The sequence below is a fragment of the Amorphotheca resinae genome (genome assembly GCF_003019875.1).
Source record: "Amorphotheca resinae ATCC 22711 unplaced genomic scaffold M430scaffold_6, whole genome shotgun sequence".
NCBI lineage: Eukaryota > Fungi > Ascomycota > Leotiomycetes > Helotiales > Amorphothecaceae > Amorphotheca > Amorphotheca resinae.
The window spans coordinates 935766-989700 of record NW_020194476.1 but is presented as its reverse complement, the minus strand read 5'-3'; the positions used below and the strand labels follow the sequence as shown (position 1 = coordinate 989700).

Below are 53935 nucleotides of genomic sequence, written 5' to 3'. Positions count from 1 at the left end.
TTATATAGTAAAACTATACTAAAGCTAGGTAAAAACCTACGTACTACTACTTACGTTTATACTATTATAGTGCTACTAAGGCGCTAGGTCCTTATTACTACCTTACTAGAACTTAACCTTCTAGCCTAGTAATACTAAACATACTAATAAGACACTAATAAAGTACTAGTAGAGTACTAGCTATTAGCTAGGGCTACTCTCTTTCTTATAACTTCTTTACTAGATAGTACTTAGCTAAATAAAACTATAAGAATTAGCTAGTAAACAGTAGCTAGTAGATTAGTATATACGTACTCTTGCCTTTCTTTATTACTACTATAAAGTTATAGAACGTCTAGAGCGTTCTTAAGTAAAGTACTTACTATAAGGCCTACTACTATTAATCTAGCTACTAGTAGTTAAGGGCTAAGTAAGCTACTGTCTTTAAGGCCTTACTATAAAGGTACTAGAGAGTTACTACTTCTAGTACTCTATACTTAAAAAAGAACGTCTAGAGTCTAACTTTACTAGTATAAATCTATATTAAAAGAGAGTTCTTATACTTATAAAAGAGTAAGTACTTCTTAAGGATATCTACTAAAGAGACAAGTAGTGTAGCTAGGGCAGCGCCTTAGTAGTATACTAGTAAGCTATTATATTAAGACTACTATACCTTCTAGTTCTCTTATAAAGTCTCTTTTAGAAAGAAGTCTTTATACTAGTTCTTTACTTATATAGCTTAGCTTACCTTATACTTAAGTAACGTATAAAGTAGTACTATAGTAGTACTATAGTAGTGTCTCTAGCGTTATTAAAGACAAGTCGCTACCTTATTATAAATAGACTATATAAGTTTACTCTTACTTATATATTTAAGACATTATTTAAAGTCTACTACTTACTTATTAAGGTAAAGGTTAAGTAAAGATATAGCTATTTTAGACTTAAGGAACTAGACAAGAGTTGTCTAGTACGCCCTTATAATAACGTAAAGGTACTATAACTACTTTATAGTAAGGTCTTTTATAATCCTCTTAGCTTACTACTTAAAGGGGTAGTACTAGACCTTTATACTATATACTATAGTACTTTAGATTACCTTTATATAGATCTCTTTTACATATAGTAAGTTATATCTTTACGTAAATATAATAAGTCTTATAAGTATAAACTACTAGGTAGTAAACTTTTGTTTAATAGTATTAAGGTAGCTCTTTTATCTAAGCTTTTAATTTATCTAAACTCTTAGAAAGTAGGCCTTTTAGACTAAGGGTATAACCTAGCTATTAAAGTAAACAAGTATTATTAGTATAGTATAAGTATAAGTAAGGTAAAAAAGCTTACTCTTTTTAAGAGTAAACTCTATCCTTCTTATATATAACTACTAGCTATATGTTTACTATACCCTTTTAAGGTACTAGCGTATCTTTATTATGTCTCTACTAAAAGCTAAGAAGTTAAGGTCGTTAGTAAACCCTATAATAATAAGGCTTATATAACCTTATAGTAATGTATATAAGCTAGTAGTATAAAAGAAAAAGAAAATAAGAAAGAAGAGTAAGCCTTATAGTACTTTTATACTAACCTCTTAAGGTAGTACTACCTCTTTATTAAAGAAAAGACTAGCTATCTAATTAGTAAGAAAGCTATATACCTTTCTTATATAGTTTAAAGTAGTAAAAGTAGTAGTACTATATAAGCCTAGAAAGACCCTTAAGTAGTAATAAACCGCTAGGGCCTATAGGCTAATATTACTCTTAAACGTAATAAGTAAAGTAATTAAGTTAGTAATTAGCTAGTACTTTACTAACGCTATAAAGTTATAAAGGCTCTTTCTAAAAATATAGATAAGAAACTAGTTATAACGCTTAATAGACTTTATAGTTAAAATAGTAGTTAACGCTATATATATAGTATAGAGTTATAAGGCTATAGCGTCTTTCTTTTAACTTAACATTAAAGGTGCCTTTAATATAGTAAACTATATACGCCTTCTTTATACTCTTTAGTACCTAAGGTTTCTTATATAGGCTGTATAGTAATGCCTTAGCTAAAGGCTTATAGTTACTATTACTATAAAGAGCTTAGCTAAAGGGCGCTTATATACCTTAAGAAAGCTAGTAAGTAGTAAGTTAAGACCTAGCGCCTTTTAAGTACTTGTCTTTTAGAGAACATTAGTAATATCTGCCTTTATTATAGTATTATTAATAGTAAACTATTAGTACTACTTGTCTTAAAGGTCTAGAATAACGTTACTAAGATTAGCTATTAATTCTAGAAAGAACTATTAGCCTAACACTATTACTTTATTATAGTAGCTTATAGCTAGTACCTCTTTATTAGTACTCTAAAGAGGTAAGAGTAAGGCCGGTTTTAAGAACATATAGTTATAGAGCCTAACTTACTTCTTAAGACTCTAGAGTTTTTATTAGTCCTTTAAGGTAGTAGTAAGGGCGCTATACTAGCTCTTAGTTTTTATATCTTAGATCGTATAAAGTTAATAAGTACTAGCCTACTAGAGGTCGCGCTAGTAAAGCTTAGTTAGGGTAGTAGTATATTAATAGTATATTACCTATACTTACTAGATAGCCTTAAAGACCTTACTATTTTACTAAGGCTTAGTACACCTTTAGTTAACCTTTTTTCTTAAAGTAGATATATCTATAATATAGTAGTAGTAGTAACATTATTCTCTATTAAATACCTAACTAAGTACTATAAAAGTTATTTATACATATTTTCTATTAGTTTTATAAGAAGAAAAAGTAAGAAAAAACCCTCTTACTAAGGCACTATAGACTTGCTAGACCTGTACTATACTATAGTATAGACAAAGGCTACTAGTAACCTCTACCTAAAGGTAGTCCTGTACTACGTTATAATACTATAATATTTCTATATTCTCCTTTATATAAGCCTATATAATACGTAACCTAGAGCCTCTCTAGTAGCTTAAATAATGTCTTCTTATCTAGCCTTACCTCTTTTTCCCTTTTCTTACGTCTTATCTGTCCTCTTCTTGTCTAGCCCTTTACTAAAGACGACCTAGTAGACAAAGTCGTGTCGTCTTCTTACCTATACTTAGGCAGGCCTCTCCTAGAGTATAATAGGCTAGCCTACTAGGTACATTCTATATGTATTTACTAATTTATAGTTATAAGGATATTTATAAGTTAAGAGAAGGAGAGAGAGAGTATATCGAATTTAAAAGAGGTTATTATAAAGAGATCTATTAGTATTAACATGTAGTATATTAAGAAATCGTCTTTAGGCGTAATCTACTAACGTATATAGCTACTAGACAGGCTTTATATATATTAATATATAATTTAGTATGTTTATAACGTAAAAATAAAAGAAAGGAAGTTATAAAGTAACTATTAAAATAATAAGTGTTCTTATTGTTTGTAATAGTGTTATTATAATCCTTAAGTTTTTACGTAAAAACTCTGTTTTGTTAGGCCTCTAGCCCTTTCTTATAACGTTAATAGCGATATCTCTATAGCTACTTAAGATATTAACATATAGATCGTAAAAAGGGCTCTTATATTACTCTCTCTTTACTCTAGTAGTGGTTTTAAGGCCTCTTTCTAAAAATTTTTGTTTTATAAAAAATCATGTTTTTTATCTATAATATATATAAGCTAAGAGGTAAGTAAGTTAACTACCTTATCGACCTTATAAGGTATATCTAGTAGCTCTAAAGAGAGGTAAAGCCTTTTAGCCTTAATTATTACTAGTTCTTAGTCTATTAAGGTCTAGCTTTATCTTAGTACCTTTATAGCTCTCTCTTAGTAATCCCTTACTTAAGTAATAACCTTAATTAGCTAGGTATAGTAGTTAGATCCTTTATACCTTAGGTTACCTTAATAAGTATACTAAAGTATTACTATAACTTATATATAGTTAATCGTTAAGTCTTGTTTATTATATTATTATTATATTAGCTCTTCTTAGAGTATATGTAGTAAGAGCTACTACTTATAGACTAGATAAAGAAGAGTCTCTAATTTAAGGGTAGTCTTACTAGCTCTATCTTAAAGTAAGTAATAAAGGTTTATATTACTTATAATAATCTATAGCCTCTTTAGGTCTTCTTTAGTAAGCTACTAGAAAGGGCTAGCCTAGCTTAAAGAGTTTAGAATTAGTAAGTATATTAACTAGATAGTAATACTTTATAAAGTAACGTAATACTAGTTAACGCCTATCTTTATTACTTAAGTAAGAAGTAAGTACTACTTATAAACATAAATAACTACTTTACTTTTACTCTTATAAACCTACTAGTACTTTACTTATACTAAGTAGTAGACTGTTTTTATTTAAGTATTATACTATAACTCTTAAATTACTATAACGTTAACTTTATAGCTATTATAAAGTACTATTAAGGTAAGGCTATTCTTTCTTATAGTATTCTAGTATACTATTATTAATTTTATTACTAAAAGTCTAGGATCTATAAGTCTTACGTTATAAAGAGGTTACTAGACTCTTAGTTAGCTCTTTAGCTTAATATCTTTATAATGTTATAGCTTTAGACTATTACTATATCTAGTACCTTAATAAAAAGGCGCTCTTACCTTACTAGAGTCTTTACTATAAGCTTCTTACTATTACTTGTCTATAGTCTCTTAAGTACTATAATCTAGTAGCTATTATCGCTATCTTATAAAGATACTAGTATAATACTAAGTACTTAGCTAGTAAAGCTACTCTTAGATACCTTAAACTATCTAGGCCTTTATTAATATATAGTATATACTTACTTCTTTACCTTTAAGGCCTTAGAATACTAATAGTCTTATACTATATATAGTCTACTATAGTTAATATATTTTTTTTTACTATTAAGTTAAGGGTACTCTTCTTTACTTTAAGAGTATACTACTCTTATATAGTAGCTATACTAGGCTTAGTTCTTATAAAACCGCCTAATATAACTAAACTAGTAGTACTAAAAGTATCTTTAGATTTATAGGTCGGCTAAATATAGCTTATAGTTAAAGATCTAGGCTTACTAGATTAACCCTTGTTTATATAAGCGTATCGTTATGTTAGTACTCTAAAGGTATAGTACTACTATTATAAACTTTACTATAAGGGCCTTAATAAGCTTAACTTTAACCTTTGTAATATATAGTATATAGGCTTAGATCTCTACTAGTAACGCTCTTAACTCTACTTATGTAATCTAGTCTACTAGTAGGATTTTATAATTACTATAAACTTACTCTTATAGAGCTAGGCTATAAGCCTAAACGCCCTTTATACCTAGCCTTAATCTTAGATTATGTTCTTTAGTATAGCCTCTTTAAACATAAGGATAGTATTACTATTAGGTAGCTAGTAGGTTACTACTACTTTAGTACCTCTAATTACTATATTAGCTACTATTACTACTTTAATAGCGCTATAACGTACTAGGTCCTTTATCTATTTGTCTACTCTAATCCTTAGCTCTTTAATCTACTTCTTTAGTATAACCTGTACTCTTATTAGGTACTAGCCCGCTACTAACGTATAAGTAGCCTAAGGGGCTACTATTACTACTAGCCTTTAGAAGGCCTCTTTTAATATCGTTCTTAATTATCTAATTATTACTAGGTTATTATTAGAGAAGGACTTAAGAGTATATAAGAGAGTCGTTATATTTATAGCTCTTATCTCTACTACTATTATTGTTATAGTAATAAGGTTATATAAGAGGCATAACGTCTCTTTCTCTTTACCTAGTATTATATAGGCTTTAATTCTTTATATAATTTTCTCTATCTTATTGTTCTTATTGTCTTTACTACTTTCTAGCTCCTTACTATAGCTCTTAGTTAGGCTATAAAAGTACTAGCTCCTACCTGTAAGTAAGTAGTACTAGCTTTGTTTAAGTCTAGTATACCTACTATCTGTTACTATAAGCTTGCTTATAGTCTGCTAGTACTCTAGAGGGTATCTAAAGGTACTAATTTTAATTTTATTGTTTGTTTTTAAGCTTTTAAAGTAGTAAGGGGTATAGACAACTGTTATAAAAAGTTTTTATATAAAGAATTATTAAAACTGTTTTATAATATACTTACTATAAAGTACTAAAGAGTTAGTAAGACAAAAAAAAGGCTATCTTAATCTTTCTTCTAGCTAAGTCTTAATAAAGACGTTTACTAATACGTTTTTATATATACTATTTACTAAAGAACAAAGTTAAGAATGTATCTCTCTTATAGTAAGTTAGCTCTTCTTTTTATTTTTATAAAACTATAGTAAGAAATCTTACTTAACTTTATTATATACTAGTAGCTACCTTTTTCTTATAACGTAGCTAGAAAGCTATATAACTCTATCCTTATTATTATAGACTAACTTAGAAAGTTTTTTTATTTAAAACTAAATAGTAATAGTTGTCTATACTCTTTACTACCTTAAAAACTTAAAAACAAATAATAGAATTAAAATTAGTACTCTTAGATACTCTTTAGAGTACTAGTAGACTATAAGTAAGCCTATAGTAACAGATAGTAAGTGTACTAGACTTAAATAAAGCTAGTACTACTTACTTATAAGTAAGAGCTAGTACTTTTATACTTTAACTAAGAGCTATAGTAAAGAGCTAAAGAGTAGTAAGAGTAATAAAGACAATAAGATAAAGAAAATTATATAAAAAATTAAAGCTTATATAATATTAAGTAAAGAGAAAAAAGCGTTATATCTTTTATATAACCTTATTACTATAATAATAATAGTAGTAAAGATAAGAGCTATAAATATAATAACTCTTTTACGTACTCTTAAGTCTTTTTCTAATAATATTATTATTATTATTGTTCTTACTACTTATACCTAATGTATACAGAACCTCTATACTATATAAATCACGTAGTAAAACTATGCTAAAGCCAGGTAAAAACTTATATACTACCTCTTATAAATACTCTATTATAGCGCTACTAAGGTACTAGGACTTTATTACTACCTTACTAGAACTTAACCTTTTAGCCTAGTAATACTAAACATACTAATAAGACGCTAGTAAGACGCTAGAAAGATACCGGCTATTAACTAGGATTACTCTTTCTCTTTCTTAGCTAGGTAGTACTTAGCTAGCCTAAACTATAAGAACCGGCTAGTAGATAGTAGCTAGTAGATTAGTATGTACACGCTCTTTTCTCTTTTTATTACTACTATAAAGTCGTAGAACGTTTATAACGCCCTTAGGTAAAGTACTTACTATAAGGCCTACTACTACTAGTTAAGCTACTAGTAGTTAAGGACTAAGTAAGCTACTGTCTCTAGGGCCTTACTATAAGGGTACTAAGGGGTCGCTACCTCTAGTACTTTACGTTTAAAAAGAAAGGCCTAGAGCTTAACCTTACTAGTATAGATCTATATTAAAAGTAAGCTCTTATACTTATAAAAGAGTAAGTACTTCTTAAAGGTATTTACTAAAAGGACAGGTAGTACGGCCGGGGTAGTACCTTAGTAGTATACTAGTAAACTATTATATTAGGTCTATTATATCTTCTAGTTCTCTTATAAGGTCTCTTTTAATAAAGAGTCCTTATACTAGTCCTTTACTTATATAGCTTAGCCTACCTTATACTTAAGTAACGTATAGGGTAGTACTATAATAGCGTTATAGTAGCGTCTCTAGCGTTATTAAAGGTAGGTCACTACTTTATTATAGATAGACTATATAAGTTTACTCTTACTTATACGTTCTAGACGTTATTTAAAGTCTACTACTCTCTTGTTAAGGTAGAGGTTAAGTAGAGACGTAGCTATTTTAGACTTAAGAAGCTAAATAAGAGTCGCCTAGTACGCTTTTATAACGATATAAAGGTACTATAACTACTTTATAGTAAGGTCTTTTATAATCCCCTTAGCTTATTACCTAAAAGAGTAGTACTAGACCCTTACGCTATATACTATAGTACTCTAGATTACCTTTATATAGATCTTCCTTACGTGTAGTAGGCTATATCTCTATATAGACGTAGTAAGCCTTATAAGTATAAACTACTAGGTAGTAAACTTTTGTTTAATAACGTTAAGGTAGCCTTTTTACCTAAGCTTCTAATCTATCTAAACTCTTAAAAAGCAGGCCTTCTAGACTAGAGGTATAACCTAGCTATTAAGGTAGACAGGCGTCGTTAGTATAGTATAGGCGTAGGTAAGGTAAAGGAGCTTACTCTTTTTAAAGGCAAACTTTATTCCTCTTATTTATACTTACTAGCTATAGGTCTACTACGCTCCTTTAAGGTACTAGCGTATCTTTGTTATGTCTCTACTAAATACTAAAAGGTTAAGGTCGTTAGTAAACCCTACTATAATAAGGCTTATATATCTTTATAGTAGCGTATATAAGCTAGTAGTATAAAAGAAAAAGAGGATAGAAGAGAAGGGTAAGCCTTATAGTACTCTTATAGTAACCTCTTAGGGCGGCGCTACTTTCTTATTAAAGAAGAGGCTAGCTGTCTAATTAGTAAGAAAGCTATATACTTACTATATAGTCTATATAAGAAACCTTAAGTATTAGAGAGTATAGAAAAGGCATGTATAGTTTACTATATTAAAGGCGCCTTTAATGTCTAGTTAAAGAAGGGACGCTATAGTCTTATAGCTTTACGCTATATATATAGTGTTAACTACTATTTTAACTATAAGGTCTATTAAGCGTTATAGCTAGTTTCTTATCTACGTTTCTAGAAAGAGCCCTTATAACTCTATAGTATTAGTAAAGTACTAGCTAATTACTAACTCGATTACTTTACTTATTGTGCTTAAGAGTAATATTAGCCTATAGGCCTTAGTAGTTTGTTACTATTTAAGGGTCTTTCTAGGCTTACGTAGTACTACTACCTTTACTACTTTAAACTATACTAGGACGTACTTTAGCTAGAGGCTTATAGTTACTACTACTATAAAGAGCTTAGCTAAGAGGCGCCTATATACCTTAAAGAAGCTAGTAAGTAGTAAGTTAGGTCTTAGCGCCTTTTAAGTACTTGTCTTTTAAAGAACGTTAGTAATATCTACCTTTGTTATAGTATCGTTAATAGTAAACTACTAGTACTACTTGTCCTAAAGGTCTAGAATAACGTTACTAAGATTAGCTACTAATTTTAGAAAGAACTACTAGCCTAACACTATTACTTTATTATAGTAGCTTATAGCTAGTACCTTCTTATTAGCGCCCTAAAGAAGAGAGAGTAAGGCCGGTTTTAAGAGTACGTAGCTATAAAGCCTAGCCTATCTTTTAAGACTCTAGAGTTTTTATTAGTCTTTTAAGGTAGTAGTAAAGGTACTATACTAGCTTCTAGTCTTTATATCTTAGATCGTCTAGAGTTAGTAAGTACTAGCCTGTTAGAGGTCGCGCTAGTAAAGTTTAGTTAAGGTAGTAGTATATTAATAGCGCGCTACCTGCGTTTACTAGATAGTCTTAAGGACCTTACTACTCTACTAGGGTTTAGCCTGTCTTTAGCTAACCTTCTTTCTTAGAGTAGATAAGTCTGTAATACGTATAAGCTAAGAGGTAAGTAAGTTAACTACCTTATTAACCTTATAAGGTATATCTAGTAGCTTAAAAGAGAGGTAGAGCCTCTTAGCCTTAATTACTACTAGCTCTTAGTCTATTAGGGTCTAGCTTTATCCTAGTACCTTTACGGCTCTCTTATAGTAATCCTTTACTTAAGTAATAACCTTAATTAGCTAAGTGTAGTAGTTAGATCCCTTATACCTTAGGTTACCTTAGTAGGTATACTAGAGTATTACTATAGCCTATACGTAATTAATTGTTAAGTCTTGTTTACTATATCTCTTTTAGGTTAGCTCTTTCTAGAGTATATATAGTAAGAGCTACTACTTATAGGCTAGATAAAGAAAGGTCTCTAATTTAAGAGTAGTCTTACTAGCTCTATCTTAGAGTAAGTAGTAAAGGTTTATGTTACTTATAACGATCTATAGCCTCTTTAGGTCCTCTCTAGTAAGCTACTAGAGAGGGCTAGTCTAGCCTAAAGCGTTAGGAATTAGTAAGTATATTAACTAGACAGTAATACCTTATAGAGTAACGTAATACTAGTTAACGCTAGTCTTTACTACTTAGGTAAAAGGTAAGTACTACTTATAAACATAGATAACTATACGGCCTTTACTCTTATAGACCTACTAGTACTTTACTTATACTAAGTAGTAGACTATCTTTATCTGTTTGTTATACTATAGCTCTTAGATTACTATAACGTTAGCTTTATAGCTATCGTAAAGTACTATTAAGGTAAGGCCGTTCTTTCTTATAGTATTCTAGTATACTATTATTAATTTTATTACTAAGAGTCTAAGATCTATAAGTCTTACGTTACAAAAGGGTTACTAGACCTTTAGTTAGTTCCTTAGCTTAACATCTTTATAATGTTATAGCTCTAAACTATTATTATATCTAGCGCTCTAATAAAAAGGCACTTACGCCTTACTAAAGTCTTTACTATAGGCTTCTTATTATTACTTGTCTATAGTCTTTTAGGTACTACGATCTAGTAGCTATTATTACTATCTTATAAGGACGCTAGTATAACACTAAGTACTTAGCTAGTAAAGCTACTCTTTAATACTTTAAACTATCTAGGTCTTTACTAATATATAGTATGTACTTACTCTTTTACTTTAAGGGCCTTAAGATACTAATAGTCTTATACTATATATAGTCTACTATAGTTAATATATCTTTTCTTACTATTAAGTTAAGGGTACTCCTCTTTACTCTAAGAGTATACTACTCTTATATAATAGCTATACTAGGCCTAGTTCTTATAGAACTACTTAATATAGCCGAACTAGTAGTACTAGAAGTATCTTTAGATTTATAGGTCAGCCGAATATAGCTTGTAGTTAAAGATCTAGGCTTACTAGATTAGCCCTTATTTATATAGGCGCGTTACTATATTAGCGCTCTAAAGGTATAGTACTATTGTTATAAACTTTACTATAAAGGCCTTAATAGGCTTAACTTTAACCTTTATAATATATAGCGTATAGGCTTAGATCTCTACTAGTAATACTCTTAATTCTACTTATATAACCTAGTCTACTAGTAGGCCTTTTATAATTACTATAAACTTACTCTTATAAAGCTAGGCTATAAGCCTAAACGCCTTTTATACCTAGCCTTAATCCTAGATTATAGTCTTTAGTATAGCCTCTTTAAAGGTAAGGATAGTGTTACTACTAAAAAGCCGGTAAGTCGTTACTACCTTAGCGCCCTTAATTACTATATTAGCTACTATTACTACTTTAATAGCGCTATAACGTACTAGGTCCTTTATCTATCTATCTACTCTAATCCTTAGCTCTTTAATCTGTCTCTCTAGTATTACTTATACTCTTGTTAAATACTAGCTTACTACTAACGCGTACGTAGCCTAAAGGGCTACTACTACTATTAGCCTCTAAAAGGCCTCTTTTAATATCGTTCTTAATTGCCTAATCGTTACTAGGTTGTTATTAGAGAAGGTCTTAAAGGTACGTAAGAAGGTTACTATATTTACTACCTTTAGCTTTACTACTACTATTATTGTTATAATAAGGTCGTAAAGAAGGCGTAACGCCTTATCTTTCTTATCTAGTATTACGTAAGCCTTAATTTATTATAAGATTAACTTTGTTTTATTATCTATACTACTCTTACTACTTACTAGCTCTTTACTATAGCTTTTTGTTAAGAAATAAGAGTATTAGCTCTTTTTTATAAGTAGGTAGTACTAGCTTTATTTAAGTCTAGTATACCTACTATCTGTTACTATAGGCTTGCTTATAGTCTGCTAGTACTCTAAAGAGTATCTAAGGGTACTAATTTTAATTCTATTGTTTGTTTTTAAGTTTTTAGGGTAGTTAAGAACGTAGGTAACTATTATAAAGTTTTTTTTTTTTCTCTTTTTCTAATAATAACCTAGTAATAATTAGATAATTAAGAATAATATTAAAAAAGGCCTTTTAGAGGCTAGTAGTAATAGCGGCCCTTTAGGCTACTTACGTGTTAGTAGTAAGCTAGTACTTAATAAGAGTATAAGTTATACTAGAAAAGTAGATTAAAGAGCTAAGGATTAAGGTAGATAAATAAACAAAAGACTTAGTATATTATAGTACTATTAAAGTAGTAATAGTAGCTAATATAGTAATTAGAGGTACTAAAGTAGTAGCGACCTACTAGTTACTTAGTAGTAATACTATTCTTACGTTTAAAGAGGCTATACTAAAGAACATAATCTAAGATTAAGGCTAAGTATAAAGGGTATTTAGGCTTATAGCCTAGCTCTATAAGAGTAAGTTTATAGTAATTATAAAAGGCCTACTAGTAGACTAGATTATATAAGTAGAGTTAAGAGCGTTATTAGTAAAGATCTAGGCCTATATACTATATATTATAAAGGTTAAAGTTAAGCTTATTAAGGCCTTTATAGTAAAGTTTATAATAGTAGTACTATACCTCTAGAGTACTAATATAGTAACGTACTTATATAAATAAAGGTTAATCTAGTAAGCCTAAATCTTTAACTATAAGCTGTATTTAGCTAACTTATAAATCTAAAGATACTTTTAGTACTACTAGTTTAGTTACATTAAGTAGTTCTATAAGAACTAGGCCTAGTATAGCTACTATATAAGAGTAGTGTACTTTTAAAGTAAAGAAGAGTACCCTTAACTTAATAGTAAAAAGAGATACATTAACTATAGTAAACTATATATAGTATAAGACTATTAGTATCTTAAGGCCTTTAAGGTAAAAGAGTAAGTATATATTATTATTATTATTATTATTATTCTTACTACCTATACCTAATGTATACAGAACCTCTATACTACATGAATTATATAGTAAAACCGAGAGTAAGTATATACTATATATTAATAAAGGCCTAAATAGTTTAAGGTATCTAAGAGTAGCTTTACTAGCTAGGTACTTAGTATTATACTAGTGTTCTTATAAGATAGTAATAATAGCTACTAGATTATAGTACTTAAGAGACTATAGATAAGTAATAGTAAGAAGCTTATAGTAAAGACTTTAGTAAGATAAGAGCGCCTTTTTATTAAGGTACTAGATATAGTAATAGTCTAGAGCTATAATATTATAAAGATATTAAGCTAAAGAGCTAACTAAGGGTCTAGTAACCTCTTTATAACATAAGACTTACTAATCTTAGACTCTTAGTAATAAAATTAATAATAGTATACTAAAACACTATAAGAAAGAACGGCCTTACTTTAATAGTACTTTATAATAGCTATAAAGTTAACGTTATAGTAATTTAAGAGCTATAGTATAATACTTAGATAAAGACAGTCTACTACCTAGTATAAGTAAAGTACTAGTAGGTCTATAAGAGTAAAGGTAAGGTAGTTATTTATATTTATAAGTAGTACTTACCTTTTACTTAAGTAGTAAAGACAGGCGTTAACTAGTATTATATTAAAAAGAAACTTTATAACAGTCGCCTACGCCCTTAACTACCTTAAAAACTTAAAAACAAACAATAGAATTAAAATTAGTACCCTTAGATACCTTCTAAAGTACTAGTAGACTATAGGTAAGCCTATAGTAATAGATAGTAGGTATACTAGACTTAAATAAAGCTAGTACTACTTACTTATAAAAAAGAGCTAATACTCTTATTCCTTAATAAAAAGCTATAGTAAAGAGCCGGCAAGTAGTAAGAGTAGTATAGACAATAAAACAAAGTTAATCTTATAACAAATTAAGGCTTACGTAATACTAAGTAAGAAAGATAAGACGTTACACCTCTTTTACGACCTTATTATAATAATAATAGTAGTAGTAAAGCTAAAGGTAGTAAACATAAAGACTTCTTTATATACTCTTAAGACCCTTTCTAATAATAACCTAATAACAATTAAGTAATTAAGAACGATGTTAAAAGAGGCCTTCTAAAGGCTAATAGTAGTAGTAGCCTTTTAGGCTACGTACGCGTTAGTAGTAGGCTAGCGCCTAACAAGAGTACAAGTAATACTAGAGAGATAGATTAAGGAGCTAAGGATTAGAGTAGATAGACAAACAAAAGACTTAGTACGTTATAGTACTATTAAAGTAGTAATAGTAGCTAATATAGTAATTAGAGGCGCTAAGGTAGTAGTAACCTACTAGCTTTCTAGTAATAACACTATCCTTACCTTTAAGAAGGCTATACTAAAGACTATAATCTAAGATTAAGGCTAGGTATAAAAGGCGTTTAAGCCTATAGCCTAGCTCTATAAGAGTAAGTTTATAGTAATTATAAAGGGCCTACTAGTAGACTAGGTTATATAAGTAGAATTAAAAGCGTTACTAGTAGAGATCTAAGCCTATATACTATATATTATAAAGGTCAAAGTCAAGCCTATTAAGGCCTTTATAGTAAAGTTTATAATAATAGTATTATACTTTTAGAGCGCTAATATAGTAACGTACTTATATAAACAAAGGCTAATCTAGTAGGCCTAGATCTTTAACTATAAGCTATATTTAGCTAACCTACAAATCTAAAGATACTTTTAGTACTACTAGTTTAGCTATATTAGGCGGTTTTATAAGAACTAAGCCTAGTATAGCTACTACATAAGAGCGGCGTACCCTTAAGGTAAAGAGAAGTACCCTTAACTTAATAGTAAGAAAAGATACATTAACTATAGTAGACTATACGTAGTATAAGACTATTAGTGTCTTAAGGCCCTTAAGGTAAAGGAGTAAGTATATACTATATATTAGTAAAGACCTAGATAGTTTAAGGTATTAAAGAGTAGCTTTACTAGCTAAGTACTTAGCGTTATACTAACGCCCTTATAAGATAGTAACAATAGCTACTAGATTATAGTACCTAAGAGACTATAGACAGGTAATAACAAGAAGCTTATAGTAAGGACTCTAGTAAGGTGTAAGTGCCTTTTTATTAAGGCGCTAGATATAGTAATAGTTTAGAGCTATAATATTATAAAGATATTAAGCTAAGAAACTAACTAAGGGTCTAGCGACCTCTTTATAACGTAAGACTTATAGATCTTAGACTCTTAGTAATAAAATTAATAATAGTATACTAAAACACTATAAGAAAGAATAGCCTTACCTTAATAGCGCTTTATAATAGCTATAAAGCTAACGTTATAGTAATCTAAGAGCTATAGTATAATAAATAAATAAAGACAGTCTACTACTTAGTATAGACAAAGTACTAGTAGGTCTATAAGAGTAAAGGCTATATAGTTATTTATATTTATAAGTAGTACTTACCTCTTACTTAAGTAGTAGAGACTAGCGTCGACTAGTATTACGTTACTTTATAAGGTATTACTATCTAGTTAATATACTCGCTAATTCTTAACTCTCTAGGCTAGACTAGCCCTCTTTAGTAGCTTACTAGAGAGGACCTAAAGGGGCCGTAGATTGTTATAAGTAATATAAACCTTTACTACTTACTCTAAGATAAAGCTAGTAAGACTACCCTTAAATTAAAGACCCTTCTTTATCTAGCCTATAAGTAGTAGCTTTTACTATATATACTCTAAAAAGAGCTAACCTAAAAGAGACATAGTAAACAAGACTTAATAATTAATTATATATAAGCTATAGTAACGCTTTAGTATACCTACTAAAGTAACTTAAGGTATAAAGGATCTAACTACTACGCCTAGCTAATTAAGGTTATTACCTAAGTAAAAGATCGCTATAAGAGAGCTATAGAGGTACTAGAATAGAGCTAGACCCTAATAGACTAAGAGCTAGTAGTAATTAAGGCTAGAAGGCTTTACCTCTTCTCTAAGCCACTAAATATACTTTATAAGGTCGACAAGATAGTTAACTTACTTACCTCTTAGCTTATACGTATTATAGACTTATTTACCTTAAAAAAGAAGGTTAGCTAAAGGCGTACTAAACTCTAGTAAAGTAGTAAGGTCCTTAAGACTGTCTAGTAAACGTAAGTAGTATACTATTAATATACTACTACTCTAACTAAACTTTACTAGTACGACCTCTAGTAAGCTAGTACTTACTAACTCTAGACGATCTAAGATATAAAGACTAGGAGCTAGTATAGCGCTCTTACTACTACCTTAAAAGACTAATAGAAACTCTAGAGTCTTAAAAGGTAGGCTAGGCTCTATAGCTATAAGCCCTTAGAACCGGCCTTACTCTTACCTTTTTAAGGTACTAATAAAGAGGTACTAGCTATAAGCTACTATAATAAAGTAATAGTATTAAGCTAATAGTTCTTTTTAGAATTAATAACTAATCTTAGTAACGTTATTCTAGACCTTTAGAACAAGTAGTATTAATAGTTTACTATTAATAATACTATAATAAAGGTAGATATTACTAACGTTCTTTAAAAGACAGGTACTTAAAAGGCGCTAGGTCTTAACCTACTACTTACTAGCTTTCTTAAGGTATATAGGCGCCTTTTAGCTAAGCTCTTTATAGTAATAGCAACTATAAGTCTCTAGCTAAAGTACTTCTTTATATAGTTTAAAGTAGTAAAAGTAGTAGTACTATATAAGCCTAGAAAGACTCTTAAGTAGTAATAAACCGCTAAGGCCTACTAGCTAATATTACTCTTAAATATAATAAGTAAAGTAATTAAGTTAGTAATTAGCTAGTACTTTACTAATACTATAAAGTTATAAAGGCTCTTTCTAAAAATACAGATAAGAAACTAGCTATAATACTTAATAGACCTTATAGTTAAAATAGTAGTTAACACTATATATATAGTATAAAGCTATAAGGCTATAGTATCCTTTTTTTAACTTAATATTAAAGGCGCCTTTAATATAGTAAACTATATATACTTTCTTTATACTCTCTAGTACCTAAGGTTCCTTATATAAGCTATATAGTAAGTATATAGCTTCTTTACTAATTAGACAACTAGTCTCTTCTTTAATAAAAAGGTAGCGCTACCTTAAGAAGTTACTATAAAGGTACTATAAGGCTTGTCTTTTTCTCTTATCTTCTTTTTCTTTTATACTACTAGCTTATATACGCTACTATAAGGTTATATAAGCCTTATTATAGTAAGGTTTACTAACGACCTTAACCTCTTAGCTTTTAGTAAAGATATAATAAAGATATACTAGTACCTTAAAAAGGTATAGTAAATATATAGCTAGTAGTTATATATAAGAAAGATAAAGTTTACTCTTAAAAAGAGTAAGCTTCTTTACTTTACTTATACTTATACTATACTAATAATACTTGTCTACCTTAATAACTAAGTTATACTCTTAGTTTAAGAGGCCTACTTTCTAAGAGTTTAGATAGATTAAAAGCTTAGATAAAAGGGCTACCTTAACGCTATTAAATAAAAGTTTATTACTTAGTAGTTTATACTTATAAGGCTTATTATGTCTATATAAAGATATAGCCTACTATACGTAAGAAAGATCTATATAAAGGTAATTTAAAGTACTATAGTATATAACGTAAGGGTCTAGTACTACTCTTTTAAGTAGCGAGCTAAAGAAATCGTAAAAGACCTTACTATAAAGTAGTTATAGTACCTTTATATTATTATAAGAGTATACTAAGTAACTCTTGTCTAGTTCTTTAAGTCTAAAATAGCTATACTTTTACTTAACCTTTACCTTAATAAGTAAGTAGTAGACTTTAAATAACGTCTTAAATATATAAGTAAAGGTAAACTTATATATTATTATTATTATTGTTCTTACTACCTATGCCTAATACATACAGAACCTTTATACTATATAAATCACGTAATAAAACTATACTAAAGCTAGGTAAAAACCTACGTACTACCTCTTATAAATACTTTATTATAGTGCCGCTAAGGCGCTAAGACCTTATTACTACCTTACTAGAACTTAACCTTTTAGCCTAGTAATACTAAACATACTAACAAGACGCTAGTAAGACACTAAAAGGACGCCGGCTATTAACTAAGATTACTCTTTCTCTTTCTTAGCTAGGTAGCGCTTAGCTAGCCTAAACTATAGAAACTAGCTAGTAGATAGTAGCTAGTAGATTAGTACGCGCGCGCTCTTTTCTTTCTTTATTACTACTATAAAGTTACAGAACGTCTATAGTGCCCTTAGGTAAAGTACTTACTATAAGGCCTACTACTATTAGTTAAGCTACTAGTAGTTAAGGACTAAGTAAGCTACTGTCTTTAAGGCCTTACTATAAGGGTACTAAGGGGTCGCTACCTCTAGTACTCTACGTTTAAAAAGAAAGGCCTAGAGCCTAACCTTGCCGGTATAGATCTACGTTAAGGTAAACTTATATAGTCTATTTATAATAAGGTAGTAACTTGTCTTTAATAACGCTAAAGACACTACTATAGTACTACTATAGTACTATCTTATACGTTACTTAAGTATAAGACAGGCTAAGCTATATAAGTAAAGGACTAGTATAAGAACTTCTTTTTAAGAAGACTTTATAAGAGAACTAAAAAGTATAGTAGTCTTAATATAATAGCTTACTAGTATACTACTAGAGTACTATCTTAGCTATACTACTTACTCTCTTAGTAAATACCCTTAAGAAATACTTACTTTTTTATAAGTATAAGAGCTCTCTTTTAATATAAATCTATACTAGTAAAGTTAGACTCTAGGCTTTTCTTTTTAAACATAAAGTACTAAAGGTAGTAACCCTTTAGTACCCTTATAGTAAGGCCTTAGAAATAGTAGCTTATCTATTATTATTGTTCTTACTACCTATACTTACTATATATAGAACCTCTATACTACATAAATCACGTAGTAAAACTATACTAAAGCTAGGTAAAAACCTACGTACTACTACTTACGCTTATACTATTATAGCGCTACTAGGGCGTTAGGTCCTTATTACTACCTTACTAGAACTTAACCTTTTAGCCTAGTAATACTAAACATACTAACAGGACACTAGTAAGGCGCTAGTAAGGCGCTAGCTACTAGCTAGGGCTACTCTTTCTTTTATAACTTTTTTACTAGGTAGTACTTAGCTAGATAGAACTATAAGAATCGGCTAGTAGATAGTAGCTAACAGATTAGTATATAAGTACTCTTACCTTTCTTTATTACTACTATAAAGTCGTAGAACGTCTATAGTACTCTTAGGTAGAGCGCTTACTATAAGGCCTACTACTATTAATCTAGCTACTAGTAGTTAAGGACTAAGTAGGCTACTATCTCTAAGGCCTTTCTATAAGAGTACTAGAGGGTTACTACCTCTAGTACTTTACGCTTAAAAAAAAAGCCTAAAGTCTAACTTTACTAGTATAGATCTATATTAAAAGAGAGCTCTTATACTTATAAAAGAGTAGGTACTTTTTAAGGGTATCTACTAAAAGGGCAGGTAGCATAGTTAAGGTAGCGCTTTAGTAGTATACTAGTAATCTATTATGTTAAGACTATTATACCTTCTAGTTCTCTTATAAGGTTTCTTCTAAAAGAGAGTCTTTATACTAGTTCTTTACTTATATAGCTTAGCCTGTCTTATATTTAAGTAACGTATAAGGTAGTACTATATTAGTACTATAGTAGCGTCTCTAGTATTACTAAAGACAAGTCGTTACCTTATTATAGATAGACTATATAAGCTTACCCTTACTTATATATTTAAGACGTTATTTAAAGTCTACTACTTACTTATTAAGGTAAAGGTTAAGTAAGGGTATAGCTATTTTAGACTTAAGGAACTAAATAAGTATTACCTAGTATACTCTTATAATAACGTAAAGGTACTATAACTACTTTATAGTAAGGTCTTTTACGATCTCCTTAGCTCGCTACCTAAAAGGGCGATACTAGACCCTTACGCTATATACTATAGTACTCTAGATTACCTTTATATAGATCTCTCTTACGTATAGTAGGCTATATCCTTACGTAGACGTAGTAAGTCTTATAAGCGCGAACTACTAAGTAATAAACTTTTGTTTAATAGCGTTAAGGTAGCCCTTTTATCTAAGCTTTTAATCTATCTAAACTCTTAGAAAGCGCGCCTCTTAGACTAGGGGTATAACCTAGCTATTAAGGTAGACAGGCGTCGTTAGTATAGTATAAGTATAGGTAAGGTAAAAAAGCTTACTCTTTTCTAAGGTAAACTCTATTCTCCTTATACGTAACTACTAGCTATATACTTACTATATCCCTTTAAGGTACTAGCGTATCTTTATTATGTCTTTACTAAAAGCTAAGAGGTTAAGGTTGTTAGTAAACTCTACTATAATAAGGCCTATATAACCTTATAGTAGCGTATATAAGCTAGTAGTATAAAGGAGAAAAAGGATAAGAGAGAAGGGCAAACCTTATAGTACCCTTATAGTAACTTCTTAAGGTAGTACTACCTTTTTATTAAAGAAGAGACTAGCTGTCTAATTAGTAAAGAAGCTATATACTTACTATATAGCCTATATAAGGAACCTTAGGTACTAGAGAGTATAAAGAAGGCGTATATAGTTTACTATATTAAAGGCGCCTTTAATGTTAAGTTAAAGAAGAGACGCTATAGCCTTATAGCTCTACGCTATATACATAACGTTAACTACTATTTTAACTATAAGGTCTATTAAGTACTATAGCTAGTTCCTTATCTATATTTCTAGAAAAAGCCCTTACGACTTTACGGCGTTAGTAAAGTACTAGCTAATTACTAACTTAATTACTTTACTTATTATATTTAAGAGTAATATCGGCCTATAGGCCCTTATAGTTTATTACTATTTAAGGGTCTTTCTAGGCTTATATAGTACTACTACCTTTACTACTTTAAACTATATAAGGAAGTGCCTTAACTAGAGGCTTATAGTTACTATTAGTATAAGGAGCTTAGCTAAAGGGCGCTTATATGCCTTAAGAAAGCTAGTAGGTAGCTAGTTAAGACCTAACGCCTTTTAGGTACCTGTCTTTTAGAAAACGTTAGTAATATCTACCTTTATTATAGTGTTATTAATAGTAAACTATTAGTACTACTTGTCCTAAAGGTCTAGAATAACGTTACTAAGGTTAGCTATTAATTCTAGAAAGAACTACTAGCCTAACACTATTACTTTATTATAGTAGCTTATAGCTAGTACCTCTTTATTAGTGCCTTATAAAGGCAAGAGTAAGGCCGGTTTTAAGGGTATATAGCTATAGAGCCTAGCCTACCTCTTAAGACTCTAGAGTTTCTATTAGTCCTTTAAGGTAATAGTAAGGGCACTATACTAGCTCTTAGTTTTTATATCTTAGATTATATAGAGTTAATAGGTACTAGCCTACTAGAGGTCGCGCTAGTAGAGCTTAGTTAAGGTAGTAGTATATTAATAGCGCGCTACCTATACTTACTAGATAGCCTTAAAGACCTTACTATTCTACTAGGGCTTAGTACGCTCTTAGTTAACCTTTTTTCTTAAGGTAGATATGTCTATAATACGTATAAGCTAGAAGGTAAGTAAGTTAACTACCTTATTAACCTTATAAGGTATGTCTAGCGGCTCTAAGAAGAGGTAAAGCCTCTTAGCCTTAATCGTTACTAGTTCTTAGTCTATTAGGGTCTAGCTCTATCCTAGTACCTTTATAGCTCTCTTCTAGTAATCCCTTACTTAGGTAATAACCTTAATTAGCTAAGTATAGTAGTCGGATCTCTTATACCCTAGGTTACCTTAATAAGTATACTAAAGCGTTACTATAACCTATATATAGTTAATCGTTAAGTCTTGTTTGTTATGTCGCTACTATATTAGCTCTCTTTAGAGTATATATAGTAAGAGCTACTACCTATAGGCTAGACAGAAAAGGGTCTCTAATTTAAGGGTAGTCTTACTAGCTCTATCTTAGAGTAAGTAATAAAGGTTTATATTACTTATAACGATCTGTAGTCTCTTTAAGTCTTCTTTAGTAAGCTGCTAGAAAGGGCTAGCCTAGCCTAAGGAGTTAGGAATTAGTAAGTATATTAACTAGATAGTAACGCCTTATAAAGTAACGTAACACTAGTTAACACTTGCCTTTACTACTTAAGTAAGAAGTAAGTACTACTTATAAACGTAGATAGCTACTCTACCTTTACCCTTATAGACCTACTAGTACTTTACCTATACTAAGTAGTAGACTGTCTTTATCTGTTTATTATACTATAGCTCTTAGATTACTATAACGTTAGCTTTATAGCTATTATAAAGCGCTATTAAGGTAAGGCCGTTCTTTCTTATAGTATTCTAGTATACTATTATTAATTTTATTACTAAGAGTCTAGGATCTATAAGTCTTACGTTATAAAGGGGTCGCTAGACCCTTAGTTAGTTCTCTAGCTTAACATCTCTATAATATTATAGCTCTAAACCGTTACTATATCTAGCGCCTTAATAAGAAGACGCCTATACCTTACTAGAGTCTTTACTATAGGCTTCTTATTATTACTTGTCTATAGTCTTTTAGGTACTACGATCTAGTAGCTATTATTACTATCTTATAAGGACGCTAGTATAACACTAAGTACTTAGCTAGTAAAGCTACTCTTTAATACCTTAAACTGTCTAGGTCTTTACTAATATATAGTATATACCTGCTCTTTTACCTTAAAGGCCTTAAGATACTAATAGTCTTATACTATATATAGTCTACTATAGTTAATACATCTTTTCTTACTATTAAGTTAAGGGTACTTCTCTTTACCTTAAAGGTACACTACTCTTATATAGTAGCTATACTAGGCCTGGTTCTTATAGAACCGCCTAATATAGCCGAACTAGTAGTACTAAAAGTATCTTTAGATTTATAGGTCGGCCGAATATAGCTTATAGTTAAAGATCTAGGCTTACTAGATTAGCCTTTGTTTATATAGGCGCGTTACTACGTTAGCGCTCTAGAGGTATAGTACTATCGTTATAAACTTTATTATAAAGGCCTTAATAGGCTCGACTTTAACCTTTATAACATATAGCGTATAGGCTTAGATCTCTACTAGTAACGCTCTTAATTCTACTTATATAACCTAGTCTACTAGTAGGCCCTTTATAATTACTATAAACTTACTCTTATAAAGCTAGGCTATAGGCCTAAATGCCCTTTATACCTAGCCCTAATCCTAGATCGTAGTCTTTAGTATAGCCTTCTTAAAGGTAAGGATAGTATTACTATTAAGAAGCTAGTAGGTCGCTACTACTTTAGCGCCCTTAATCACTATATTAGCTACTGTTACTACTTTAATAGTACTATAACGTACTAGGTCTTTTATTTGTCTATCTACTCTAATCCTTAGCTCCTTAATCTATCTCTCTAGTATTACTTATACTCTTATTAGGCGCTAGCTTACTACTAACGCGTACGTAGCCTAGAGGGCCGCTACTACTATTAGCCTCTAAAAGGCCTCTTTTAACATCGTTCTTAATTACATAATCGTTACTAGGTCGTCGTTAGAAAGGGTCTTAAGGGTATATAAGAGGGTTACTATATTTACTACCTTTAGCTTTACTACTACTATTGTCGTTACGATAAGGTCGTAAAGGAGGCGCGACGCCTTATCTTTCTTACCTAGTATTACGTAGGCCTTAATTTGTTATAAGATTAACTTTGTTTTATTGTCTATACTACTCTTACTACTTACCGGCTCCTTACTATAGCTTTCTGTTAAGGAATAAGAGTATTAGCTCCTTCTTATAAGCAAGTAGTACTAGCTTTGTTTAAGTCTAGTATACTTACTATCCGTTACTATAGGCTTGCTTATAGTCTACTAGTACTCTAAGGGGTATCTAAGGGTACTAATTTTAATTCTATTATTTGTTTTTAAGTTTTTAGAGCAGTTAGAGGCGTAGGCGACTATTGTAAAGTTTAACTAGATATTCTTTTTAAAAGTATTTACTTAATAATAATAATAGTATTCTTAAAAATTTACTTTAGTTGTTTTATATTAAATTAGGTATTTATAGACTAAAAACAAGTCGTTATTAATATAGATAAGGTAATTGTTTTAGGCTTATTAAGCTTTAACTAATACATTATAGTAGTACTTTTAAATTACGATACTAAGGAATCTAATACTTACTTAAAATATAATCTTAAGATATTACTATAGCTAATAAGAGCTAGACCTACTACTTAGTATATGTTATAAGGCTTAATAGCCTAGAATAAGTATATATAATACTATATCCTTATATAAAAAGAGATATTTAAGCTATTATAAGTAGTATAAACTATAACCTAAGTATTTAGATAAGGCCTAGCCTATAACTAAGTATTATTATTAGTCTTACTACTTATACCTACTATATATAGAACCTTTATACTATATAAATTATATAGTAAAACTATACTAAAGCTAGGTAAAAACCTACGTACTACTACTTACGTTTATACTATTATAACGCTACTAAGGCGCTAGGTCTTTATTACTACTCTACTAAAACTTAACCTTTTAGCCTAGTAATACTAAACATACTAATAGAATACTAGTAAGGCGCTAGTAAGGCGCTAGCTACTAGCTAAGGCTACTCTCTCTTTTATAACTCTTTTATTAAGTAGTACTTAGCTAGACAAAACTATAAGAATTAGCTAGTAGATAGTAGCTAATAGATTAGTATATATATACTCTTACCTTTCTTTATTACTACTATAAAGTTATAAAACGTCTATAGTACTCTTAAGTAGAGTACTTACTATAAGGCCTACTACTATTAATCTAGCTACTAGTAGTTAAGGACTAGGTAAGCTACTATCTCTAAGGCCTTACTATAAGAGTACTAGAAGGTTACTACCTCTAGTACTTTACGCTTAAAAAGAAAAGCCTAGAGTCTAACTTTACTAGTATAGATCTATATTAAAAGAGAGCTCTTATACTTATAAAAGAGTAAGTACTTCTTAAGGGTATCTACTAAGAAGACAAGTAGTATAGCTAGGGTAGTACTCTAGTAGTATACTAGTAAGCTATTATGTTAAGACTACTATACCTTTTAGTTCTTTTATAAGGTCTTTTCTAAAAAAAAGTCTTTATACTAGTCTTTTATCTATATAGCTTAGCTTACTTTATACTTAAGTAACGTATAAGGTAGTATTATAGCGGTACTATAGTAGTGTCTCTAGTGTTATTAAAGACAGGTCGCTACCTTATTATAAATAGACTATATAAGTTTACCTTTACTTATATATTTAAGACGTTATTTAAAGTCTACTACTTACTTATTAAGGTAAAGGTTAAGTAAAGGTATAGCTATTTTAGACTTAAGGAACTAGACAAGAGTTACTTAGTATACCTTTATAATAACGTAAAGGTACTATAACTACTTTATAATAAGGTCTTTTACAATCTTCTTAGCTTACTACCTAAAAGAGTAGTACTAGACCCTTATACTATATACTATAGTACTTTAGATTATCTTTATATAGATCTCTCTTATACGTAGTAGGCTATATCTTTATATAGACGTAATAAGCCTTATAAGTATAAACTACTAGGTAGTAAACTTTTATTTAATAGCGTTAAGGTAGCCTTTTTATCTAAGCTTTTAATCTATCTAAACTCTTAGAAAGTAGGCCTCTTAGACTAAGGGTATAACCTAGCTATTAAAGTAGACAGGCGTTATTAGTATAGTATAAGCGTAAGTAAGGTAAAAGAGCTTACTCTTTTTAAAGGCAAACTCTATCTCTCTTATACGCGACTACTAGCTATATGTCTACTACGCCTCTTTAAGGTACCGGCGTGTCTTTATTATATCTCTTATAACTAAGTAATAGTAGTAAATATAGTACTTTATGTCCTAGACCTATACTTACTAAGAGTAGAGCTAGTAAGAATACCTTACTAACTAGAGTACTTAGCTATACACTATTATTAATACTATAAGGTAAGAGAGTTAAAAAGAGAGATAAAGGATAAGAAGTAGTAGTTAGTAAAGAAGGATAAGAACAGATTAGTAAAAGAATAAGATAAGAAGAATATAGTAATAAAAGAGTAATAAAGAGTTAAGTAAGATAGTCTGTTACTATTAAGGACAATAGCTATAAAAGAGGGGCGGGTATTATAAAAGGCTTTTAGAGAGTACTTAAGACATACTTATATACTAGATGTTAGTTCTAGTATTAGATCTATAAGAATAAATAATTGTACTATACAAATACCTCTCTAAATATATGTATAACCCTTAACAACTACTACTACTACTATTAGGTAGTAGCTTAGACAAACTATGTCTTTTAGTATCTCTTTATACTTTTCTTTAGTAGGTTACCTTAAGGGTACTAGGTAGTACACTATTATAATATAATAAAGAGGCTCTTAGAGATTAGTAGAGGGCTTATAAAGGGTTTCTAAGGCTATTTAATAGCTTGATTTTAAAAATACTGTCTTTATATTTTATTGTTTTTCTTTTATTAGTTCTAACTTATTATAATATTAAATTCTTAAAAATGTCTAATAGAATTAGTTTAGACTAGTCTTTTATTACCTATAGTAAACATAAGGCCTACCTAAATATACTAATGACTTGTCTAAATGTACGCGCTAGACCTAATCAAGGATAGTTAGCAAGTTTATAGTATGTACTTATTAAACTCGCGTTACTATAGTAATTTGTATAGTAGCGCAAGCTAACTTAATGTAAGTACGTAATCGCGCCTGTTACAGATGTAATGTATAACAAAACTCTGTACCCTTACCCTTACCTTACTTACCTACCTACCTACTTAATACCTTATGTACGTAAAAAATTAAAGCTATTTATAACACTCTCTCTACTACCTACTACCTACTACTTACTACCTACTACCTACTGTAAGCCGGGTAATAGAAGATATATGTAGAGCATAGCATCTATCTACTAGTCTAACTCTATAGTAGATACTACTATAGCTACTACTACTATAGTGTAAAATAGTGTTATAGCGTTAGAGAGAGGGGGGGAGGGGGAAAAGGAGGGGGGAGAGGGGTAATAGTAACAGTAATAGTAATGAATAAGCAACTAGGAATAGCTTTATTTTTGTGTTAGTAGAATTACGAATTACGAATTGATTATTTGTTTACATTAAGTTAGCTTACGCTACTATACAAATTACTACTAAAGCGTAGGTGTATTAGATGTACCCCTGAAATTATTCGCTAAAAATATTAGCGCGTACATTTAGACAAGTCATTAGTATATTTAGGTAGGCCCTAAACATACTATCTCTTTAAGTAATCTAAATTAGACAATGCCGCGCGCATCCTCTAACTGTTATTAGGACTATTAAGAGCTTTATCCTTATCAAAGACTAATCTGGAAATACGATCCTCTTCCGCCCTGTTCAGCGCCTCTTCTGAGAATAGTTTTCTTGACCAGCCCCGATATAAGCGCCCTGATTTCCTCGCCATCTCGCCCACCTCTGCAGCAGTCAGGCCCTCACTATTTCTAATCCCTACATCCGCACCCCTCTCAACTAATCGCGCTCCCCTATCTCTAAACCCCCAGTAAGCAGTCCAATGCAACGGCGTCCCCTTTACAGTCGGGTAGTTGGAGACTGGATCAATCAACCATGGCAGTTCCAACTCAAGTGCATTGACGTCAGCGCCTGCGGGGAGCAGTATGTCAAGTTTGATTTCCCATGATGAGGAGCGGCAGAGAACTGCTGCTGAGAGGGCGCGGCTTTCTGTGATAGAGGCCTTATGTAGGAGCAGGAGTGAGAGGATGGCAGGTGGTGAGTAATATGCTGCATATGTTAAGGCTGTGATATTTTTGCTCCTGCTGACTAGAATGTTAGGATCCAGGCCCTGCTCCAACAGCCATGAAGTCAGAGCTTCGTTCCGCAGTGCGCTCCTAGACAGAGGAATCAGTTTGGACTTCTAGTATTAGTGAGTTTAGGGGCAAATACTTCAAGAAATAGGCAGAAGTCGTAGGAGGTAGACTTGTGGTAACTTCCCAGCCAGCCTGTTGAAGTGTCTGGAGGAACTCGGCCGAGACTCCTGATAGTGCAACAGAGAGGGCGAGAGATGAGAGTTCCTCGTCTGTAGGATGGATAGAGGCGGCGAGAGGAGGGGCGGAAGGAGGAGGGGATGAGGATGAGGCGCTCGAACGCCATTCCAATAGGAGGCTAGAGAATGAGGCAAGATTATTATTAGTTATAGTAGACTTGATTTCGGCCGCCCAGTCTCGTTTGCAAGGAGTTGGAAGAGGGGCTGAGCGATCCATTTTGTGTATGTCGAGCTGGAGGTAGGCTTGTATGCGTAGTATGCCTTACGTTGTATGTGACGAGGAAGTTATTTATAGGCCCACAGGCGAATTTCGCGCAGCTTCTAGCTAAATACAGTGTATTGTACTTGAGGATGGCACGCATGTCGTAACCTGCACGAGGAAAAAGTAATCTTAGAATAGATAGAATCATGGCGTAAGTATAGGTGCCTGGTCAGTAGTAGTGCATTATCGCTTACAGATTGTACTCTAAGGTAGACCCTTACTATTGTTCACTATCACTGTTGACATTGTCGCCGCCTCTATTACACTACTATATTACCGGAAGAAAAGTGTTCTGTTAGAGTGGTGGCTCGCGTATCAGCACTCCTTAAGTTCATCTCTACCTACCTAGGTACCTAGCATTTTCGCGTGTCACCACTACACGCCAAAATGAAACGCCAACCAACAAAGTCTCCTACTCAAACTACCCTATTCGCGAGCATCTCGAGTTACTTGGTTAGTTCCAACAGTACCGCTGTAGTAGAGGCTGAGGGAATGTTCAAGCTCGGGCATTATAAGGATTGTTTACCTGTTGTAGTTAGGGGCACGTATATACAGTTCGTTCTATTCGTCAGAGCTGTCTATCTATGCCCCTTTCATTCCCATACAGGAAGGCCTAAACCCTACAAAAGTCTCTAGAACCTGTAAGGCTACGTCTTATAAGCTAGCGAGGTTAAAAGATCCTCTACTAAGAAATTTATTAGAAATACAGTGTAGAGGGTCAACAAAGGGGGTGGATTCTTTCCTTAAAGAGTATGCCTTCTTGCTCCTTCTTCTAAAGACTTGCTTAGGGGTCAGGATAAAGGCGCCAGGGAGTCTATAAGGGAGTAAGGTTACTACGGTGTGTATAGGATAAAGGATACACAGAACTTCTAATATAAACTCCTTAGAAGTCCTGTTAAACTTATACATCTTATTCTACCTTTACTAGTTTCTTATTTATATCTTCCTATCTCTTACACTTTACCTCACATTTAGCTTATAGTTAGTAGGATCCGATTAACTTAAACACAACATTACTACACACTGTGCCAAAATGCGTATCTAACTGCCTTAGGTTGTCTTGTTTCTGTTAGGAGCACTCTTAACATTCTTACACGGCTTTCTTATTACTGACAAGTAAGTCCCTTCTCTAGATACATTTTATGAAATTTGACGACTTAAAAGCAACGCCACTCTCGTGCCTCGAATCAATTTCTATCCTTAGAAAAGGAGGTAAAACTAGAAATCCAACCTTAAATACAACTCTAAATCAAAAGAGTAGGAATCCTAGAAGTCTAGGTTCGACTCTAGGTAGTTCTAATAGAGAAGGTTTCGACAAGTATACACCCTTTCCCGCCATTCCCGGAAAGACTTCGACCAGGCCTAAGAGAAAAACAGGAGGCCGAGGTGGCGGCACATGTTTGAATTCCGTAAAGGCTGGCCCAAACAAACGCCACGTTGTTCCCCGAGAACTTGCAGCATGGCCCACAAGTCACGAAGACCAAAACACATACATGAAAACAGTATACGAAAACAAGATCACGGAACACGTAATTAAACAAAGCACTGGTTTAGCAAAATTCAACACGGCCCTTTTCCGTCCGCTTACTAAAAAGGCGCCCTTTAAGCTTATAGTGCGAGCCCTCGAGGGCTGTACAACGTTGATTGTGATGTCTCCAAAGGCTGTGTACTATACACATTCCTTTGAGATGCGCTCCTTCCCGCTTGAGAATAACTTGCCCGAAGATGAAGAGCAGCTCAAAGCAGGTGTCAAGCCAGATTTTCAAGGGGAAGTCATTGATTTGCTGCAAAAGGGACGGAAGGATCCTCTCGCAGGGGGAATCACAAATGCTCAACAACCTCTAGCTTCTTATGTCAACAAATTCAAGGGTATGTACTTTAGTTTGCTGTAAAATTCCCAGCCTCCCAGCAAAATTGCTAAAAAACACACTTTTGTAGGTATAAAAGGTCTCCAGGCTTTCCTTGTCGTAGGAAAATGGAGCGTAGAGACCGTGTCAACAACGCTAAGGGGCAAAGAGCTATACGGAAAGTCGAGCCAGATGATTCAAGCTACAGTGAAGGAATTGATTGGTATATGCTCCCAGATTGCAGCAGAACTATCTCAGCAGGCACCACTAACAGACTCCCAGGGTTTGAACCAAAAATTGTCACCTATGACGTTACAGGGTACGCTTCCTCTGCTGGAGGATCGGAGCATGGCTCGCAAGATAAGCGCAACAGCGTTACCATCAAAGAACGATCAGGAAGAGGCTCCCAAGATGGCTCCGGAATGTCTGACGCTACTGATGAGTTCTATATCAATAACGCTGAAGGATACGTGTTGTACGAGTACGACCCTCTAGAGTACCGCCTCATCGTGGAGAGAACAGTGGTGGCTACTGGTACGGCCGACCCTGATAAGTGAGAAGCACCTATCAGAGCATTATTGTGTCGAGGTTTAGGTCTTGGTAAAGAACATGTGATAAATCTGTACAATTGTCTGAAGAAGAGAGAAGAAGACTAAAGGTATATATACGTGAATGTACGAAGCTAGACCTGATTTCATCGCCATGTGACCTTTCCAGGAAGCTGCGCCTTGACACGACTCAATAGATACGTTTTTAAGTGGGTGTTTTAAGGAACTAATCTAACATCGCGGGGCGAGGCGGAAAACCCTGTTCTAATTGAATATAAAATGGCAGAGCGCTCCCAAAACCAATAACATAGGTAGCTCTCAACCACTAATATGTTAACAAAATCCAAGAATCATTCTCAGCGTCATACAAATTACTAGGGGGTGTCAAATTGGCGCGCGGACAGGCTCTAAATGATCCCTTTACCCCTCGAAGAATTTGAGATAGATATTATATTCTTTACCTTAACTAGGTAAGGTACCTGTCAAACAGCAGGATTAATTACTGGGTTACAGAACACGTTCCCCTAATTACTAACTAATCCTTAATTAATATACAAGGATCATTCCCTTATACCCTGTTTTTAATAGTTTATAGTATTATTAGGATTTAAGTACTTAAGTACCTACATACCTTATTTATAGAGAGAAACATCTCTTCCTTAAGGAGCGGCATTTTTGGAAAACAACAGCTACTACACTTATTAAAAGGACCTTAAAACACTCCTTTAAGTGCCCTCTTTGACTTCTATCGTCGTACGATAGCGTACCTACTAGTGCCTCTAAGAGAACTTACTAGGGACAGTCAAAATAGGCTAGAAGGACCTAGAATCTACTTAGGCCGACAATTACTTAGTATTACTACAGAAATTTACAAAGTAATATCGTAGGCTAATAAGTAGGCCTCTAGCGCTAGACGCTCTCTAGTAATACTAAGTATTAAAAAGTTAGTTAACAAAATCGAACGCGTTACAAAAACTCTATATACGAGTAACGATAACGCTAAGGCCCTAGAATAGGCCTAACGAATAGCCTTCTTAATTAAGAACATTAAAACTAAAGTCACGAACCTTAGTACGTAAGGCCGACTAACGTACGTAGCGATAGCTAAAGAAAGAGCGCCCTAAGCCTACTTAGCGACTAGTAGCCCCTTAACCTAGACGTTTAGGTATAAGGACGTTATAAAGATTAAGAAGAGGATTAGAGTTAAGCTCTTTATAAAGGATATAAAAAGGTTTAAAAACATTGATTATAAGACAATAAAGGATAAGATTAATACAGCCCTCTTAGGCGCCCTAGTACAGGCTATTTATAGGTATAAGAATAGAGGCTATACGCTTTATATAAAGGATTTAGAGAGTATAAGGTAAATATAGAGAGATTAGGGCTAGGTAACGTCGACCTTTAGTAGAGTAGAGGTGTTCTAGACTATACTACTAATAATTGTTTATAATGTTAAGGTTAAGAGAGTAGGCCTTAAAGAGGATTCTCTAAAGAGAAAGGAATAGATCTAGGCTATCTAGGTATTAAACCTAAGGATCTAGATCGTTAAGTCGTTCTAGCTAGTTAAGACACGCGCCTAAGAGAAGTAGTAGACGTCTCTTGTCCTAAGTATCCTAGACTTTAAACACGTAGAAAAGGTAATTAAGGAAGGCTTAATAGTAGATAGCGAACTATACTACTACACCCTCTACTCTCTAGAAGTGTCCCTAAACTAGTACTTTAAGTACTAGGAGATAAGACCTTACTAGTTAACTATATGTTTAAAACAAGAAACTTATAGAACATACGCGAGCTCTTACTAAATAAAGACATACTAAAACTTATAAAACAAAGAGAAATAAAGATGTACTAACTATAAGAAGAAAAGACACTAGGCCTAAGACTAGGTAGCCTACCTACTACTATAGAAAAAATTAAAAGAAGTAGAGTAAGTAGCCCTTATAAGGCCTAGTAGATATTATTAAGGAGATCTAATTAATACTAGGGTAGCTTTAGGCCTAACCCTTACTCTTGCCTTAAGCGACCTAAAACGCTCTATAAGAAGACTAAGAGTTAATACTCTAATAGGCTAAGAGAGAGCTATACACTAGTACATATAAACCTTTAGCCCTTAAGTAAGAGATACGAGCCCTTTTACTAGTTCTCTAAATAAGAAGAAAAAGAATAGAGAAACTAATAGCTCTAACTCTCGGCCCTTTCCTCTCTTAATACTAAGCTTTAGAACCTCTATAGTACCTAGCTACGTAACTCTAGTCGTCCTTATCCTAAGCTAGACAGAATCCTAAACAGATAAAATACTTATAAGCTAGGACTCTTTATAGAATTAGACTAAGACTTATTTAACATACTATAATATAACGTTAACAAAAAGAAGAATGTTATAATCGCGCTACTCTAGGACCCTTTCTTAGCCTAGTATAATATCTTAGCTATTTAAGAACCCTAGTATAATAAACACGACTTTATAACTACTTTACTAGGTCTCTAGTAAAGACTAATCTATAGACAGGTAAAGGGCATAAGAGTAGTAATATATATAAATAAAAGGATTGATTAGACTACTTAGACCTTTAACACCCTTTACCTAGACTTATACTAAGTTAGCCTTAAAGTCGACGTTATAAGTACTCTAATACTAGTTAAAGTTACAAATATCTATAACCCTTTCTTTCTTAACAAGTATACCTTAAGAGGACTCTCTACTTTCCCGGCCCTCTAAGAAGAGCTAGACAACTAAAGCTATAAGTATATAGTAGTAGGGGACTTTAACCTCTATTACCTTATATAAGGAGGCAAAGCCTCTTAAGACTTAGAGAGAATGTTAGATAAAGTAATAAGTATTTTATAAGACTTTTTACTTAGGATCGTAACGCTTATTAGAGAACGAACATAGGAAAGAGGAAACCACAAATCTTATATTAACCTAGCCCTAATCCTAATTAAATTTAAAGATCTTCTTAGCTCTTATAAAGTAAAGCTAAGACACGACCTCTAGTCTAACTACTTTCTTATTACTATAAAGCTTAGATTTAAGGCTAAAAGCTACGTCCTACCTTTGTAAAGACAATAAAAAGCGACTAATAAACTAAAGCTTCTTAAAATCCTATAAGGCTTAGTACTAGTAATCTCTAAGCTACGTACTCTAAGGGATATTAACAACTAGCTCTAACTACTTATAGACTCCTTAAATTAGGCTATTAAAGTAGCGGTCTTATAGTAAAGGGTAAGCGATAGATCTAAAAGCTTCTAGAATAAGGAGTATAGTAAGTAAGTAAAGAGAGTAAGACAAGTAGACCTAAGAAAGTACTAGAGAGAAGGTAAGAGAATTCTAAAAGAGACGATAAGAGAGTAGTATAAAATAGTAAGAGAAAAGAAGAAGGTAATCCTAAAAGCCTAGACCCTTTACTTTAAGGCCCTAGTCTATAAGGCTAGCTAGCGTAAAAGGAGAATATAGTAACTTAAATAATAGGTAAAGAACAGAAGCTACTTGCCTAGACCCTTACTATAGTTCCTAACCCTTTACCCCTAAGGTAGAGAGGCCCTAGTTAATACTTATAAGAAGAAGGCTAAAGCTTTTTAAGACGTTTTCTTTACTCTAGCTCTTAACGCTAATCTTTTAGACATCTTAGAATACTAATACCCTTAAGACAGGCTAGTTAACCTAAGAAGGAGACGATATAGAGACAGTCTATTCTACTTACTAGAGTTCTTAGTAGATAAAGTTTACGCTATAATTAAGAAGCTTAAGAATAAGAAGGCCTTAGGCCCGGATAGGATCCTAAACGAGATCATTAAAATATTAATAAAGGTCTTACTCTAACACTATACTTACCTCTTTAACTACTATACCTAGGTTAGATACTTTTTAGAAAAGTTTAGGGTAGCCTAAACTATTATAATCTTAAAGCTAGGAAAAGACTACTATTAAGTAAAATTATATTAACTAATTGCCCTCTTTAACACCCTTAGAAAGACTCTAGAGAAGCTAGTCGCTATAAGACTAACTAACCTAGTAGAGGATTACTAACTCCTTTTAGTATACTAAATAAGGGCGTAAAGAGAGAGAGACATAACTATAGTACTAGAACTAATTATAGAACAAGTCTATAAGGCTTAGTAAAGTAGCCTAAAAATAGTGGCGTCGATTCTTAGCCTAGACATAGCTAGGGCCTTTAATAATTTATCCTACCCGAGGCTTCTTTATATCTTACGTATAAAGGGGATCCTAAAGTAGATAGTCTAACTAGTTAAAGGCTTTCTCTTAAAGAGAAGTAGTTTAATTAGGATTAATAACTATACTAGCCCCTTCTTTAAAGTCCCTTTTAGAATTCTATAAGGCTCTCTCTTATCCCTTATCCTCTTTTTGTTTTATAACTTAGAACTAGTAGAATAGTGTAACACTACCTTATAAGAGAAAAGTACTATTAGATTTGTTAACGATATAAATATTATTGTCTAGGGTAAGATAATAAAAGGAAATTACTAAGGGCTAGTAAAGATTTACTAGGTATGTTCTAACTAGGCCTATAGACATAAGGCTGTCTTTAAACTAACGAAATACTATCTACTTTACCTAAGTAAAGGACAAAAACATAACCTAAACACAGGCCTCTCCTTAAGTAATATAGAGATTACCCTAGAACCGTTAATTAAGATCCTTAGCCTTATCCTAGACCTAAAGCTAACATAAGAAGCTTACCTAAAATACCTAGAGGAAAAGATAGAGAGGTAGATACTAGCCCTAACCTGTACTACAGCCTTAACGTAAGGTATAATAATAAAGAAAGCCTATCTAATATACTATATAGTTATCTTTCTAGCACTTATATACACTTTAGCGGTTTAGCTCCTAACTATAGACCTTACTAAGGGTCCCTTAAGGATAGTAAAGTTACTCTAGAAGATCTAAAACAGTAGTCTTAAAGCAGTCTCTAGAGCGTTTAAGGCTACCTTAATTAAGATCTTATATACTAAAACAAACGTACCCTTAATCTACTTTTACCTTAAATTCCTCTAAGGGACTATATAAGTAAGAGTATAGCTTATAAGTTACAAAGCTATTATTTAGAACACTAGAGACTAGATATAAAGGAATACAGATCCTAGTAAGGGTAGGCCCTAGTCTAACCTAAGGCCTACCCTAGTAGAAGTTAAAGAAAGATAGGTAAGGAATAAGCTTAGGGACTAGAATATAATATAAGACAAGAAACCTAAGACGCCCTTCCTACTAAGAGAGCTCTCTCTTACTAAGGTATAAGGCATCTTTAAGAAGAAACTTTATAAGGATTAGAATGTATAGTAAAAACGCTACTAGTAAGACAACCTTAGGTTAACCCTTATATAGTAAGAAGTACTAAGAGAAGAACGTATAAAGAGATACAAATTAATAACAAAAGTAGAATACTCTTTAGCACTAGCTATTAGGACAGAGAAGATTAGTCTCTAAGCCTTCTTAACCTAAAGAAAGGTCTTTACTTACTTAGTAGATTACTTATACAAGTAGAGGTCCTAGATAGTAAAGTATATTATTACTAGATACCTAGATTTTAGAGAGTAGAGAGCGTACCTAATCAAATAACTAGGCCTATTAGATTATTAAGTAATTACATCCGACCTAGGTCGTCTCTAGAAGGTGACTAGATAGCTAATAAGGCTAGGCATCCTAGGACAGTACTACCTTATAGTCTAGGCCTTAGCTAACTAATTAAACACAAGAAGGATATAAGGAACACTTAAGACAACCTAAGGTTTAACTAATACTAACATTTATTAACTAAGATAAGACTTAAACAAAATAGCTATACTACTAGAACATACTTAGGCTATAACTAATATAAAAGAGCCGTATAACTCTAACTAGAATCTATAATACTACTTACTTAAGTAAGTATACCCAGGCTATACCTAAGATTATATACGACTAGAAAGGAAAAGGAACAATAAAAGGAAAGAAAGAAACAAAGTAAGAAGACATTACCTTAAGACAAAACTAGAACTAAGAAAAAGAAAAACTCTCTCTAATTAAAGAAGGACTAGAGCTAATTATAAGTAGTAGTATTATTAATAAGTATATAATTCTGTCGCTTATTAGCTATATTTACAAAAAGAATAAAGAGACCTTACGATAGAGTAAAGGGTCCGGATTATTATTACTATACTAGCGTTAAGCTAGTCTAACCGACTAGTGATCTTATAAGTAGTGTTATCTAAGAGGTAGTAGCAGGTTTAGCCTAGGCTTACTATCTTATAGATAAGGTACTAAGAACTCTTATATAAATTCCGCTACTTGTTAGAGGTAGTAAAAAGAAAAATAAAAGAGCCGTCTACTATATAAGGTAGAAGGCAGGTAAAAGTAATCTTCTAAGCTAAGAGGATAAAGAAGCTAAGGCAAGTAGTAACAATAGAGCAAGTATACTTTACTACCTCTCTTACCTAAGAGAGGTGTTTAAGAGGAATCTAGCTAGAAGGTTAGTAAGGGCTAAGAGAAAAGAGGCTAAGGGAATTATACTTTATTATAAGAAGAACGCTACTAAGTATAATAATTATAGACGTTATCTTCTAACGCCTTCTTATATTAGTACGTAAGGTTTAAAAACAGTATTTTAATATAGTAAAGATAGTAACCCTAGAAGGGCAACTACTTTATACTAATAGGCTCTTACTACTATACACGTAGTAAGTGTACTACTAACCTTAGGCAAAGGTTAGTAAGGGACAGTACTAATACAAGATAGTATATATACTACTCTATAATATAAGTCTACTCTAGTAACTAACTAATAAGGTAGCGACGCCCCTTATAGCGCTACCTTCTCTTTAGTTAGCTATAGTAGGCCCTTCTCCTTCTCCTTCCTTACCCTTACCCTTATTAGCCCTACTAACTCTCTCTTCCCTTTCTCCTTCTTTATCCTCCTTAGTATCCTTAGTATCCTTTCCCTTAAACTCCTTAGCGCCTCTTTCCTAGGCTTAGACTAGTACATCTCTTACTAACTTATTAAAATAGTCTAGGTTATTATTATTATTAATATTATCCTTGTCTTTATCTCTTTCTTTATCTTTATCTTTATTCTTACCCTTATCTTTCTTTTTTTCCTTTTCTTTTACCTTACGTACTATAGCTACTACTTCTTACTTAAAGAAGGTAGCGCGCTTTACGTAAACAGACTAGATAAGGGAAATTAATAAGGAGGTATCCTAGAAAGGTAGTAGAGCCTTAGTTCTATAGGCATATATACCCTTAGTAAGGCCCTTCTTCTTCTTCTTCTTTTACTTTATCTTTATCTTTATCTTAGTTATTATTATTACTATTACTATTATCTATACTACTATCTTTGTTGTTATTATCGTCTTTAGCTTTAGCTTTAGCTTTAACTTTAGCTAGGCTACTACCTTCTCTAGTACCGCTCCTAATCCCGGCTTAGCTAGCGTCCCTTTCTTTCTCTTTCCTTACTTAGTAGAGGTAGAGGGTAAAGAAGGACGTAGGTTAGCCGTAGGCGCGGGCCGCTTAGTAGGCTTTAGCTATATAAGGTAAGAGCGTTAGTCTATAGGCAAGTAATAAAGGGTACTAATAATAGGGAATACACAAACCTTTAATAGAGTATCTAGACTAATCTAGGTAAAACCTTTCTCTAGCTCTCTAGAGGTAGATCTATAAGTACTAAACATTATAAGAGGGCCGGGTAAAAACACCCTAGACCTGCCTTAAGAAAGAGTAAAAAGGTTATTATTATTAACATTATTATTATTATTAAATCTACTTAAGACATAAGCGTTAGATTATATAAGGATAGACTAATTATTAGCTAAATCGTTATATATCTCTACTATAAAAGAACTAGCCTAAAGAGGCTTACTAGTATAGACACGCTTACTAGTAGACTAGTAAAGTAGAGGAGAGTAGTCGCGTCCCTACTTCTATAAGGTTATAATAAGGGTAGCGTAAGGTATCTTAGAGAAAGGGACGATTAAGAGATATTAAGGTTACTTTAGGAGTTTAGTTTTAGAAAGGAGAATTTAAGAATAGATAGAGAAGAGGAAAAGGTTATAAGTAAATTAGTAAAGAAAAAGGTAGAGAGGTAAGATATTTATATAAAACACAATAAAGACCCCTTACTAGTAAGTAACTAAATAAGTAACAAGAACTAAACTAGATTTAGTATAAAACAATAATTAAGACAACAATTAGGACAGCCCTAGGCCTATATTAGGACAAGCCTGTATAGCGTCCTAGCTAGTAAACAAAGGCTATACCTAATACAAGTACGAAACTAGTACTTAGGGTAGTTATAAAAGTAATTTACGATACAAAGAGAAGAAGAGGCTTATAAGATTAGAATTTTTTTTATCTTAGGAGTTAAAAGAATAGTGTATAGACAAATAAAGGGTAACCTCTAGGTAAGAACTAAGGTAACTATAAGTAGTTATTATTTTCTTATTTCTATTCTAAGAACAAAGTAGAGTACTAAGAGTAGTCTAGTGTACACGAGGCGTACTATATCTATAGTAATATCTATAGGCTTATATAAAGGAGATAAGGACATAACAAAAGGACCGGCGATATAACGGCGCCTTAGTAAGAGGGTTTTATTTTCTTTTCTTCTTATAGAACTATATGTATACTAAAACTTAGATTAAACTCTTATAGTACCTAGTATAGGTATTTAATAGAGGAAGATGTTACTACTACTACTACTACCTTATTTATAGTAGATATAGCGCCTATACATATAAATAGTAACCCCTTTTTTAAGTATATAGAATAAAAGACTACCCTCTATTCTATTTAATTTAGTTTAATTTAATCTACTTTTAACTAACTTAAATTTGCCTGTTATTACTACTTCTTTATAGTAATATATAACCTCTTTTATCTAATAGTTATAAGCCTAGGTTACTTTAATAGCTATTTAGTAACTGTTATTTTAATATAAAAACACCTTTTTAACTAATTAGAGAGCTTAAATTACAAGAGCTAAATAGTATTAAAAGGGATTAATATTAACCCCTTTCTACTTCCCTTAAATACCTAGTTCTAAGCACTACTAATAGCTGTTTAATACTACTAATAATAGTAGAATTATACTTAATTTTAACGATTTTAGTAGACTCTACTACTTAGTAAAAGTACGTTAACTACTCTTAAACAACTAGAGTTACTTCTTTTGTTTACCTTCTTTTATTACTACTTTTAGTTAATACAAAACAACTAGAAACATACCTAGAAATATACTAGTTCTTAATAAATCTAGTAACTAAGATTACTAGATAAAAGTTATTAAATCTAAAGCGCTTAGTACTAGAGTTTAGATATATATTAACCTAGACACTATAAAAGTAGAACTCTTTATTCTAGTAGAACTAAGCCTTCTAGATCTTTTAGATATTAAAGAAGTCCTTAAAGATAGCTTAAGAGTTACTTATACTATACTAATAGATAATAAGAAAGAATAATATCGTATTTACTAAAGATATTACTCTAAATACTAAAGAGAGTATAAGTGCCTAGCTTAATTAGTTAGAGATATACGCTCTCTAATTACTAGATTAGTAAAGAGAGAATACGTTAAATACGTTAATACTAAAGATATAGTATATAAGATCCTAGTAGATCTTTAGTAAAAGGTTATACTTTTTAATAAAGTTAAATAAGATCTCTTTTTATAAGATCTAACTAACGCTAGTATCTTACTAAGAAGAAGACAGTTAGTTATAGCCTAAGTAGAACGCTTTAAGTCTACTTACCTAGCTTACTTAGTTAATAAGATACTAGAGGTAACTAGTAATAGACTAATTAAGGCCTTTATTAACGGCTTAAAAGAAGTTAATCTAGTCTTTATTAAGATAGTATACTATAAGTTACTTAAGAAAAAGGTAATAACGTTTAAAGAGGTATTAGATAAGTTTAAACTTAACCTTAGAAGCTAGAAAGACATTAGAGTTACTTAATCTAGTAATTATAGTACCTTCTTAACTATAGAGGCTATACTTAGTAAAAAGAGTAGTAGTAGTAATAGTAAAGGTAAGCCTAAGTACCTGTATAGTAGCTACTACTACTATTATAATTACTACTATTTAATACTATCTAAGCGTTCTAATTAGTAGAAACCTTATAATAACGTCTAAAAGAAGATTAACGATTAGCTAAACGTAAATAATAGGCTTAAGGCTTTAATTAAGTTAATTAAAAGAAAAGAAGAAGAGAACAAGTAAGGTAATAGTAATATTATTATTGTTCTTACTACTTATGCCTACTATATACAGAACCTTTATACTATATAAATCACGTAGTAAAACCGTACTAAAGCTAAGTAAAAACCTACGTACTACTACTTATGTTTATACTATTATAGTACTACTAAGGCGCTAGGTCCTTATTACTACCTTACTAGAACTTAACCTTCTAGCCTAGTAATACTAAACGTACTAACAAGACACTAGTAAAGCGCTAGTAAGGCGCTAGCTACTAGTTAGGGCTACTTTCCTTTTTATAACTCTTCTACTAAGTAGCGCTTAGCTAGATAGAACTATAAGAATTAGCTAGTAGATAGTAGCTAATAGATTAGTATATAAGCGCTCTTACTTTTCTTTATTACTACTATAAAGTCACGGAACGTCTATAGCGCTCTTAAGTAAAGCACTTACTATAAGGCCTACTACTATTAGTCTAGCTACTAGTAGTTAAGGACTAGGTAAGCCGCTATCTTTAGGGCCTTACTATAAGGGTACTAAGAGGTCGCTATCTCTAGTACTTTACGCTTAAAAAAGAAAGCCTAAAGTCTAACTTTACTAGTATAAATCTATATTAAAAAAGAGCTCTTATACTTATAAAAGAGTAGGTACTTCTTAAGGGTATCTACTAAAGAAGTAAGTAGTATAGCTAGAACAGCGCCTTAGTAGTATACTAGTAAGCTATTATATTAAGACTATTATGCCTTTTAGTTCTCTTATAAGGTCTCTTCTAAAGGAAAGTCCTTATACTAGTCCTTTACTTATATAGCTTAGCCTACCTTATACTTAAGTAACGTATAAGGTAGTATTATAGTAGTACTATAGTAGCGTCTCTAGTATTATTAAAGATAGGTTACTACCTTATTATAGATAGACTATATAAGTTTACCCTTACTTATACATTTAAAGTATTGTTTAAAGTCTGTTACTTACTTATTAAAGTAGAGGTTAAGTAAGGGCGTAGCTATTTTAGACTTAAGGAACTAGACAAGAGTCGCTTAGTACGCCTTTATAATAACGTAAAGGTACTATAACTACTTTATAGTAATGTCTTTAGTAATCTCCTTAGCTTACTACTTAAAGAGACAGTACTAGACCCTTACGCTATATACTATAGTACTTTAGATTACTTTTATATAAATCTCTCTTACGTATAGTAAGCTATATCTTTACGTAGACGTAGTAAGTCTTATAAGTACAAACTACTAAGTAGTAAACTTTTGTTTAATAGCGTTAAGGTAGCCCTTTTATCTAAGCTTCTAGTTTATCTAAACCCCTAGAAAGTAGGCCTTTTAGACTAAGGGTATAACCTGGCTATTAAGGTAGACAGGCGTCGTTAGTATAGCGTAAGTATAAGTAAGGTAAAAGAGCTTACTCTTTTTAAGGGCAAACTCTATCCTTCTTATATACGACTATTAGCTATATGTTTACTACGCTCTTTTAAGGTACTAGCGTGTCTCTATCGTGTCTTTACTAAAAGCTAAGAGGTTAAGGTCGTTAGTAAACCCTACTATAATAAGGCCTATATAACCTTATAGTAGTATGTATAAGCTAGTAGTATAAAGAAGAAAGAGGATAAGAGAGAAGGGTAAGCCTTATAGTACCCTTATAGTAACCTCTTAAGGCAGCGCCGCCTCCTTATTAAAGAAGAGGCTAGCTATCTAATTAGTAAGAAAGCTATATACTTACTATACGGCCTATATAAGAAACCTTAGGTATTAGAAAGTATAAAAGAGGCGTATATAGTTTACTATATTAAAGGCGCCTTTAATGTCTAGTTAGAAGAGGGACACTATAGCCTTATAGCTTTACGCTATATATATAGTGTTAACTACTATTTTAACTATAAGGTCTGTTAAGCGTTATAGCCGGTTTCTTATCTACGTTTCTAAGAAGAGCCCTTACGACTCTATAACGTTAGTAAAGCGCCAGCTAATTACTAACTTAATTACTTTACTTATTACGCTTAAGAGTAATATTAGCCTATAGGCCCTAGCGGTTTACTACTATTTAAGGGTCTTTCTAGGCTTATATAGTACTACTACCTTTACTACTTTAAACTATACTAGGACGTACCTTAGCTAGAGGCTTACGGTTACTACTACTATAAGGAGCTTGGCTAAGAGACGCCTGTATGCCTTAAAGAAGCTAGTAGGTAGTAGGTTAGGTCTTAGTACCTTTTAAGTACCTGTCTTTTAGAGAACGTTAGTAATGTCTACCTTTGTTATAGTATCGTTAATAGTAAACCGCTAGTACTACTTGTCTTAGAGGTCTAGAATAACGTTACTAAGATCAGCTACTAATTCTAGAAAGAACTACTAGCCTAACACTATTACTTTGTTGTAGTAGCTTATAGCTAGTACCTCTTTATTAGCGCTTTAAAGAAAGAGAAGTAAGGCCGGTTTTAGGGGCATATAGCTATAAAGCCTAGCCTACCTTTTAAGACTCTAGAGTTTCTATTAGTCTTTTAAGGTAGTAGTAAGGGCACTACACTAGCTCTTAGTCTTTATATCTTAGATCGTCTAGAGTTAGTAGGTATTAGCCTACTAGAGGTCGCGCTAGTAAAGTTTAGTTAAGGTAGTAGTATATTAATAACGTACTACCTGTGTTTTCTAGATAGCCTTAAAGACCTCGCTACTCTACTAGGGTTTAGTACGCCTTTAGCTAACCTTCTTTCTTAGAGTAGATAAGTCTATAATACGTATAAGCTAAGAGGTAAGTAAGTTAACTACCTTATTAACCTTATAAGGTATATCTAGCGGCTTAGAGAAGAGGTAAAGCCTCTTAGCCTTAATCGCTACTAGCTCTTAGTCTATTAGGGTCTAGCTCTACCTTAGCGCCTCTATAGCTCTCTTATAGCGATCCTTTACTTAGGTAGTAACCTTAATTAGCTAGGCGTAGTAGTTAGATCTCTTATACCTTAGGTTACCTTAGTAAGTATACTAGAGCGTTACTATAGCCTACGTATAATTAATCGTTAAGTCCTGTTTGTTATATCTCTTTTAGGTTAGCTCTCCTTATAGTGTGTGTAGTAAGAGCTACTACTTATAGGCTAGACAAAAAAGGGTCTCTAATTTAAGGGTAGTCCTACTAGCTCTATTCTAGAGTAAGTAGTAAAGGTTTATATTACTTATAACGATCTACGGCCCTTTTAGGTCCTTTCTAGTAAGTCGCTAGAGAAGGCTAGTCTAGCTTAGAGAGTTAGGAATCGGCAAGTATATTAACTAGATAGTAATACCTTATAGAGTAACGTAACACTAGTCGACGCTAGTCTCTACTACTTAGGTAAGAGGTAGGTACTACTTGTAAACGTAGATAACTATATAGCCTTTACTCTTATAGACCTACTAGTACTTTACTTACGCTAAGTAGTAGACTATCCTTATTTGTTTATTATACTATAGCTCTTAGATTACTATAACGTTAGCTTTATAGCTATCGTAAAGTACTATTAAGGTAAGGCTGTTCTTTTCTATAGTATTCTAGTATACTATTATTAATTTTATTACTAAGAGTCTAGGATCTATAAGTCTTACGTTATAAAGGGGTCGCTAGACCCTTAGTTAGTTCCTTAGCTTAATATCTCTATAATGTTATAGCTCCTAACTATTACTATGTCTAGTACCCTAATAAAGAGGCGCCTACGCCTTACTAGAGTCCTTACTATAGGCTTCTTATTATTGTCTGTCTATAGTCTCTTAGGTACTACGACCTAGTAGCTATTATTACTATCTTATAAAGACGCTAGCGTAACACTAGGTACTCGGCTAGTAAAGCTACTCTTTAATACCTTAAACTATTTAGGTCTCTACTAATATATAGTATATACTTACTCCTTTACCTTAAAGGCCTTAGGACACTAATAGTCTTACGCTACGTATAGTCTACTATAGTTAACGTATCTCTTCTTACTATTAAGTTAAGGGTACTCTTCTTTACCTTAAGGGTACACTACTTTTACGTAGTAGCTATACTAGGCCTAGTTCTTATAGAACCGCCTAATATAGCTAAACTAGTAGTACTAGAAGTATCTTTAGATTTGTAGGTTAGCTAAATATAGCTTATAGTTAAAGATCTAAGCTTACTAGATTAGCCCTTATTTATATAAGCGCGACGCTATATTAGCGCTCTAAAGGTATAGTACTATTATTATAAACTTTACTATAAAGGCCCTAATAGGCTCGACTTTAACCTTTATAACATATAGTATATAGGCTTAGATCTTTACTAGTAACGCTCTTAATTCTACTTGTATAACCTAGTCTACTAGTAGGCCTTTTGTAATTACTATAAACTTACTCTTATAGAGCTAAGCTATAAGCCTAAACGCCCTCTATACTTAGCCCTAATCCTAGATTATAGTCTTTAGTATAGCCTCCTTAAAAGTAAAGATAGTGTCGCTACTAGAAAGCTAGTAGGTTACTACTACCTTAGCGCCCTTAATCGCTATATTAGCTACTATTACTACTTTAATAGTACTATAACGTACTAGGTCTTTTGTCTATTTATCTACTCTAATCTTTAGCTCTCTAATCTGTCTCTCTAGTATTACTTATACTCTTATTAGGCGCTAGCCTACTACTAACATGTATATAGCCTAAGGAGCCGCTATAGCTATTAGCCTTTAAAAGGCCTCTTTTAACATTGTTCTTAATTATCTAATCGTTACTAGGTCGTCGTTAAAAGGGGTCTTAGGGGTACGTAAGAGGGTCTTTATGTTTACTACCTTTAGCTCTACTACTACTATTATTGTCGTAATAAGGTCGTAAAAGAGGCGTAACGCCTTATCTTTCTTACCTAGTATTACGTAGGCCTTAATTTGTTATAAGATTAACTTTGTTTTATCGTCTATACTACTCTTACTACTTACTAGCTCTTTACTATAGCTTTTTATTAAGGAATAAGAGTATTAGCTCCTTCTTATAAGTAGGTAGTACTAGCTCTGTTTAAGTCTAGCATACTTACTATCCGTTACTATAGGCTTGCCTATAGTCTGCTAGTACTCTAAGGGGTATCTAAGGGTACTAATTTTAATTCTATCGTTTGTTTTTAAGTTTTTAAGGTAGTTAAGGGCGTAGGCGACTATCGTAAAGTTTAGTAAACTTGTATAGTTTTAATCTAACTTACTAGCTTAAAAGAGAAATTTAGTATAGAGCTAAAGAGTATAGCCCTTATTCCTTTCTTTTATACTAGTGTAGTTTCTTTATATAAAATAATTTAAAAAAGAGTCTACTAGAATATAAAGAGAAACTATCTAACTTATAAGAATAATACCTTTTATTATACTCTTATTAAGTTTAACTAATAAGTACTTAAATATAATAGTTTTACTACTAGATCTGCCTTTTTAGTAATCTAAGATATCTTTTTTAATAGTACTCTTACTTACCTTATATTTAATTCTAAACTAGAGTTAATTAAATATAAGTTATAAACAGTAGTAACAGTTGTATTAACTATTAAATTAACAGCTGTTTTAGCGGCCTTTCTAGCTAACTTATACTTACTAAGAGTACTATTAAAAGCGTTAGTTAAGCTCTAGTACAAATAGATAAGGTACTTACATATAAAGGTAATCTAACGCCTAGCTACTAGTACTAATAGTATTAAGTTAATACTTAAGGATTAGTACCTAATCTTACTATATAAGGTTTACTATCTAATAAACGCTAAATAGATTATTTTTAAAGCTCTTATTAAGTATATAAACAAACTGTTTACTAGAATCTATCTAGATCTTATTTAAATATACTTAACAGACTCTAAAGAGGTATATATCCTTTACTTTCTTAATAATCTTACTAGAATAAGCTTTATATATATTCTTATAACTAAACAAGGCTTCTTAGCTACTATACAACACTTTGTTTTCTTAATTAAAAGACACTTTAACGCTAAAGTCTACTAGATTAAGCTTAATAAAAAAACGTCTCTTAAGAAAGATTTTAATAATTAAGTAAAGGTAAAAGGCTTTATTATTAAATAATTAGTACTATATATAGTAGCCTAAAATAGGCTAATTAAAAGATCTAGAGAGGTACTCTTTAGTAGAGTAAGAGTACTAAAAATAAGATCTAACTTACTATTAAAGCTATAGCCTAAACTAATAAAAACAGCTAGATACCTAGTAAACAGATCTCTTATTACCTCTTTAGGCTAGAAAACACTATATAAGCGTCTTTACTACTCTAAACTAAACCTTTCTTACCTTTACGCCTTTAGTTATAAAGCCTATACTTTAATTAAGAATATAGTACGTCTTAATAAGCTAGAACTAAGAGCTTTTGTTAGATATCTAGTAGAATATAACTCTACTAATATCTATAAGGTCTAGATCTTAGCTAAAGATAAAGTAATATCTTATAAAGACGTTATATTTAACAAAATATAAAGGTATTAGCCTTAAGATAAACAAGACGCTACTAAAAAAGTAATTAAAGCTATTAAAATACTAGTAATTAGTAAATACAACTAGTAAATTAAAGAAGAAGACAATCCTTTTAATCTTCTTATTAAGAATAGTAATAGTGTACTACTTAATCTACTAGTAGATTAAACAGATTCTATAATAATAATAGATCTAACTAATTCTATTCTAACTCTTATAATAATAAGGAACCCTTTAGCTAAGAAAGTAAAAAAGAAGACTAGAACTTACTACTTACTTACTAAGAGAACTACCTTTACTAATTTAACAAATCTATTAGAACCTTAGGCTTCTAACCCTTTTTTAATACTAAGAGCTTTACTTGTTCTAATAACTTCTTTTCTTTTACTTATTAACTCTAGTAAAACTATAGCTAAGAATATTAATAAGGTTATAATAAAGGATATAAATAAAGATATACTAGAAAGGTAGCTAAAAGATAAAACCTAATAAAAGGTCTAGTAGTATAGATCTAACTTTACTAGTCTTAATCTAGCTAATATACTTCTAATAAGAACAAGAAATAAAAGAGTAAGAAAAGAAGCTTATACTATCTAAATAAAGTAAATTAAAGCTTATAGCGGCTTTTATACTACCTTTTAAACAAGTATAAAACATACTAAAAGAAGGATCTATAAAATAGATCTACTAGCTTTACCTAACTATTAAAAAGAGCTTTAAAACTACTAATATAAGAATAAATTTATAGTAGTAGTAAATAAGAAGTATAAGGATCTTAAAAGACATAAGACCTTTAAGACTATTCTAAAGAGTATATCTAAAGGATCGGCTATCTTAGTTAAGTAAGTATTTATATACAAATTTAATACTAATAGCTTTTTAAACAAATTTAAAGTAAGACTTATAGTTAAAGAAGATCTTTAACATTATTAGGTGTACATAACCTATAAACCTTATTGTATCTAGACTCTAGACTCTCTCTCTCTTCTAAAGAATAGATACACTATACCTATTAAGCTATAATCCTATAAGTAACGGGTACCTATGTCTCTATATAGTAGTAATACTATATTACGTAAAAAAGGCCTCTAAATTTTTTTTTAAGCCTAGATCCTTATAAATTCGTAGACTCGACTTATTTTATCTAACTCTACCTTACTAATACTAACACTATCTAATACTACCTAACCTTACTAACCTTATAACTAAACAAACTTATAAGGCTAATACCTACTAAACATAAGAAGGTATAAAGGTATTAGGATCCGCTTACTAGACGATTTACTAAGACGCTTATAGATTTGTTAACGCCTATAGATTTAACACTACCTAGCTTAACGCCTACTAACTTAACGCCTACTATTAGCCTTAGTATACCTTCTAGTACTACTAACCTTTTTACACTACTAGCCTTATAAGAAGAGAGATTTTAGATAGCCTACCTTAAGGCTATTAGATTCTTTACCTTAAGATCTCTAGATTTTAAATAGTACTATTATAAATATACTAAGGACAGGCTATAAAAGGACTAACTAAGTAAAGAAAAAGAACAGGAATCTAGTCTTAATCTTAGACTTAACGTTAACGTTTCTCTTAACGCTAACAAATCTAATAACACGACTACTAACGAATCTAACAATATAACTAAAATTAGTCTTGTTAATAAGGTAGAGACCGGTCTTAAACCTTAGCTTTAGTCTCTTAACGCTTTTAAACCTTAACTTTAGTCTTTTAACAAACCTTAACTAGAACCTTACCCTCTTTATAATAGTAATAATAACGCGACTAGTTCTAAACTACTTTACTTTCTTACTAATAATACCTTTTCTACTAAAGCCTCTAAACCTTATTCTTTTAACAACACTCTAAGCGTAAGAGATAGACCGCCCTAATCTTAAGCTTAATTTTTAATACCCTTAAGTATAGGACGACGTTCTCTCTAATCGTTATTTAATATCTAATTACCTTTTAATATATAAGGCTAAGGAACACTACCCTTTATATACCTTAGACTACTATATCTAGAACAAAGAATATAAGTACTACTTATAGTAGCCTCTTTATTTTCTAATTACACGTTAACAATAGGTTCTTAACCCTTACTTTCTACTCTTTTATAGTTCTTACGTTACTATATTAGGACTAACCTTTCTAGTTAAGACTTAGACACTAAAGAAGATAATAACAAAAGACAAAGTATAAACTAATCCTTATTATAATTATCTTTATTCTAACTATAATCCTTCTTATTCTAACTAATACTATTATCTTTAGATGTCTCTTAGGTTAGAGACTAACTATTATAAGACCTTAACCTTATAGCGCTCTTAACATAGACTCTTAGTATAAACGGCAGACTGTCTAGTAGTAGTAGAATAGCTAATAAGGACAGGACAGGTAGCTTAGCCGTAAGTAGGATTCTATAGTAGTAGACTATATATACAAATATAAGTTAGCTAACTAATATAGCCTTAATTAAGGTAGTATTAGACGCTATAAAGGAAGACTAGTTATTCTTAGCTATCTAGGGCCTAGTATCCCTTACTAACGTTTAGATAGTAAAGGCGCTTTTAAGGATAGTAAGTATAAAGGTTAAGGCTAAACTCTTATAAAAGGTAGTTACTTAGACTAGTGTACCTAACTTGTTAACTACTTCTATAACTATATAAAACCTTTTTATAAGACGCTTCTAGTAAGGCCTAAATACATAAACTACTAGAAGAAAAGCCTAGATAGTATAAGATAGTAATACTACTATTAAGAACAAAAAGATTAGAATAGCTAACCTAGAATATAATAAAAAGACTTTTATAGTATCTTATATTAATCGTCTTAAGTACTTTACTAGAACGTTTAGTAAAAAGGTAGTTCTAGTAAAGTTACCTTTAGCTATAGTTAGAGAAGTACATCTATAGTTTAATAGTCTATTCTTATATACTAGAATAGAAATAAATTATTCCTTAATAAAGTAGACTTTTTAACTTTAAGAACGTTTTTAGCGAGACTCTTTAACTACTCTTATAGAGACAGACGCTCTAAAGTACTGTTTTACTAACAAATTAGTCTATAATATATAACGTTACCTAGTAGTAAAATAAGGACTTTATATTAAGGTAAGTAGGTTTTCTAAAGACCTAATTATTTACTAGAAAAAAAAAACTTTTTATAACAGTTGTCTACGCCTCTTACTACCTTAAAAACTTAAAAACAAACGATAAAATTAAAATTAGTACCTTTAGATACTCTCTAGAGTACTAGTAGACTATAGGCAAGCCTATAGTAATAGATAGTAAGTGTACTAGACTTAAACAGAGCTAGTACTACCTACTTATAAGTAAGAGCTAGTACTTTTATACCTTAACTAAGAGCTATAGTAAGGAGCTAAAAAGTAGTAAAAGTAATAAGGACAATAAGACAAAGGAAATTATATAAAGAATTAAAGCTTACGTAATACTAGGTAAAGAAGAGAAGGCGTTACGCCTCTTACGCGACCTTATTATTATAACGATAATAGTAGTAGAGATAAGAGCTATAAACATAACGACTCTCTTACGTACCCTTAAGTCCTTTTTTAATAATAACCTAGTAACGATTAGATAATTAAGAATAATATTAAAGAAGGCCTTCTAGAGGCTAGTAGCGATAGTAGCCCCTTAGGCTACCTACGCGTTAGTAGTAGGCTAGCGCCTAATAAGAGTATAAGTTATACTAAAGAGGCAGATTAAAGAGCTAAGAATTAGAGTAGATAGACAGATAAAAGACCTAGTACGTTATAGTACTATTAAAGTAGTAATAGTAGCTAATATAGTAATTAGAGGTACTAAGGTAGTAGTAACCTACTAGCTACTTAGTAGTAATACTATCCTTACGTTTAAAGAGGCTATACTAAAGAACGTAATCTAAGATTAGGGCTAGGTATAAAGAGTGTTTAGGCCTATAGCCTAGCTCTATAAGAGTAAGTTTATAGTAATCGTAAAGGGCCTACTAGTAGACTAGATTATATAAGTAGAGTTAAGAGCGTTACTAGTAGAGATCTAAGCTTATACGCTATATATTATAAAGGTTAAAGTTAAGCCTGTTAAGGCCCTTATAGTAAAGTTTATAATAGTAGTACTATACCTTTAGAGCGCTAATATAGTGACGTACTTATATAAACAAGGGTTAATCTAGTAAGCCTAGATCTTTAACTATAAGCTATATTTAGCTGACCTATAAATCTAAAGATACTTCTAGTACTACTAGTTTAGCTATATTAGGCGGTTCTATAAGAACTAGGCCTAGTATAGCTACTACGTAAGAGTAGCGTACTCTTAAGGTAAAGAAGAGTACCCTTAACTTAATAGTAAAAAGAAATACGTTAACTATAGTAGACTATACGTAGTATAAGACTATTAGTATCTTAAGGCCCTTAAGGTAAAGGAGTAAGTATATACTATATATTAATAAAGGCCTAGATAGTTTAAAGTATTTAAGAGTAGCTTTACTAGCTAAGTACCTAGTATTATACTAGCGTCCTTATAAGATAGTAACAATAGCTACTAGATTATAGTACTTAAGAGACTATAGACAAGTAATAGTAAGAAGCCTATAGTAAAGACTCTAGTAAGGTAAGGGCGCCTTCTTATTAAGGTACTAGATATAGTAATAGTCTAGAGCTACGATATTATAGAGATGTTAAGCTAAAAAGCTAACTAAAGGTCTAGTAACCCCTTTATAATACAAGACTTATAGATCCTAGACTCTTAGTAATAAAATTAATAATAGTATACTAGAACACTATAAGAAAGAACGGCCTTACCTTAATAGTACTTTATAATAGCTATAAAGTTAACGTTATAGTAATTTAAGAGCTATAGTATAATACTTAGATAAAGACAGTCTACTACCTAGTATAGGTAAAGTACTAGTAGGTCTATAAGAGTAAAAGTAAAGTAGCTATCTACGTTTATAAGTAGTACCTACTTCTTACTTAAGTAGTAGAGGCAGGCGTTAACTAGTATTACGTTACTTTATAAGGCGTTACTATCTAGTTAATATACTTACTAATTCTTAACTCTCTAGGCTAGGCTAGCTCTCTCTAGCGGCTTACTAGAGAGGACTTAAAAGAGCTATAGATCGTTATAAGTAATATAAACCTTTATTACTTTAAGATAAAGCTAGTAAGACTACTTCTAAATTAGAGACCCTTCTCTATCTAGCCTATAAGTAGTAGCTCTTACTACGTATACCTTAAGAAGAGCTAATATAGTAGTAATATAATAAACAGGACTTAACGATTAACTATACGTAAGTTATAGTAACGCTCTAGTATACTTATTAAGGTAACTTAAGATATAAGGGATCCGACTACTATATCTAGCTAATTAAGGTTATTACTTAAGTAAGAGATTACTAGAAGAAAGCTATAGAGGTACTAAGATAAAGCTAGACCTTAATAGACTAAGAACTAGTAACGATTAAGGCTAGAAGGCTCTACCTTTTCTTAGAGCTACTAGACATACCTTATAAGGTTAATAAGGTAGTTAACTTACTTACCTCTTAGCTTATACATATTATAGATATATCTACCTTAAGAAAGAAGGTTAACTAAGGGCGTACTAAGCCCTAGTAGAATAGTAAGGTCCTTAAGGCTGTCTAGTAAGTATAGGTAGTACGCTATTAATACGCTACTACCTTAACTAAGCTCTACTAGCGCGACCTCTAGTAGGCTAGTACTTATTAACTCTATATAATCTAAGATATAAAAACTAAGAGCTAGTATAGCGCCTTTACTACTACCTTAAAGGACTAATAGAAACTCTAGAGTCTTAAGAGGTAGGCTAGGCTTTATAGCTATATACCTCTAGAACCGGCCTTACTCTTACCTCTATAAGGCGCTAATAAGGAGGTACTAGTTACGAGCTACTATAATAAAGTAATAGTATTAGGCTAGTAGTTCTTTCTAGAATTAATAGCTAACCTTAGTAACGTTATTCTAGACCTCTAGAATAAGTAGTACTAACGATTTACTATTAACGACACTATAATAAAGGCAGATATTACTAACATTCTCTAAAAGACAGGTACCTAAAAGGCACTAGGTCTTAACTAGCTACTTACTAGCTTTCTTAAGGCATGTAAGCGCCCTTTAGCTAAGCTCCTTATACTAATAGTAACTACAAGCCTTTAGCTAGGGCACTTCCTTACGTAGTTTAAAGTAGCAAAGGTAGTAGTACTACGTAAGCCTAGAAAGACCCTTAAATAGTAATAAACTATAAGGGCCTATAGGCTAATATTACTCTTAAATATAATAAGTAAAGTAATTAAGTTAGTAATTAGCTAGTGCTTTACTAATACTATAGAGTCGTAAGGGCTTCTTCTAGAAACATAAATAAGGAACTAGCTATAGTACTTAACAGACCTTATAGTTAAAATAGTAGTTAATACTATATATATAGTATAAAGCTATAAAGCTATAGCGTCTTTCTTTTAACTCGACATTAAGGGCGCCTTTAATATAGTAAACTATATACGCCTTCTCTATACTCTCTAGTACCTAAGGTTCTTTATATAGGCTGTATAGTAGGTATATAGCTTCTTTACTAATTAGACAGCTAGTCTCTTCTTTAATAAGAAGGTAGTACTACCTTAAGAAGTTACTATAAGGGTACTATAAGGTTTGTCCTTTTCTTTTATCCTCTTTTTCCTTTATACTACTAGCTTATACATACTACTATAAGGTTATATAGGCCTTATTATAGTAGGGTTTACTAACGACCTTAACCTCTTAGCTTTTAGTAAAGA

General features: G+C 31.7%; 2 protein-coding genes across 2 annotated transcripts; one reads left to right on the top strand and one right to left on the bottom strand.

Annotated features, from left to right (window-relative positions):
* Positions 1-27084: 27084 nt before the first annotated feature.
* Positions 27085-28125, bottom strand: M430DRAFT_66581 (hypothetical protein). The gene is made up of 2 exons (XM_024869234.1): positions 27781-28125; positions 27085-27725 (listed from the first exon to the last, which is right to left on the bottom strand). Exons 1-2 carry the CDS (start codon positions 28095-28097, stop codon positions 27140-27142), a joined length of 903 nt encoding a protein of 300 aa, XP_024720923.1. The 5' UTR covers positions 28098-28125; the 3' UTR covers positions 27085-27139.
* Positions 28126-29791: 1666 nt separating this feature from the next.
* On the top strand, positions 29792-30546 carry M430DRAFT_42236 (hypothetical protein; the record flags this gene model as incomplete). The annotated part of the gene is made up of 3 exons (XM_024867540.1): positions 29792-30011; positions 30081-30212; positions 30272-30546. 3 exons carry the CDS (start codon positions 29792-29794, stop codon positions 30544-30546), a joined length of 627 nt encoding a protein of 208 aa, XP_024720922.1.
* Between the last annotated feature and the right edge of the window lie 23389 nt (positions 30547-53935).

Bases quoted from the DNA above. Each gene is read 5' to 3' on its own strand.
- M430DRAFT_66581 (XM_024869234.1), bottom strand. From the start codon at position 28,097: ATGGATCGCTCAGCCCCTCTTCCAACTCCTTGCAAACGAGACTGGGCG. The intron at 27,726-27,780 runs GTATTTGCCCCT...TCCTCTGTCTAG, and splicing joins ACTTCTGCCTATTTCTTGAA to GAGCGCACTGCGGAACGAAG.